The sequence below is a fragment of the Aulonocara sp. 'chitande type north' Nkhata Bay genome, linkage group LG3 (genome assembly GCF_057382095.1).
Source record: "Aulonocara sp. 'chitande type north' Nkhata Bay isolate Kocher_YH1m ecotype deep benthic linkage group LG3, A_spYH_male_GT1.1, whole genome shotgun sequence".
In the NCBI taxonomy this organism is placed as follows: domain Eukaryota; kingdom Metazoa; phylum Chordata; class Actinopteri; order Cichliformes; family Cichlidae; genus Aulonocara; species Aulonocara sp. 'chitande type north' Nkhata Bay.
The window spans coordinates 6,629,478-6,698,539 of NC_141346.1; the positions used below are offsets into that span (position 1 = coordinate 6,629,478).

At 45.5% G+C, this 69,062-nt stretch overlaps 7 protein-coding genes across 8 annotated transcripts; 5 read left to right on the forward strand and 2 right to left on the reverse strand.

Moving 5' to 3' along the window:
* Window positions 1–4,652: 4,652 nt before the first annotated feature.
* On the forward strand, window positions 4,653–6,169 carry LOC147333702 (uncharacterized). Its single transcript, XM_086285831.1, has 6 exons — window positions 4,653–4,680; window positions 4,837–4,878; window positions 4,958–5,224; window positions 5,308–5,547; window positions 5,637–5,858; window positions 6,021–6,169. Exons 1-6 carry the CDS (start codon window positions 4,653–4,655, stop codon window positions 6,167–6,169), a joined length of 948 nt encoding a protein of 315 aa, XP_086141957.1.
* Window positions 6,170–13,176: 7,007 nt separating this feature from the next.
* On the forward strand, window positions 13,177–17,586 carry LOC147333703 (E3 ubiquitin-protein ligase TRIM21-like). Its single transcript, XM_086268812.1, has 2 exons — window positions 13,177–13,227; window positions 15,768–17,586. The coding sequence occupies exon 2, from the start codon at window positions 15,777–15,779 to the stop codon at window positions 17,448–17,450; it is 1,674 nt and encodes a 557-aa protein (XP_086124938.1). The 5' UTR covers window positions 13,177–13,227; window positions 15,768–15,776; the 3' UTR covers window positions 17,451–17,586.
* Window positions 17,587–20,991: 3,405 nt separating this feature from the next.
* LOC147333704 (CST complex subunit CTC1-like) lies at window positions 20,992–22,227 on the reverse strand. Of its 2 annotated transcripts, XM_086269405.1 has the most exons (5): window positions 22,139–22,227; window positions 21,794–21,862; window positions 21,558–21,720; window positions 21,300–21,355; window positions 20,992–21,193 (listed from the first exon to the last, which is right to left on the reverse strand). In XM_086269405.1, exons 3-5 carry the CDS (start codon window positions 21,687–21,689, stop codon window positions 20,992–20,994), a joined length of 390 nt encoding a protein of 129 aa, XP_086125531.1. In that variant the 5' UTR covers window positions 21,690–21,720; window positions 21,794–21,862; window positions 22,139–22,227. The 2 variants fall into 2 exon arrangements, with proteins under 2 accessions (XP_086125531.1, XP_086125523.1); XM_086269397.1 differs by lacking the exon at window positions 22,139–22,227 and having other exon boundaries at window positions 21,794–21,983.
* A 2,136-nt stretch (window positions 22,228–24,363) lies between these two features.
* LOC147333705 (uncharacterized) lies at window positions 24,364–28,462 on the forward strand. The gene is made up of 6 exons (XM_086285833.1): window positions 24,364–24,394; window positions 26,062–26,331; window positions 26,412–26,651; window positions 26,741–26,926; window positions 27,957–28,078; window positions 28,249–28,462. Exons 1-6 carry the CDS (start codon window positions 24,364–24,366, stop codon window positions 28,252–28,254), a joined length of 855 nt encoding a protein of 284 aa, XP_086141959.1. The 3' UTR covers window positions 28,255–28,462.
* Window positions 28,463–39,695: 11,233 nt separating this feature from the next.
* LOC147333706 (uncharacterized) lies at window positions 39,696–41,603 on the forward strand. Its single transcript, XM_086269415.1, has 4 exons — window positions 39,696–39,726; window positions 40,801–40,842; window positions 40,922–41,188; window positions 41,272–41,603. The coding sequence occupies exons 1-4, from the start codon at window positions 39,696–39,698 to the stop codon at window positions 41,532–41,534; spliced, it is 603 nt and encodes a 200-aa protein (XP_086125541.1). The 3' UTR covers window positions 41,535–41,603.
* Window positions 41,604–55,784: 14,181 nt separating this feature from the next.
* LOC147333707 (E3 ubiquitin-protein ligase TRIM21-like) lies at window positions 55,785–57,624 on the forward strand. Its single transcript, XM_086268906.1, has one exon. It carries the CDS (start codon window positions 55,785–55,787, stop codon window positions 57,486–57,488), a length of 1,704 nt encoding a protein of 567 aa, XP_086125032.1. The 3' UTR covers window positions 57,489–57,624.
* Window positions 57,625–60,018: 2,394 nt separating this feature from the next.
* LOC147333708 (CST complex subunit CTC1-like) lies at window positions 60,019–66,146 on the reverse strand. Its single transcript, XM_086285834.1, has 10 exons — window positions 66,086–66,146; window positions 65,604–65,650; window positions 65,416–65,557; window positions 62,188–62,323; window positions 61,843–61,911; window positions 61,607–61,769; window positions 61,349–61,404; window positions 61,086–61,242; window positions 60,255–60,375; window positions 60,019–60,208 (listed from the first exon to the last, which is right to left on the reverse strand). Exons 1-10 carry the CDS (start codon window positions 66,144–66,146, stop codon window positions 60,096–60,098), a joined length of 1,065 nt encoding a protein of 354 aa, XP_086141960.1. The 3' UTR covers window positions 60,019–60,095.
* Between the last annotated feature and the right edge of the window lie 2,916 nt (window positions 66,147–69,062).

A 69,062-nucleotide genomic window follows, 5' to 3' on the forward strand; every position in this document is an offset into this window, starting at 1 on the left:
TGGCACTGCCATGGTATCTGTAGTCTGCATTTACCTTGGCTTGGCTTCCTGATCAATTGTCCACTACCAAAAGGAAGCCAAGCCCTGTGATCACACCTTGTTTTGTTGTAAAGGGTGGCAGGGCTTGGCTTCCTTTTGGTAGTGGAGCATTGATCAGTCGTCCATTGTGGCATCAATGTGATCACACCTTGTTTTGTTGTAAAGGGTGGCAGGGCTTGGCTTCCTTTTGGTAGTGGAGCATTGATCAGTCGTCCATTGTGGCATCAATGTGATCACACCTTGTTTTGTTGTAAAGGGTGGCAGGGCTTGGCTTCCTTTTGGTAGTGGAGCATTGATCAGTCGTCCATTGTGGCATCAATGTGATCACACCTTGTTTTGTTGTAAAGGGTGGCAGGGCTTGGCTTCCTTTTGGTAGTGGAGCATTGATCAGGAAGCCAAGCCCTATATATATGATACAATCTCACTACACTTAGCCTAATCCTTCATTGCCCTGAAGAATTCTGTGGTGTACGGACCTCCTCTCCAAGGAAAGAAAATGCAGAGAAGACTCACCACTCAGCAGGCCTTGGAAATGATCCTGAGGGAAGTCGACCCTTGTGACTCGGATGGAGAAGACCTACAAGTTCAGCCGGATTCGGACTCAGAGCTGTCTGATCAGTCTTCCGGTTAGTTGCATTTCATGTTATTTCCTATTTCATTTCAAATAAGTAAGTGGATGTAGTTTGTAAGTAAGATATTTCAGACATTATTCTGATACAGAGGAGGAGATACTGGACCTTCCCATTGCTCACAATTTGAATTTGTTCACACTGCAGATGAGGAGACTGCTTCTGCACCTAAAAAGAGAGCTTGTTTGGGGACTGAGACAGCGAAAGATGGCACAGTGTGGCGTGAAGAACAGGTGGGGACCTGTCTCCCTTTCACCCCAATAGAAGCGTACGCTGCAGATGGAGAGCCAACGGCTAAGGCCAGGAGAAATATCACGAGTCGCCTTCGGAGCTTCCTGTGTTTCATCACTCTTGACATGCTTCGTAGCATTCAAGAATGGACTGTTCAACATGCACAGCAAACGGAGCATGTTCATTGGTTCATGGACCTCCCTGAACTAATGGCATTTATTGCAATTGTCATCTTGCGGGGGGTTACCAGGGTTCCATCTCTAAATGACTGCTGGTCAGCAAACCTGGGAAACCCACAGATAATTGGAACTATGGCACGAAACCGCTTCAAAGAAATCATGCAACACCTACGCTTTGATGACAAGTCCACCCGCAGTGATCGAGCAAAGACTGATAAGTTCGCTGCAATTTCCAGTGTGTGGGGATCATTTGTCACCAACTGCATCACATGCTACAACCCTGGTCTACATATCACCGTTGATGAACAGCTTTTCCCATCAAAGACTCGGTGCAGTTTCCTGCAGTATATTGCAAGTAAGCCGGACAAGTTTGGGATCAAGTTTTGGGTGGCTTGCGACCTAAAATCCAAGTACATTTGCAATGTCTTCCCATATCTTGGCAAGGACCCCAGTCGTCCCACTGGGGAGAGACTTTCTGAAAATGTAGTAATGAGGCTGATGGAACCATTCCTAGACAAGGGCAGAAATGTTACCACGGACAATTTTTTCACATCGCTTTCACTTGCGCAAAAACTTCTTGGACGGAAAACCACCATCCTCGACACAGTCAACAAGATTCGCAGGGAAATTCCTCAATCCACTAGACAGACAGATCGCAATGAATTCACCACTCAGGTATGTTGCAGGTCTTTTCTGGTTCTATGTTTATGTGTTTCATTGTGTGTAAAAGTGCTATGGAAATAACAATTTATCTTATTTCTTAGGTGTTTTCAACCTCTGCTGCCACGCTGACGGCGTATGCGGCCAAACGGAAGAAGACAGTCTATATTCTTAGCAGCATGCACGGCGTGGTTCAGACTGATAACACTACCAAAAGGAAGCCAAACACTGTCACCCTTTACAACAAAACAAAGTGTGGCGTGGATGTGATGGACCAGATGGTTCGGGAGTACACTGTCCGCAGAGGAACACGGCGCTGGCCAGTTGCCGTGTTTTATAACATGATTGACATGGCAGCACTGAATGCACATGTGCTGTATCAAGCATGCTCCGGGACGAAGGAAAGACGGGTGGACTTCCTGGTGGAGCTTGCAAGGGAGTTAGCTCACTCTCATGTAGCTGCGAAGAAGGCAAGAAAAGAACAGTTGCCTTTGACACAACCCTCCACACCGAGCCCTGGAAAAAGAGCCATGTGTCAGGTCAAACACAATTGCAAGAACAATCATGCCACTGTGCGATGTGTTCACTGCAACAGATACACATGTGGTAAATGCAGACTACAGATACCATGGCAGTGCCAGGATTGTGAGTGATTGCTGAAAATGTTGAAATGTACTCACTCACTTTTTATAATTATTTGTAAAAATGTGTACAAATGGTTGATTTTTTGTACTGTTTTTATCAATAAATCTCAGCAACAAAGGACATACACCCATGTGTGTTGATTTCTCCCTAAGATGGCAAACTGAAACACTCCAAGTTGGTGACTTTTGGAGATTTGTTTCCCTGGATGATTGAGAATGCATCAAGATGAAACAAAAGGAAGCTCACCGCTTTTAGCAGCTCCCCCACCCCCTCATCCACACACCCCCACTCCCCTCCCTCCAGAATTCCCAGGTAACAACCCAATTTACATATGAATGACTAGCCAATTTAGCTTCCACTTGCCTGAAGCTAAAGCTTAGCTAAAAGCCTACCAGCCATTTGGCTGCTCTCCGGGTTTTAAAGGTAGAAAAGCCAAATGGCTGGGCTCTGGGCCTTCCTAGTGTTCAACAGCTGTTGTCTACACTCTTGACACAGGAGAACAGAAGACTTCACCACCAGGACCTCCCCACCAACTGGGTGTCACCAACTTTCTCACAACACCTAACTGTAGTGATGGCCAAATGAAGCTTTCCGAAGCACTGAAGCTTGTATTGAAAAACGGTTCATTACTCGAAGCTTTTCAACACAGTCCTCTCCGGTGACATCTGGTGGTGAAAATTTTAAAGAGCAGCTTGAATCTGCAAAATAAAACGGACTGCTCAATCATCACTGCTCACTCAAGAGTGGGGTTCTCTCTGATATTGGGCCACCGTTCCGTTGCTTTGAACATGTAATTGGTTTTGTTTTCTCGATTGGGGGGCTGAAAAAAATGTAATGCGTATTTGCGTAATACATTTTGATCAATAAACTTTCCCTATTTAAACATGCACTATGGTGGCCTTTCTTTGCTCATAACTCCTTGATGTTGGTAAATACAATAAGTGAGCAATATATATAATATACATATGAGAATGCACAGCACATTATGGAGTATGCCCCTGCTGTGGAGTCCTGCCTCCATCTACTTGTCGTTTAATCACTGGACAGCTGGACAGGTTCATACAAAATATTAGATGAGGCCAATTGTCCTATACATATTTTTGACCTAGGGGTGGGATTGATTGTGAACTGGAAAGGGAAAATGCTTAGGGAGCTGAGTACGGCTGCATCGTCACTGATTTGTAGAATCATTTTGATTCGATACAGGATCTGAAGCGTCGGGTCCGCGCTCTGTGTTCACGTTTGTATGCAGAATCCGTAAACCTGCTCCCAGTTACTGTTTTAGCTGCATGGTGTTTGACGACATGTTGTGAGGTTTAACCTGAGATGCTGGCGTTTCAGGCATAATAACGTTAATTTACAAATCGACACGGGATTTTAATGAATCAATATCACTTTATTCAATTTAGCATGGATTGTAATCAGAAAGGCGATAATCAAAACCCACCCCTAATCAAGAACTTGCAAAGTAAAAACATGATCTATGTCAGGTAGCCCTTTTGTTATTTACATTTAAAAAGAGGATTAGTGTTACTGTGTGCTGGCTGAGTCTGTTTCTTTTCTTAGAAATAGTTTCTCCTGCCCTGGAGAAAATCCACTTGCATGGAACAGAAGAGGCTGTGGAGTGCAGGAACTACACTGCAAGTTGGTAGATATGCAGGTATTCCTGGGTCCTGCAGACTATCACCTAACAACAATAAACAAAATGATTTTCTAAACTGTAGCAATGTAATGTACGTATAGTGTCAAATACATTTTTGTAGTCTTCATTAGCTTTAATTCACATGGAAGTGTTCCTAAAGTCATATGCTGTAATGATATTTACATTATGAAAACATGATTTTGGACATTTCAAGTTTTTCACTTCAGCAGATAAAATGAATTGAGCAAAATCAACTCAAAATATTCCCACACGCCAGAACGTCCTCTCTTCCTCGCTGGCTCCATATCTGTCAGTGGAACGATCACCTCGTCGCTCTCTGTCACCATCAACACACTCCACGAATCCCGTGGATGATTCACTTCCTTATATCCGTTTGAATCAGGTACCGAAGCAGTTACGTGCGTAATGAAGCTTCGGACGTCACTGGTCACGTGACTTTTGCCAAACGAAGCAAGCCTCGACACAGTGCTTCTGAACCAGTGTGTTGTTTTTTTCGACACACGCTCCGGAGCGCCAGCTTCAAGCGGGCCATCACTACCTAACTGTGACCTACACAGATAACCAGTGTGCAGCTTTGAAATATAACATCCAGAGTCTATGTGACAAATGGCTAAACAAGTGCCATCACAGCAGGGTGAAGGGTGAACATGGTAACATAGAAGATGCTCTCCCAGGCCTATTACTGCCTTCTGGTCATAATTTCCACTCTCTTTCAGTGACCTCTCACCTTTAATATCCTATGACCTTCATTGACCTCTGACTTTCAGTGACCTCTGACCTCCTGTTGCAGGTGTGTGTGTGCTGCTGCTGTCTGCACTGACTGTTTGTGCAGGTGAGTAGATGAAGTGCACCATGGTCCAGGACAAACACTGAGTGTAAACACTGATAGAAACTGTCCGTCTGTCCTCCAGTCTCTCTGAGCGTCAGTCCAAACCTTCAGCAGTTCTTCACAGCAGCCTCAGTGTCTCTGACATGTGAAGGTCAGCTGGGCTCTGATGGATGGACGGTGAAGAGGGACACAGGAAGTGGGACTGAGTCATGTGGAGCAGGTGGGCGGGGCTTCGGGAGGTTCAATGGTTCATCCTGTTTGTTTGATGAGTTCGAGCCAATCAGTGGAGTTTACTGGTGTGAAGGTGAAGCTGGAGAGAAGAGTGAAGAAGTCAACATCACTGTATCAGGTAATGAAGTCATTCATTTAATCATCAGACTAACAGCAGACTGTTATACCACCTCTACATCACTCTGTGGGTCTTTTCTTCAGATAAACATGTGATCCTGGAGATCCCTGCACTTCCTGTGAGGACAGGAAGTGATGTCACTCTACGCTGTAAGAAGAAAACTGGTGGCACAGCTGCAGCTTATTTCTACTTTAATGGACGTCTTGTTGGACCTAAATCAGAGAAAAACATCACAATTAACGTGCAGCAGTCTGATGAAGGTCTCTACTGGTGTTCTACTGATGAGTTTGGATCATCTCCTCAGAGCTTTCTGAGGGTCAGAGGTCAGATCACTGACATCACTTCCTGTTTAAAGCCAATCTGCTGAGCTGATGATAAACTGACTGAACCAGCTTCCTCATCTCTCCTGCAGGTCCTTCAACCACAGCCTTGTTTACAACAACAAAAGAAGCAACAACAACCATAACGTCACTGACAAACACTCATATCTCCTCTTCTTCTACCCTTCTTTCTCCTCCCCCTTCTCCCTCTCCCCCCTCCTCCCTCATATCCCCAATTGTAGCTGCTATAGGTTCCCTGGTGCTATTGGTTCTGGTTCTGTTTGTACTTCATCTTCTGTGGAAGAAGCGCACAGGTATAGCATCTGTCTCAAATTTTCATCCAAAGTCATCATCTTGGACACATCAAGACAGCCTCCATCAGCGTTTCTATTTTTAGAACACTTAGAAAGTAGATTCAGACTAAAACTCCACAGACACAAATACTAGTATTCTTTCAGATCACTTCATCTTTGCAGGGAGATACCAGTCAGCTCCAGTAAATGATGTCACCTATGCTGAGGTCACCAGTAGAGCCTGGACCAATAAGACTCCAGCCAGCGAACCTGAAGTACTTTACTCCAGTCTGAGGACAAACACTGCAGGTACACATTCACCCGTGTTCTAGCGAGGGACATCAATGAGAGATAAACCCAAAAGTAGTTTTCATTGGGCTTGTAAAATGTGGTCAATGAAACAATGAGAATCTTCTTCTCACATTTATCAAACTAGTGTTTTGAAAGTGGGATTGACAGCAGGTGCAGTTCACTCTTCAGGTTCCTGTTTCCTCAGTAAAAGCTGTCACTGGTTTCATAATTAAAGCTGTACTGTGGTTTCGTTGGTCAGTTCAGTGTTTATAACATGAGGCAGTCAGCAGAGACAGACGTGGCACTGAGACAGGAAATCCTGCAGCTTAAACAGATATGATCGGTGTTTGATGGGAGTCAATTCAGGTTTGTGTGAATGACACAGTGTAACAGGAGCTGTCGGCCTGAACTGAAGATTAAAAATAATCTGAGCGGATTTGGTTTGTTTTTAATCCAGATGTATCTTTTCAAAAATAAATCGGAGAAGCACACGTTGGACAGTTTAATAAAAATACTGTACAAACCAGCAAACCAGCAAAATTAGGAAAATAACAACCAGTACAAGGTGAGAATGTACTGCTCGCGTTCTGACTCTAATCTGAGGAGCAAAAACACATTTTAAGACATTATTTAAAGACAGGCAGCGAGTGGGCTGAACTAACAAGGGCAGGGTGATGCTTCCACAGTTTAGGCTACAGCTGAAAAAGCCCAGTCAGCTCTCACTTTGAGTCACGTTTTTGGGACTAGCAGGAGAAGCTAGTTCAGTGACCACATTATTTCTTTTATTGCCATGTAAATCTGAGGGTTATACACAGTAGTAGCAGTAATCAGATGTAAAAGCACATAAATAGTGAAGTCACCTGAGTCAGTAGTTCATATTTCCCGGAGTCGAGCGTTCATTCACCCACATCAAAACAGGTGCTGCTGGTGTGGTTAACTGCTGAGAGAAGCTCTCTGTGACGGAGCTTCTTTGTTGAGATCAGTGGGAAATGATCAAAGGTAAAACACATAAACCATGAAGTGTTTTATGTGTTTAAGATCAGTCTAGCAGCTATTTGAATGTTGTGGACTCTGTAGAGATAAACAGTGTCTGAGAGTAGAGAGAGTGCATGTCAGCAGATACCGGTGCTGAGATACAGGACTGAACAAAGGAAGATGTAAAGTTACCACACAGCAAAAGATGTTCTTAACTTTGTTTCTTGTCTTCATCTCTTTGTGTGACTAGTGTTTAAAGTGAAACAAAATGAGTTCTTTTTCAGAGAGAGATTCATGAAGCCCCTCACAACGTCTTCATAAGAATTAAGATTTCTCTGCAGGATTATTATTAAATGAAAACAATATATATTTGAATTCAGTTCAGCAGGCAAACAGGGTTGATGGGAAATCCAAGTTCAGTGAGTTGTAAATAAAACCCGGATATTCAGTCACTCATTGGCATGTTCTTGTCTTGATGATGTCATCCCAAAAACACACATGACCAATGCTGACATCATCACTCAGACCCCTGAGAACACAGGTAGGGAGGCTGCACCTATATGACTCATGTCCCAGTGTTATTACATGCTGAGCTGTTGGGGCAACCGTAGTTCAGGAGATTGGGAAGCTCATCTGTAACTGGAAGGTCGCCGGTTCGATTCCTCCTGCTCTCTCTCTGTCCTGGTCATTGTGTCCTTGGGCAAGACACTTTACCTACCGCCTGTTGGCCAGAGGGGCCGATGGCGCGATATGGCAGCCTGTCTTCTGTCAGTCTGCCCCAGGGCAGCTGTGGCTACAACTGTAGCTGCCTCCACCAGTGTGTGAGAGTGAATGAGTAGTAGCATTGTAAAGCACTCTGGGTGCCTTGAAAAGCGCTTTCCAAAACAAATTTCCCATGTGTGGGACTAATAAAGGTTATCTTATCATTAACTTTTTTTCTCTTTAAGCTTCAGTTTAAAAATTAGGTTTAAAATTTCATATATTTGTTACATACATATACACATTAATTAGGTTTTAAAGTTGGTAGGACAATAAATGCCTCACCCTTCTAGTGACCTGCCCCATGACTGCACACTCAACTGTCCCATTTTTACAGAAGCTAAAGGAACCACAGACACCACAGAAGAAGTGTAAACAGGAAGCTGAGGACAGACCTGCAGACTTCCTGTGGACAGTCTCACTCTGTCAGTCACCGTGGGAACATTTACAGGCAGTCATCAGCTTCCTCCTTTCTTCATTCACTCCCATTCATTCACACAGTGATGTCATTGTGGGAGCAAGTTCCTCCTGAGGAACCAGGATTGACGGGGAACTAAAGAAATCAACCTGCTGCTGGTTTGAGTCTGTGCAGCTTGAACTCTGACAAAGGTCTACTGCCAGGTGAAGAGTCGTCACTTTCAGGAGCTGCTTCCATCATTTCAAACTGATCAATACTCTGAACTTATGAACACTCATGTTTGACACAGAGTGTCCTGTGATGGTCCTCAGTCTTTGAGCTAGTTTTTGTGTTTGTTATGGACTATGTGTTTATTTGTTCTCTTGTTTCAATGACCTTTGTTCTGGTTCTATATTGGTGTCTCTTGAGCTCAGGTTCCCTTATTTGTCAGAGTCGTCATTATTTATATTTCTTATTCTCTATTTCTTGTTGTTCATGTTTATTTCCTTCGTGTCCAGTCTGTGCCAGCCTCTTCTCTGTGTTTTGTTATTCTTTCAGTCTCCCCGCTCACGTACCTGCGTTTGTCTGTTTTCTCTGTGTTCTGTCTCATTGTGTTTGTAATCCCATCCCTGTGTTTAGGTCCTCAGTCTCCCTCGTGCCTGTTTTGCTGTGTTCTTCTGTGAGTTCTATGTTTCCTTCGTAGTTTCCTGTTTATATTCTCTAATTTTCTTTTTTTGTTTCTCTTGTATTTTTATGTTTCTTTCTGAGTATCTTCTAACATTAATAACGCTGCCTCTTTTAGCCGACCCCTTTGTTTCCAAGTCCTGCATTTGGGTCTTGCCTCTGCCTGCCACACAGCTGTTCATGACAGGCACAGAAAACGATTTTGAGCCTAGAAGTAATAAATGCATGAACTTGTTTTTCAGCATCACTCTGAGACAGGATATTTTTAATTTTAGAGATGTTGCTCAGATGGAAGAAAGCAGTCCTACATATTTGTTTAATATGTGCGTTGAAGGACATATCCTGGTTAAAAATGACTGGTTTCATCTCAAAGCTGGCCAGTTGGACAGGAAACAAAACAAGATGTTATTTACATATGAGCATCACACTTTACCTGAAATACACAAAGAATCTTTCTAATAATAGAAAACAGTTTCAAACCTGCAGGATTAAAGTGATGAAAGTTTGTGATTTAAATTTGTCTCATAAACGTCCAAAACCTGCTGAAGGTTCAGTTCAGTTAGTATCTGTAACATGACGACTGAACATGAAGGCAGACGACCTGTTTTCATCAAACAGGAAACCACAGCTGCTGTGTTTAGCATCGCTACTTCTGATTGGGTCTGTTATGTAGACGATGTTTCCTCTATTAAGAACTAATTTTCCACTGTGTGGACAGAGTCGATAATCGTCCTGTGTCTCTCAGAGTTTCATTGTTTGGTTTTCAGTCTAAATGTTGCCATCAGTCACTGTCAGTTTGGGCACCGAACCTTAAACACACATGTCAAAAATAAATCTGCCTCCCCCCACCGCAGGGAAAAGGGAAACACCACCTGGGTCTGGGTGCAGTTCCCCCCTCCAGGGGCGGGGGCACCTAGACCCGGTTCGTAGAGTACGCTTGGGGAGTGTGATTGTGTGTACAGCGTCTCTTTATGTCTGTCTCCACGTTGGTTGAGTGTGGAGTAAGTGCACATGAGAGCATGAGGGTGGGAATGGATGTTTGTGTCTGTGTGTGCCTGTATGTCTGTGTCTATATGTCAGGTTGGGTATCAGACGCCACCTCTCTGGGGACATCTCAGGCCTCCAAACCTTGGAGGCCTATCTCCCCCCACCACCACTTCCCCTGCCGGTGGCGGACTCCCTCAGGTGTCGGTGCGTTGGTGGTTCTTTGTGTCTGGGGGTGGGCGTCCGGGTACACACCGGCTCACTCCTTGGCGGCCGCTTATTGGGGCTCGCTCGGGCCATTTCGGAGGTGGGGTGCCCCCGGCCTCTCGGCCTGGGGCTCGGTCACTCAGGCACAGCTGGCTGCCGGCGGAGCTCACGGGCGCGTCACTGCAACTCCCCCTGGCTTCTGCTCCGCGGCTGCTGAATGAGCCCTCATCTGGGACTCTCCTCAGCTCTTACTGGGACAGTGGCGCGGCTGCCCCTCTGTTGGTCTTCCTTGGTCTCTTGTGCTCTGGGGGCCTCTGGATGTCTGGAGTTTTGACCTCCTCCATACCCGCTTCACACCCTGGAGGACGGGGCTGTGGCCCCCCCACACTCCCTAGCAGATCATTACATGGAGAAACCTTTGGAATGCAAGCATGCTGATCCACACAGGTATGCACACAGGTGTACGCATGGGTATTCACAGACGCGGACTACAGCTTTCTTGGCTGCTGCCTCAAAGCACATTGTGCGCTGTCTATCTTGCGTGCTGCACAATATCGTTTATTATTTAGTAATTATTGATATCTATTGCTAGCTAGTTTATTGTGATGGTGCTTTTTTTTTAGAAAAAAAAGAAAGAAGAAGAAAGGAAGAAAAAAAAGAAAAAGAAAAAAAAAAAAACTTGCACACAGTTTTACACCCTGTTTGAGAGTAAATAAAAGTGGACATTTCTCAGCTCCAGCATTGACAGCTGAGGTAAACGGTGGACCGACAGCTTATCCACAAAATGGGAAAAGCTCCGGTCCAGAATCCGGTCCAGTCCTCGTGGCAGTAAAAACTGTAATCATGCATACATGCTTTTGTCACACGTGACCATTTCGTACAATATAATTGAAGTTTTGGATTTAAAAATTTAGCAGACGTGAACGAGCAACATTCCTGATGAGGCTGGTCAACGCTGTTCAACTAGAAGCCTACGTGGATGATATCCCAGCCTACACATCCCCCTGAACTGAACTGCCTCAGTGAAATACTTGCTCACTCACACCAAACTTCATTAAATGTGAATGTGTTACTTTGCTGGTTCCCAGTTGCAGCTTAAGTGCATCCAATATTAGATTTCCCAGCTTTTCAAACACACCATGAGCTGTGCCATTTTCTGGGCACAGCAGGTTAAAACCATATAAAGATTTCCTGATGTTGTATCTCCAATAACAGGTCACGACATTTCACTCTCGAGGCAGCCAGTGCCCTCCCTGCAGTCCCAAAAGGTTGATTCGGTTCATCTTGACACACCCCTGTGTGCACTTATATTCAAAAGGTTTTTCCGTGTAACGATCTGATAGTGGGTGTGGGGAGTCATAGCGGGCATGGACAAGATTCAGTATGAGGTACCGAGGTATTCGGGTGAGACCACTTGCTTCCTGAGATCCTTTGGCATCAGGGCTGTCCGGCCTTCAATTGAGCTTTTCAGGTCTATCTTTTTCTTTGTGTGTGTGTGTGTGTGTGTGTGTGTGTGTGTGTGTGTGTGTGTGTCCTGTCTGGCACTGTAGCAATCAGAATTATGTCTGAAGGCCAAGACAAATGCCCAACAGATTTACTTTCCCAAGTGGGCCTTTTGCAATACTGGTCCACTTGATTGTCATAGTTTATTTGATCTTTATTAGTTATTTTTATAAGTTATTGTAATCAGGCCGGACTGGACTCGGGGACGGGAAAGAAAAACAAGAAGAAAAGTTCAGAAGAAAGTTAACAGAAGGAGAGAGAAAGAAAAAGGAGAAAAGAGAGAGAGAGAAAAGACGATGAAAATCTGCTTCATCACCTTTTTTTTTCTCTTTTTCCTTTCTCTTGATCACCTGTTGAGAAAGAAAAAAGAAAACAAGCAGAGGAAGACTAGAGCAATCGCATAAACAACATCACGATGATCTATGTGACTATAACAGTAAATACTAAATATTAAACATTATTGTAAGATCAACAGAACACAGTGTGCTTTGAGGTAGGAGCCAAAAAGGGTGTAGTTTGTGGGTGTGATCACCCGTGTGTACACCTGTGAGCATGGACGCGCTTGTTTTTAAAAGGTTCCTTCATGTAAGGATCTGCTAGAGGGTGTGGGGGGGCCACAGCCCCATCCTCCAGGGCATGAAGCAGGTATGGAGGAGATCAAAACTCCAGACATCCAGAGGCCCCCAGAACACAAGAGACCAAGGAAGACCCACAGAGGGGCAGCCGCGCCACTGTCCCAGAAAGAGCTGAGGAGAGTCCCAGATGAGGGCTCACTCAGCAGCCGCGGAGCAGAAGCCAGGGGGAGTTGCAGTGACGCGCCCGTGAGCTCCGCCGGCAGCCAGCTGTGCCTGAGTGACCGAGCCCCAGGCCCAGAGGTCGGTTGCACCCCACCTCCGAAGTGGCCCGAGCGAGCCCCAGGCTCCAGGCCCCGATAAGCAGCCACCAAGGAGTGAGCCGGCGTGTACCTGGACGCCCATCCCCAGACACAAAGAACCACCAACGCACTGATGTCTGAGGGCGTCTGCCACCGGATATGAACTTTTTTTAAGACAGTGAATCTTGAAACCAGAGAAAAAATAGAGAATTTTAACTTGTTCCATTGGCAGATTTTTTCACTTATTTCAAGCTAAAAATATTTATTAGAATTCAAATTTAGACAGAAACAAAGTGAATAATATTATTTTATTATCACGTTGATGCAGCACATGGTTCAGTTAGCTTTGTATAAACACGTGTTAGAAATGTTCTTCAATCAGCTCTTTTTACTCTCATTTCACAGCCACTACTTTTTACTTTTACTTGAGTAAAGAAGTTGAATTAGTACTTGCTGTATTTTTAACAGTAGTACTTCTACTTCAGTACAGACTGTATGTACCTCCCACCCGCTGCACACAGTCACTGAGTACAGACCGGCTGATTCCTGTAAAGGGAGAGGCAGGAAGAGGCGGAGCAACAGCTGAAAAACAAGAAGCTCAACGTCATTTTGCAGAAGTGAAAGTGTGAGAGAGCAGCAGCAGAGCTGCAGTCGAGTCCTGTTTGTCTCTAAAAGAAGATTCACTGGAGTCCATCAGGTTTCTCTCAGCAACAGTGGTGAGTGCAGCTGATCACACTTCCTGCTTCTACACAAATCTTCACTCTGTTCACTTCATCAGGGTCTAGAGCGCCACCTCATTTCTCCATTGTGCCACTTAGGCTACGTCCACACTCGCCCGGATAGATTTGAAAACAGCGCTCCGCGTCCACACTAGTGTTTTCAGTCGTTTTCACAGAGTTGTGCGTCCACATTAAGACGGCTGAAAACTCTTACGTTCCAGTCCTGCGCATGCGTGAAACGCAAGACGATTTGACATTTCTGTCTGCTGCTGATTCACTTTCCGGCTGTTTGAAACGTCGCAGCAGAGGTGGAGGAAAAGCACCGAGTTTTAAAATGGACTAACAATGAGGTGGAGTTGTTGCTGCGAGTAACACAAAAGTACAAAGTTGCAAAAGCGAGAGAGAATTAAAGAATTTGAAGAAAAGCTCTGTGGAGCATGTGCAGACTGATATTCATCTTTAATAGGACTGTCAAAACTGCTGCTGTATAATGCTCTCCACTATCTTTGTTTAATTGGTCACATGCCTGCATCACATGACTAACATGCGTCATCGTTTTAGAAAGTCTCTGTTTTCACTGTTCACTGTGACACAAACGCACCGTCTCCAAATTATTTACTTTCCGGCTGTTTGAATCGTCGCAGCAGAGGTGAGCAGCGTGATAGGAGTGGATGTAGCTGTGGGTAATGAGAAAAGATGAAAAGAACGATTGATAACTTTTTCGTTAAGGCCGGTGCTCTGACACGGAGCCATCAACCTCTCAGTGTCTAACACTGGTCTGCAGACGGCATCAGATAATGAGCCACATTAGATGGACTCTGAGCCCACTGACAGTAAAAGGGTGAAGTGTAGACATTTGGAAGAGAGCGGCCTGACCAGTTTCTCTGACTATGATACTGTAAAGCTGACAACATGATGCATTTACTGTGGTGAGTGTGCAAAGACCATGGCAGGTGTTGTGCCAAGGTAGGGATCCCCAACAGGATCTGTTTCCCTGCGTCAGGAACATCGGCTGGGCAGGGAAAGCGGACCCAACGCACTCCGCCTCCATCACGACCAACTAGACGTGGAAGGAGTGATGTTTTAGTGACAACATGAAAGATGAGTGTGACCGTTCAGTTTGTGGGTTACAACAGAAAATGATACATTTATTGTTCTCGTGTGTTATCGGACGGGATCATTTTAACAAACCGAGGACATTTTCCTGATAATTATCTGTATCCTCCTGTAACTTTACTGTTTAAAGAGCTAAAACCTCCAACATTTCAGGATCAATAAGTCCTTATAAGACGTGTTTGTGAGCTAAAAATCAAGAATGTGGGATACTGTTTGTCTGTGTCAGCCAAACAACTTCACATCTTTGTAACGACTGTTAAAAAGATGTTCATCCTGTTGATCCTGTTCATCTGGACGCTGCACTGTACAGCAGACACGACGTTGTTCAGTTTGTGTTTCGGATGAACCAGTTTGTGTCTGAGTGTGTTGCTGGGTCTCCACCAGTTACTCTGACAACTGAAGGTTCAAGATTTTTATTTTGACATTTGCACACAGGACCAACAGTCCATGCACAGTGGAATACTTGTGCAGAGCTTTCCAAGTCAAATCACACTTTAACAATATAAAGACAGAAAAAGCAGAAGGATAGAAATGAAGTCCGGAGTAGGGTAGTCGTACTATTTTCTATATACAAAGAAAAAGAAGAAAATGTACAGAGAGTGTGTAGTTCTCTACCTCTTATCGCACTCACAGTATTGCACATTTGTTGCACAGATCTGTTTCACAAGTCTGTTGTGAGTGTATTGCCCGATGGTCAGTGAACCGATGATACATTCAAAGTGAGGTTAAGTAGTGCTGTGTTATTTTAAGTGTTCAGTGTGTTTTTGTTTGCCGTCAGTCTGACAGTTGTGGGGAAGAAGCTGTTGAAGAATCGTGTTCTGTGTGTGATGCTGCTGTCCGCTCTGTTGTGTCTGAGATTGTATGTGCAGCTTTGTATGTGCAGGTCCATGGATGCAAGTGTTGTTCCCATAATCCTCTCTGCAGACTTTATGACTCTGCAGAGCCTTCCTCTCTGTCTGTGTAGTGTTTCCATACCAGACAGTGATGCCTGCGGTGAGGATGCTGTCTATCAGTCCTCTGCAGGCCTGGGTGAGAGGGTGGTGGTTCATGCCAGCTTTCCTGAGCAGCCGAATGAAATAAAGCCTTTGCTGGGCTTTTTTCACAGTTGCTGTAGTGTTGAGAGTCCAGCTCAGGTCTGATGTAACCTGCAGTCCCAGGAATCTGTGGCTGTTTGCCCTCTCCACCTCCGTCCCTTTGACGATAAGAGGCTGCAGGGGAGGGAGTTCTTCCAAAAGTGCAGTATTCATTCCTTGGTCCGTGTTGAGGATGAGGTGAAGAAGCTTCTGTGATGAAAAGAAACTTAAAGAAGTCCAGACGCTTTTCTCTCCAAGCTCCTCAGACTACTGACGCTTGTTTCTCTCTTTGTAAAATGAAATTTAAAGTGAATTTTGAATCAAATGTTTCTCTTCTTTCTCCCTCAGAGTGCAGACATGTCTGCTGCCAGCAATCTGCGATCTGAAGATCAGTTTCTGTGCTCCATCTGTCTGGATGTGTTCACTGATCCAGTCTCTACACCATGTGGACACAACTTCTGCAAAACCTGCATCAGTCAGCACTGGGACATGAATGTCATCTGTCAGTGTCCCATGTGTAAAGAGACTTTCTACACTCGACCTCAGCTGAAGATCAACACTTTGTTCTCTGAGATGGTTGCTCAGTTCAGACGTGAAGCTCAGCAGAAAGCCAGCAGCAGCAGCTCAGAGCAACAAGCTGCCAAACCAGGAGAAGTTCCCTGTGACGTCTGCACTGGAACCAGACTGAAGGCCCTGAAGTCCTGCCTGGTGTGTCAGACCTCCTACTGTCAGACTCACCTGGAGCCTCATCTGACACTGAAACGTCTGAAAAGACATCAGCTGGTTGATGCTGTGGAGAACCTGGAAGGCAGGATGTGCACGAAGCACGATAACCTTCTGCAGCTGTTCTGTAAGACCGACCAGACGTGTGTCTGCGTGCTCTGCCCTGTTTTAGACCACAAGAACCACGAGTTTGTTCCTCTGAGAGAAGAATATGAAGGAAAGAAGGCAGAGCTGGAGAAGACAGAGGCTGAGATTCAGCAGATGATCCAGAAGAGACGACTGAAGATTCAGGAGATCACAGAGTCGGTGAAGATGAGTAAAGATGCTGCAGACAGACAGAAAGCAGAAGGTGTTCAGGTCCTCACGGCTCTGATGGAGTCTGTTGAGAGACGCCTGAAGGAGCTCATGAAGGAGATCGAAGACAAACAGGAAGCTACAGAGAAACAGGCTGAAGGTCTCATCAAAGATCTGGAACAGGAAATCTCTGAGCTGATGGAGAGAAGCTCTGAGGTGGAGCAGCTCTCACGCTCTGAAGACCACCTCCACCTCCTCCAAAGCTTCTCCTCCCTGAAAGCTGCTCCACCCAGCAAGGACTGGACAGAGGTCAGAGTTCATCCACCATCATATGAGGGGACTGTGGGGAGAGCTGTGGCTCAGCTGGAGGAGACAGTCTGGAAACCCATGAAGAAGAAGCTGTTAGAGGCTGCAGAGCTGCAGAGGGTGCAGCAGCATGAGGTGGATGTGACTCTGGATCCTGATACAGCTCATCCTGACCTCATCCTGTCTGATGATGGAAAACAAGTTTATCCTAGTGATGTGAGGAAGAAACTTCCAGACAACCCAGAGAGATTTTCTTACTATGCTATTGTTTTAGGAGAGCAGAGTTTCTCTTCAGGCAGATTTTACTTTGAGGTTCAGGTTAAAGGAAAGACTGCGTGGACTTTAGGAGTGGCCACAGAGTCGATCAACAGGAAGGGACAAATCACACTGAGACCTCAGGATGGTTTCTGGACTGTAGTGCTGAGAAATGGAAATAAGTACATAGCTTGTGCTAAGTATTCAGTCCCCCTCTGTCTCAATCCTGGTCCTGAGAAGGTGGGGGTGTTTGTGGATTATGAGGAGGGTCTGGTCTCCTTTTATGATGTAGGTGCTGCAGCTCTGATCTACTCCTTTACTGGCTGCTCCTTCACTCACAAACTCCACCCATTCTTCGAACCCTGTAACAATCATGGAGGTAAAAACTCTGCACCTCTGATCATCTGTCCTGTCAATCAAACTGATCAACGACTGATTTTATTGGATGAATGATTGATTTTTCTTGAAGGGAACAAATGAACATATTGAGTGTAAATCCTCTACAGTCTCCATGTTTCTATAGAATCTGATCATCAGGACTCTGATTCACACTTTGATTCTCATGGAGTTTGATTTGAACAGAAGAAAAGTTGAATCAGGAAATGTTCCCACTGATGGAGACTCGAGCTGAAGAGCAAATATCAGAGAACAAATGTCCAAAAGCTTCATTTCCAATAAAGTTTGTTCAATGCTTTGAGTGAATCCAGACTCATGTGTGGCTGTTATACGGAGCATCAGAGTCCAGCTGAGTTATGTTGGATACAAACTGCTTATTTTGGCTCTGTGAGGAGTTTTGTTCACTGAAAACTGATGAGACGGATAATATTCAAAGAACTCTGTAGAGATTCATGCATCCATGTTCTCCACCTGCAGGTGTGGAGGAGAAAGGTGGAGCACAGACTGCTGCATCCTTCCAGTCACATCATTTTGATGATTATATTTGCATGTTGTGATGATTTGGGTTAAAGACAAACAGAGTTGAACGGCTGCAGTCACAGCATGGAGACGATGCTGAAGCTGAGCTGTCAGTGAACATGTTTCACTGTGATTTGATTTGAAGAATAGAAAGTGTGTGTGGCTGCTGACAGCTGCAGTCTCTGCTAGTCTGCATAACACACACACAACTTTCCCCCTGAGGCAACGATGCAGCAACAACACAACAGCTGCAGACACACACACACACAGTTAAAGAACACTTTACTGTTTAAGGCAGAATTCCTCAGTAACAATGATTTGAGTCTACTGTGTCTACTGTGGTTTCCAACATACAATCTACTGAAACATGTTTTTCTTTCTGCCGTACAAACTATTTGATCACAACATCTTTGCTTTTTTCCTCCAATCGTTTATTCTGATTATTTTATTTAGTTTAACTAAGAAAAGCTTAAAATTTAACTCTTAACCTGATTTAAACGTTTAATTTCTCATTAACTCAGACTTTTAATTTATTTCCTTGTTTAATGTATTATTTCTTTATCCTTGTTTAAGTTTGGCCGATCCTTTCTGTGTAACCTGTTTAATCTGACCTTTGACCCTTTAATTTTAACTTAACAGTACTCTTGTTTTGACCTTTGACCTCTTTATTCCTTATAACCAAATAAACCCTTTTATCTGATATTTTCACCTTATTGATTGATTATATATATCTATTATATTTTCTCACCTTACCTTATTTTGACCTTTGACCTATGTCCTTGTTAGCCTTGATCTTCCTTCATCAAAGGTGAAATTTCTTTCACCTTTGAACTTAAAGCTTAAATCAAACCTTTGTTAAAAAGCTTCTTACCAACTTGTAATTCCAACTCTCTGCATTAAACACGTATCTTATCATATAAACACTGGATCACTGAGAGAACTTTAGGCAGAACCAAATGAAGCAGCTGACCTCGTCAAACTCACAGCGACAGTAACTGACAGTGAATTATTTTAATCTTCTTCATTGTATTTGTTAGAAACATTTATTTTCCTTTAATTGGACTTTGGTTAAGTTAAATCCGATGTATTAACCGACCTTTGAGGTGAAGTGCAGCTGCGAAGAACGCTACGGCAGGCAATGAGGTGCGTTTAATGTCGCTCTGTTAATTTGAGCGTCCATAAATTGAATGTCTTATTTTTTCTTACTTTATTATTGCTAATTTATTGGAGAATTTGGCCATTTAATTAAGATAGATTTTATGTTGTTGGTGGTAAAGATCTGGATGGATGTTTTATTTTATTCTGTGTTTCTATTTTTCAGTTTTACTTTTCAAGACTTGGTGAATTGCCTTTTTCTACTTTTTGTTTAGTTTTGTTAAAATTAGCAGCAGTGAGAAGTGTTGTTGTCGGTCTTGAATATATTTGATGTAGCCCACACTGTTAAGGTAAGTGTCATGTTTTTAGTTGTTAGTCTGATGAAGAATCTTTTACTTTTCTCCAAAAGTTGATTGTGTTTATCTGGACATAGTGTTTTTCAGGTCCAGCTGAATGCAGGTTTCCCCAGTCTTATACGTGTCAGGAGCATCAGCACAGCTGAAATGCATTTTTCCTAAGCACCGCGTCTCTGTGGCTTTTAAACCCCAAAACACGCTAAAACAAAAATGGGTCCACCCCAAGGATGGGGTCCCCCGGTGTAGTTTCCACTGTGACAGACTGTGGGCTTCCTCAGAGTGAGGCTGAGAGCGGCAGGCCCAGCTGGAGTCTGACCCGTGTCACACAGTGGAGGTCAAACCTTCTGTGCCACAAACACCAGATTAACCAGTTTCACTCATCATCCTTCTACTGTCAGATTTTACTGGTGCAGGTTTGATGAATCACCATCTGAGAACATCTCTGATGTGGGCGCCACCCACAGGGATCACTTCCTGTAGAAGGGTCACATGACCTGGTATAGGCCCCTTTGTGATGATGACAGCGACGCCCCTTTCGTGTGAGGTTAAACCCAGAGAGCTTCGTGTGACCTCTGACCCTGATCACCAGCGTTAGGGTCAGTGAATGTGAGATACCGTGTGACAGGAGGAACAATAAAGTTTTATTTGTACGAACACGTAGAACAGATGAAGTCAGAACGAAGCAGGTGGAGCTCAGTCAGGGTGGAGGTGCAGACAGGTGAGCTGAAGGGGAGGAGCCAGTCTGGTCAGGAACTCTTTGTCTCCTCGAGTGAACCTCCTCACCTCTGAAACACACACGACTCTGAAGGTTGCAGTCAGGGTTGGTCAGGGTGGTGAGGGTGGGGTTATCTTCTGGTCTCTGGTTGGTGTGTTTCCTGCAGGTGAGGCTGAGCAGCCGAATCATGACATCGCTGCTGCACAGACACAACAGGAAGTGGAGGAGGAAGTCGTCAGCGTCCCCGTCACACACCTGAGACAGACACAGAGGTTATGTCTCTGCAGACTCACGGCTCGGCCCTGTGGAAACGTCCTGCAGGACGCCTGTTTCTCTCTGTGGTGGCCCCCCCACAGCGTCCCCACCGTGCTTCACTGTGTGGACGCTGTTCTTTGGGTTGTAGCTGCATCTTCTTCTCGTTTCACCTCCACAGGACGTTTCAGTCTGCAGGTCTTCGTCCTCAGCAGTGTGGCTGAAGGTGTCTGCAGACGTGGAGCTCTGTGAGCTCACAGTGCGTCCCTGTGCAGCCTGTAGAGTCTTTGAAGTCTTTGCTCTGACAGGCTTGTTCTGTGCTGGGCGGCTCTTTGACTTTCTTCAGGTTTCCCTTCCTGGCACTCTGATAACCTCAGATATCCACAACGTGAATCCTCACAAACATCTGTTTCTCTCTTTTCACTCAAACCTTCTGACGTTTTCACACCGACTGTAAATATGAAGAAAACCCTCAGTTTGACGCCACGCCCCCAAACCAGTTCAGCAGTAAAGTGTGAGCAGACGGAGCTGTTACCAGGATGTAAACAGGATGTGCCCTTTCACAGTTAAAGCCTCAGGAATAAAAACATGACCCGATCTTAAATTTTTAAAGATAAAATAAAGTTTAAAGACGACGATGAGCACGTGACTCACCTGTGACTCACCTGTGGCAGGTAAACATACACACCTGACAGGTGCTACTGACCTGGCTCTGCCCACGAGGGAAGACTCTGATGTGACCTCTGACCCTGAGTGCTCTCTGAAGCCCCTCCCACTGAGCATCAGCCAATCCCAGCAGAGCAGGAACCAGAGCAGCTGAGAAGCAGACGTGAGCCTCACCTGTCCCGTCATCGATCACCAGCCTGATCGAAGAGCAGAGCCACATGGTTTGATCATGTGACTATCACCTGACTCATCCAGGTGATTAACACGTATCAGCAGGTGAGCTCAACAGGAAGCTGCTCTTACTTTGCTTTGGACTGAAACACTGACGAGGTCGAGTGACACTGAGAGCTGCTGCAGCCCTGAGAGAGAGAGAGCAACAGGTAAACACACACACCTGAAATCGTGAGCAGTTTCCTCCAAAACGACACTTTACTTACTGCACCAACACTAACACGCCACCAACACGCTAACAACACATGAAGCACTCTGAGTACTTTCACTGCACCTGAGAAACTGCAACTAAGCACATCCTGTACACACTGTGTGTATTTTATGCAGTACCTGTGTGTACACGCTGCCACACAGCGAGCAGCTCCACTGCAGTTGCAGGAACAGGAAACACACCACGTGACCTTTGACCTGTCCCACAGCGCACCTCTGCTTGCTGCTCAGAGCCCACTCACCCAGGTGCATGATGGGAGCAGGAGGAGGAGGCTGGGCCGAGCTGATAGAAATCAAACAAACAAATAAACAACAGCACGACAAACACGTGAACCAGACTTTACCTGTAAACTTACCTGGTGTCTCCCAGGGAGACCACAGTTATGGAGCTGACAGGTAAGTACGTGCAGTACACACTTCCTGTCCTGAAACACACACACAGGTAAACCGCACAGGTACGTAACCATGGGCGTGACTTTGTATTGAACATTGGGGGGTCAAGATCTCTGTCTAAATAAATAAATCTGGGTACATTTCCAGATGATTAAACAACTATTTTGCTGGTAACACCTGAAACGAGTAAAGAAAACCAGCAGCCTATTGATGCAAGATAATCCATAACTTTATTGGGGCTGACATTGTTGGAAATGAGTCCAAATAAAGAGTCCAAACATTTATAAGCCTGTCTATGTGTGTCTCACCTGGACAGCCTCCTCTGGACACCAGACAACAGCAGAGTGTTACCCGGCAACAGGCCAGGTGGGTAGGGGGTGTGGCTTAAGTCCAGGTACACCTGCAGACTCCTCCCAGCTTGGTCACAAAGAGTGAGACGTACACCTGCACACACACGTTCAGCTAACAGTCAGACCAGGGGTCCGTTCTTTGTACCTCGCTACGTAAATTAGCTGGATTAGATTGTTGACGATTTCACGTGATCTTGGATCGTTCGGTTCTCCGAAGCTCATCCGGGACTTGCTGTCATAGCAACAGATCCGTAAGCGTAAACCTGCTCGGGAGCAGGCTTACTTTATGTAAACAGGATTAGAACGCAGCCACTCAGGTATGTCCGCTTCATGTATACGAAAGCAACGGTGAAATATACTCACTCAAATGAGCAATCCTATTTATCCATATTGTATATTCTGTATCTATATATGTGTATATGTGGTGTATTTATGCTTATATCCTTACTCTCATTCCCCTTAATGTATCTGTAACATGCAACTTCTTTCGGTGCTTTGCTACTGGAAACTGAATTTCCTGGAGGAACCCACCCGAGGGATTAATAAAGTTTCATCTAATCTAATCTAATCTAATCTAATCTACTTGGGTTTTCTTCCTGTAGCCCTCATGTTTACTCAAGGTTTAGTTCTGTCTTCATGCTGATTTTCTTGTTCAGTCGTGTCTCATGTTGCAGTTTGTCAATCCTGTCCCTGTGCTCTGTGTTCCCTCTGTTCAGTATCAAGTCTGTGCCTCATGTGTTTCCTGTTTTATTTTGATAGTCCCTGTCCTGTGTGCAGTGTGCTTGGTTTTGCTTCCCTTCTGTCATTAGGCCTGATTTGTCCCAGATGTGTTACCACCTATTCCCCATCTTCTCGTAGTCCTGCTTGTGTATTTAAGCCCTGTGTTTCTCTGTTAGTTGTTGTGTTGTACCCTCACTGTACTGTGTTTTGTTTTCTATGTGCTTCTGGTAATGTTCTGGTTCACTCTTTCCTGGTTTGATTTTCTACTTTCCCGGGTTTCTAGTTTGGGCTTAAGTTTTGAGTTTCTAGTTTTGTTTTCTTCTATTTCTATTCGAGTGTTCTCCAGCAATAAAGCTGCCACTTTAGTTAATCATTCTGTCTCTGGGTCCTGCGTAGTGATGGTGAGATGAAGCCTCATGATGAACTGAAGCTTTCCATCCAATTGGTCGACTCATGGTTCGAAGCATTGTGATGATTCATTTGTTCTACTACTCAATTCAAGTGAAGCGGGCTCTTTGATTATAATGATGTGTAAACCTTATGTACATCTGGATAATGACACAAACTAGTGTTTGGTGCTTCACTTTTTAATAAACTAAAAGACAGAAATCAGATTATAGGATGTGTAGTGTTGTTTATTTATATTTTGGTGTTTATCATTTGTGATATTTATTACTGTGTGCATACTTTATTAGGAGAGACAAAATTAAGAAAAAAATCTCTTCCTTGCTGGTTCCATCGAAGAAGAAATGCACAAGTAACTATGTAGCACGTACGTAATCCAATTCCACAACACGGTGTGATGGGGAATCAGCTGTTTTCCTGCCCATGTTATTTCGAATCTGGCGCGAACCGGTGAACCAGTCCCTGAATCAGTTACGTGGTACGGACTGCCCGCGAGGCCTCGAATGTCACTGCATACGTAATCAAAGCAAGCCTCGATACGCGCTTCAGAAAGACGCCCCCGCGATTACCCGACGCACGATTCGAAGCTTCGACACACAGGACACATCACTAGTCCTGCGTTTGGGTCCTACATCCTGCCTGCCACCTCAACACCTTTAATTTTACAGCTTCTTAGTTATTATAAACTGCTGCAACTCATAATGTTTTCTAAGATAGTAAAACCAGATTTAAACCGACTACTTCTACAAAGATGGAGCTGAAGTGATGATATACATTTATAGTTTGGACTTGGACACATACAGTCTGTTTTTCCTTATAACTACATGTGAGTTCAATTAACATTTTGTAGGAAAAGGGAATTTGTTTTTTAAAAGGATTATAGATTCGGAGCTGAATTACCCAACGGAACATCTCATTCACTGACGTTTGCTGGAGAAGCTGCTCTGCCTCTTTGTGATGCAGCAGCGTGACGTACTGAAGACTGTTAACGGGGAAGTGCTGAAGCTGAAGGCGTCTCTCTGCTGCTCAGACTGACGTTCAGTCGTCATCCAGACAACATGAAGACTGCACCGGTCTCTCTGCTCCTCGGTGAGTCAAACACTAAAATCATCGATTTATTTATCACAGCTCCAACAAACAATATGGCAGGAAAACAACCTTTCAGCAGTTACAAGCTCGCAGCTACTGACTTTAAAGTTCATGTAAAAATTCTGAAAAGTTTCGTCAAGGCGAGAGGAACAGTTCATTCTCCTTCTTATGTCTTTCAGGTTTCATTGGATTGGTGGCTGTGAAGTTGGGCAGGAACCAAGAAGTGATGTTAATATTGAATAATGGAGCTCACAGTTTTAACTGAAATGTATGAAGAGTGATAGAAAATGGTTTCAAACATGCATGATGAAAGTTTTTCGGTTTAAATCGATCTCATCATCACTGCAAACCTCTCAGAGGTTCAGACTCTCAGCAGTTTAACCTGGAATCCTGCAGGAAAGTCACCATATAGTCTGGACTAAGTCAGCGATTAAACTTTCTGCCCAGCTAAGTGTCAGTAACATGAAGACCAAAAGAACAAAAGAGACTTGACCTCTTTTCATCAAACATCTCTTCAGTCAGGAAACCACAGCCTCTGACTGCATGAAGCACAGGGTCCTCTGACTGCGTCCCTTCTTTTATCTAGTCTTCACTTCCTCTATTCACAGCCAATTTTCCATTAAGAGGACTGAGTGTATTCAAACAACCACAGACGGTTTTGACTGTTAAAGTTCCCATTCCCATTGACATGATGACCTTTAAACAGCAGCAGTGTGGGAGTGAAACAGGCCGCAAATCTGAAAATAAAAACTGTGCTTTTGAAGGGTGGCTTCTTAGTCCCACACTTTCTTCTCTGCACATGAATGAAAGCTCATCCATGCACAGTTCCTTCTCCATTGTTTACAATGCTGTGCACTGTGATGTTTACCGTTGATTGCCATCTGATCAAAAAATGTATAGAAAACAGGAAAAGACAGGCTAACCTGCGTTGCTGTCTCGGTGGTATTTTATAACTTCCTGTTCCTGTTACAGTGCACGGTGGTGTTTGTGTAGTTTAATCTGCGTGGCTCACAGATCTGGCAAAAATACAGACCTTCCATAATTAAGTAGAAGTACAAATACTACTGTTCAAAAATACTCCAGTAAAAGATGAAGTACTGATTCAACTTATTAACTCAAGTAAAAGTAAAAAAAAGTACAGACTAGGAAATGTACTCAAAGTAAGAACGTACAAAGTAGTAGCAGTAAAACCCTGGCTGATTGTGACCCACACCCATTACCACACCTTGGCTCATGTGATTAGGTAGAGGATCATCAGGGGGTCCATTGTCCCTCTCAGGGGGAAACTCCCACTGAGCTTAAATGTGGGTCTCTTCACCGTTTGATCCTAGAACTGAAGAAGCTTCTCAGATGAGAGGTGAAACGTCTTCAAGCAACTCAAAGAAGTCCAGACGCTTTTCTTTCCAAGCTCCTTAGATTGTGGCAGATACTTCAGGAGATTAAAAAGTTTCCTGAGAGAAAAAAAAACAACAAAAAAAAACTGTGCAGCCTCAGTCTTTCTTTAAATGACCTCTGACCTTCAGTGACCTCTGACCTCCTGTTGCAGGTGTGTGTGTGCTGCTGCTGTCTGCACTGACTGTTTGTGCAGGTGAGTAGATGAAGTGCACCATGGTCCAGGACAAACACTGAGTGTAAACACTGATAGAAACTGTCCGTCTGTCCTCCAGTCTCTCTGAGCGTCAGTCCAAACCTTCAGCAGTTCTTCACAGCAGCCTCAGTGTCTCTGACATGTGACGGTCAGCTGGGCTCTGATGGATGGACGGTGAAGAGGGACACAGGAAGTGGGACTGAGTCATGTGGAGCAGGTGGGCGGGGCTTCGGGAGGTTAACTGGTTCATCCTGTTTGCTTGATAAGCAAAGCGAGCCAATCAGTGGAGTTTACTGGTGTGAAGGTGAAGCTGGAGAGAAGAGTGAAGAAGTCAACATCACTGTATCAGGTAATGAAGTCGTTCATTTCATCAGACTAACAGCAGACTGTTATACCACCTCTACATCACTCTGTGGGTCTTTTCCTCAGATAAAGAAGTGATTTTGGAGATCCCTGCACTTCCTGTGAGGACAGGAAGTGATGTCACGCTACGCTGTAAAAAGAAAATTGGTGGCACAGCTGCAGCTTATTTCTACTTTAATGGACGTCCTGTTGGACCTAAATCAGAGAAAAACATCACCATTAACGTGCAGCAGTCTGATGAAGGTCTCTACTGGTGTTCTACTGATGAGTTTGGATCATCTCCTCAGAGCTTTCTGAGGGTCAGAGGTCAGAACACTGACATCACTTCCTGTTTAAAGCAAACCTGCTGAGCTTATAATAAATTCAATGACCCAGTTTTATCATCTCTCCTGCAGATGTCTATGACACCACCACCATTTCACCAAGTGCCACCAAACCACCACCAACAACAACTACCAATCTCAATTCCCCTCCTTCTACATCGTCCTCCTCCATCATCTCACCTGTAGCTACTCTGGGTTCTCTGGATCTTCTAGATCTTATTCTGGTTGCAGCTTTGCTGTTTTGGAACAAAAAACAAGGTATAAAGTGTGTCAAACCCCCCAGAGCTCATTAGATTAAACATTTTACATGGAAAAATAAATTCTCCTTAATAATTATGTAATTATATACTATAATTCAATTATAAACTGTCCCCATTCACATTGTTTAGCAGAGAACTTATCTTACATGAAAAATATAGAGACACTTTTATTGATAAAGTATAAGACCCGATCCTTGGGGTGGAACAATTTTTGGCGCAGCGTGTTTTGGGGTTTAAATTCCACAGAGACCCAGTGTTTAGAAAAAATGCATCTCAACTGCTCCGATACTCCTGTCACAACAGTATCACTACAGGTTTTGACAAAAGTCCAGCTGGAATTAGTGATGGGATTTCCGGCTCTTTTTAGAGAACCGGCTCTTCCGGCTCCCAAGCGGCTCTTCAGGTTGTTTTGTTGCTTTAATTAAAAACGGTCCGGGGGGAAGCAGGCATTAATCCCATACATGCTCTCAGTGGGTTCCAAACACACACACACTCTCTCGGGTCCAGGGCAGATCTATATACACACAGAGAAAGACGTCCAGGTTAGAGATAGTCTCAAACTCACAGATACAGGTTCAGGTCCGCCGTCATAAATAGTGCTCCAAATCAGCTGGGATCGGCTGCAGGTGTGACGGTGAGCACAGGTGCGTGGGCCAGGGGCGGAGCCCGTAATGAGCACCGCCCCAGCAGAGGAGAGAGAGCGCAAAGGAAACAAAACAAACAAAACATGTTGCCAAACACAGAGTGAGCCAGCGAGGCACGAGGACCACGACACAAAGCACGTGCAAACTCCAAAACACATTTCTAGCTTTAACTGAACTTCAAAGCAGAGCAGATCACTTAAATTACACAATTGAAAGCATGAAAGCATGTGTGTATTGTCCCTGGTGTCTGTGGGGATGGTGTTCGCTCTGTGTTGTAGCGTCCTGATGACTCCCAGTTTGTGCTCCATGCCGGCAGACGTCTTCGGTTTAGAATCTTTTATTATTTGTCTCGTGTTTAAATCCTCGTCTTTCTCATTCCTGCAGAAAGGACGCTGTCATCAAGTCTGAGTCAAGTCACCTATCAGGATATGAACTTCAGACAATCAGCCAATAAAATTACAGATACACACTCACATGTTGTTTTCTCCAGTCCGAGGACACTGCAGGTACACATTCAGCTGTTATCCAACAAGTTATTGCTTCACAAAATATGATTATGACCCTTTGTCCTCTGTGGGTCCTTGTGATAATTTCTTTGCTCCTCTATTCTTCTTGTCTTTCCATCTCCTGGATTCTCTTTTAACCATCTACTCATTCTCGTTCTCTTGTGCATCAGGGCTGAGTTATTGATGGAGTTTCCCAGATCAAATTTAAAGGAGGATGGGAAGAAGAGGATTTTCTCTCTGCCAGTCCCGTCAGCTCCCTGCTAAGATTTAGAGCTTGTCCTGTTTTTCAGTATGAAGGCCCTGCTCATCTGTTTTTCTTGCCATTGCTTAAAAAGTGTACATTCTGCATCCAAATGTCCAGCTGCCTTCAACTTTGATGTTTGTCTTGGCCAAAAATTAGCCTTTAGTTTATTCCTTTGTTTAAATAAAAATCTCTTGCTGATAAACTGAACCCTGGCTGTGGCGTCAGAGTAGCGCTATATAAGTGCTACATAAGAACCAGTCCTTCTACCATTTACTAAAAGCAGGCTTTTGCCAGGGCTGCAAAGGGATTTGTAAAGAATGAGTTTTTAGTGTACTATGCTTCAGGCAGTTGTTGCATGGAAGTGGCTGTTACTGAAAGTCCAGCACAGACCTGTAGTGACAGCCAGTGACTGGCATTTTGAAATGATAATAATAGCATAATGATTTAAAATTCCAGGTTCCTAATGGAGGTCTTGCAGATAAACAGTAACACATTCTATAATTTATTATTAATAAATAATAAACAGGTGGAGCCGGTAGCTCAGCATGTTTGATTTGGCAGTTTTGCACTAGATGAGCTTCCTGAGGCAACTCAAACGGGATCTGTGTTTGCAGGTGGAACTGAACAACAACCTCTCCATTGGAGCCAATAATAAAAACATGAATAACAATAAGCTTTATTTGGGGCTCTGATCTGAGGATGTAACATCATTTGTAATGTGGGTCTCAACAAGCTCAAGGAACGCTTTAAAAGTAGCCATTAATATGGTAAAATCACAGGTAGCCAGTGTAGCGCTGTTTTTTAAATATGCTGAAAGTGTGGCAGCAGAGTTTTGAACGAGCTGGACTCTTGACTGAGTAAAGTCTGCACTACGTGAGGAGACTGGAGGAGATGAAAGCATGGAAAACTGTGAGATCAACAGATTCATCTTTTTCTGGTGAAATGTCTGGAAGTTTCTTTGGTTTGTGTACAAGAAAGTGAAACAATTTTCTTGAATTCTTAAACATTTTTACATGATATTAGTCGGCGGCTCCTTTACTAAACAGCTCCAACAGTTTGATTTGTTTGAATTTTACAGGACAGCTTTTTCCCATGTTACTCATTCATTATGGAGCTACTGTAGTTAACATGTAATGCTTCTCTAAAACCCTGTGACACAATCTTCTTTAACATTAGTGCGCATTAACCCCACATCTTCCCTGTTTTATTGCTGATGTTGGCCTGACAGTATTGTGGTAACAATGTCTCCTCTGTTTAGGAGAGGGCAGCAGGGTCACATCCTCACTGACATCACCTGTATTTGCACTACAGTCGTTCCCTTCACTGACCTTTGCTCTCCTTCTCTTTTCCATCAGGTTGTGTAAAACTGAAACAGGCATTAAATGTTTACTACAAATGATGCTTTACACAGAAATGCATTGTTAGCTGTTTTTACACACCAGCCTGTGTGAAGCTTTAGTCTGAGCATGGGGTCAAAGGTCAGGACAGAAATGCAGCACTGTAACACATATACATATGTAGAACATCAGACATTTGACTGATTTGTGTTGTGACAGCTAGTTTTTTCTTTATACAAATAAATGCTCATCACACACAGAAGAAATGTGCAGACCGTACATTTATTAGCTAATATCAGTGGATACAAGAAAAATGGTATAAAGACAAACACTAGCAGCCTTAGCGTTTCTGTTCTGAATCTCTAATCTCTCACAGATATTCATCAAACCCTGTCCTCTATCAGCTTTCAACATAAGAAAAGTATTAGGCCTCATTGAAAAACAGTCTGTTTGCAGATGAAGTACTTTAAAAACTATACTTAAAAACATTTCATACACAAATCTGTCATTTATCCAGATTTTCTTGACTGAGTTTACAATTTACTAGAACTGCCAAAAAAACATGAATAGAAACAAATGATGAAGGATCCACTTCAAGGAAAGTGGAAAAGCCTCTGTTAGCTGCTGTTTGCAGCTGGCACAGTCTAACAGAGGCTAATACCAAAGCTAACCAACAGTTTAGCATATCGTCGACAGCTCACCTCAGCATGGCTGTCCTCGGTCAGCAGTGAGCTTTATTAACTTGCACACAGTGTTGGGAAGGTTACTTTTAAAATGTATTCCATTGCAGATTACAGATTACATGCCCCAAAATGTAACTTATTCCGTTGCGTTACTCAATGAGAGTAACGTATTCTGAATACTTTGGATTACTTAATATATTATCATGCTGTTTACAACTACGTGAATGTACTGTAACGTTCACAAGAACCAGACGGTTGGGTCTCAGTTTGTCCGTTTATTCGGCACATGCAAGCGGGTTGCTAACTCAGGGGAGAGCGTCCTCGTGCTACACCTCTCTTCAGCCTGGCACACACACAACACAGAACCCAGGTCCCCCCTCCCCTTCCTCCACACCACCCTCCCTACTTCCTGCAGCACAACCAAACATGAATCTTAAAAGAACAACAACAGTGTGCAAAGATAACCAACATGTACAATAACACTTAACCATCGTTACACTGCCCCCCCAGCAATAAGTTCCTCGTCCCCGAGGGAACGACACAGTCTCTGAGGCGGGGTGGTAGCCTACGTTCCCTCCTTGACCTCCTGAGCCCCTGGGGTGGGCGCGGAGCGTCGGGGCTTTGGGGTGAAGAGTCCGAGGGAGGGGAACGCAGCCCCGGTCGGGGGCCCCTCTGAGCAGGGTCATGGACGCTCTGTACACGTCCCTCTGGAAAGGAGGGGAGGGACTGCCCTCTGTAGGGGGCCATCCGGTCTCTGTGCAGCGCTACTATCCTCCCCCTAGGAGGCAACTGCACCCTGTAAACAACCTCCCCCACTCGCTCTAGGACGCTGCAAGGCCCCACCCAGCTGCTATCCAGTTTAGGACACCGTCCCTTCTTTCTCTTTGGGCTGTAGACCCACACCAGCTCCCCAGCACGGAAGTGCCTCCCCTTAGTGGTGATGTCATAATTCCTCTTTTGGCGCAGGCCTGCCTTCGCCAGCTGCTCCCGGGCGTAGGAATGTGCAGAATCCAGCCGGTCCTGCAGCTTCCTTGCGTAGTCCCGGCCTGGTGGTGCTTCTGGCGCGTCCGGGGGCTTCCCAAAAGCCAACTCTGCAGGAGTTCTCAGCTCTCTCCCTAACATGAGCAGGGCAGGCGTACATTGGGTGGAGTCTTGCACTGCCGACCTGTAGGCCATGAGGATAAGGGGAAGATGGTAGTCCCAGTCCCGTTGGTGTTCTGAGGTAAGGATGGCTAGCTGCTGGGCCAGCGTCCTGTTAAACCTTTCCACCAGTCCATCGCTTTGGGGGTGAAGTGGGGTGGTGCGGGTCTTCTTGATCCCAAGGCGTTCACACATGGCAGCAAATACCTTGGACTCAAAGTTACGCCCCTGGTCACTGTGGAGGGTCTCTGCTGTTCCAAAGCGGCTGAACATCCCCTCCACTAATACATCAGCGACAGACTCAGCCTCCTGATCTGGGATGGCGTATGCTTCCGGCCACTTGGTAAAATAGTCCATGGCCACAAGAACATAGCGGTTTCCTCTGTCTGTGCGAGGAAATGGGCCCATGACGTCCACAGCTACTCGCTCCATTGGAGCCCCTGCTGGTTGCTGCTGAAGCTGAGCCCGGGACTGGTCCTGTGGCCCTTTGTGTGAGGAACATGCATCACAGCTCCGGCAAAAGTCCTCCACATCCCTCCGCTGTTGACCCCAGTAATAGCCCTGGCGGAGGCGGCGGAGAGTCTTAGAGACCCCAAAGTGGCCGGAGCCAGTGCTCCCATGGCAGGCTTCCAGCACCGCTGACCTCAGCGACCTTGGCACCACAACCTGCCACCTCTCCTCCCCCGTGGCAGGATCCTTCCAGGCACGCTCCAACACCCCCTCCTTCAGCCTGAGAGCTGCAAACTTGGCCCATAGCCCCCTGGTACAGATGGAAAACCCAGTGACCTCATCCCAAAGGGGTTGCTCCCCCTTCTCCAGCCACTGCAGGACCGGCAGCAGGTCTGTGTCTTGTTCCTGCCGTGCCCTCCACTCCGCTGCATCCACCACCAGAAGAGCCCTGCAGGCGAGCTGTGCTGCTCCGTCTATTGTCGTGAGTTCCCGCTCTATTTCCTCTCGCTTCTCACAGTAACGGCAGCCAGCTGCAGCACATGGGCGGCGAGAGAGGGCGTCTGCGTTAGAATGGTGCGTCCCTGCTCTGTGCTCCACAGTGAAATTGAAGGCTTGGAGCTCCTCCAGCCAGCGAGCCACCTGTCCCTCTGGCTCCCTGAAAGACATCAGCCACTGAAGGGCAGCATGATCAGTTCTGATAACAAATGCTGTGCCGCACAGGTAGTACTTAAAGTGTCTCACCCCTGCCACCACAGCCAGCAGCTCTCGTCGTGTGACACAGTAGCGCCGCTCACTCCTGTTCAGGACCCGACTGAAGTACGCCACCACCTTCTCACCTTCCAGCCCAACCTGCGACAACACAGCTCCCAGCCCCACATTACTTGCGTCAGTGTCCAGGACAAAAGGCAGGGTGGGGTCAGGGGGGGCGAGGACTGGGGACTCTGTCAGCGATTTGCGGAGGGTGTCGAACGCCTGCTGACAGTCCCGGGTCCAGATGAAGTCACGGTCCTTCTGCAGCAGGTGGAAGAGTGGTGCGGCTATGGAGGAAAAGCCCTTCACAAACCTCCTGTAATAAGACGCCAGTCCTAGGAAGCTTTTGAGCTGTTTCTGGTCTGCTGGTGTGGGCCACTCGGTAATGGTGTGAATTTTTTCCTCCAAAGTGCTGATGCCCTCACGACCCAGCTTGTGGCCCAGAAACTCCACCTCCCTCCTCATGAAGTGGCACTTGTCGGGATGCAGCTTCAGGCCTGCAGCCGCCACCCTCTCCAACACTTGTCTCAGGGCATCCAGGGCAGCATCAAAGGAGCTCCCGTGCACTAGAAGATCATCCAGGTAAACCAGACACCGTTGCCGTGGGACGCCAGCCAGCACACTGTCCATAAGCCTCTCGAAGGTCGCAGGAGCGTTGCAAAGACCAAAGCTCAGGACTTTGAACTGCCATAGTCCCCTGTTAGTGCAGAAGGCTGTCTTCGGTCTGGATTCCGGGGACAGTGGCACCTGCCAGTAGCCACTCCGCAGGTCCAGGGTGGAGAACCAGGAGGACCCGGCTACTAAGTCGAGAGACTCATCAATCCTGGGAAGGGGGTAAGAGTCCTTCTTCGTCACTTTGTTGAGTGGTCTGTAGTCCACACAGAAACGCATCCTAGGACTTTTTTTCTTAGGCACCATCACCACCGCGGAGGCCCACGGGCTATCAGATGGCTCTATGATGCCCGCCTTCATCATTTCACACAACTCTCTGTCTGCAGCCTCCTGATGAGCCAGGGGCAGGCGGCGGGGGCGCACTTTAATAGGCTGGGCATCCCCGGTCTCAATGACGTGCTCTACCAAGTGTGTCAAGCCAACATCACTTTCTTTCAGGGCAAAAATGTCACTAAACTCTTTTAGTACCTGCCATAGACTCTCTTGCTGCTGTGGAGTCAGCCCCTCACAGTTCTTTGACCAGATACTCCTCACTGCTGAGAGCCTCTCCTCCTCCTCCTCCTCCACTCGCTGTTCTGCTGGCGGGTCTGCAGGGGTCTCTGCGGTGGAGGTGGACGCCGCGGCAGATGCTGTGCAGACCGGGGGGGGAATAAGCGGCACCTTCTTCCCATCAGGGAGTGCGAGGAAGCCTTTGCCTAAGTCCAGTACACCACCAATGGCTCGTAAAAAATCCAGCCCAAGGATGCAGGCGTCCTGCACGTCAGCCACCCAGGCAGCATAAGACACACCGAGGTCCCCCACCTTGAACTGGAACACTCCCCTCCCTCTCATTGGGGCCAGATCACCGGTCACAGTCTTAAGTTGCACATTAGTCGGTTGCACAGCAGCTCCGGTTGGGACAATATCGGGTTGGACCAGCGTTGCATTGGACCCCGTGTCCAGCAGGGCCGTACAGGACACCCCCGCGATCGTCACTGGAACATGGCAAAAGCCGCCAACCTGGGTCCAGCCCACAGCGATGGCCGCACCGGGTGGAGGTGGCGGTGGTGTGGGGATGTCGTTCTCCCAGGCCCGTGTACTCCCGCCTACACGGGCCCGTGGGCGTTTCCCTGAACCGCTGCAAGCTTGGGGCACTGCCTGATGAGGTGTCCGGGTTGTCCACATCCCCAGCAGCTCTGTGGTCGGCGGTGTGGGCCAGCCCGAGGGGAAGGCGACTGCAGCGAAGCCGCCTGCACCAAACTGCACAAGCCCGCTGGCGTCTCCATCTGTTCCACAGGTGCTGACACAGCCCTCACCACGTGTGCGTCATCAGCGCCCCCAGAGGATCCTGCAAGCATCTCCCTCTCCAACGCTAGCTCCAGGGCTGCACTGAGTGTGGCTGGCCGAGCAAGCTGAGTTTGCATACGGAGCTCTTTAGGGCTCAGGGCCTGCAGGAACTGGTCCCGAGCTAACTCCGCTTGCACTGATGGTGGCATGCTGTCATATGCCCTCCGGCAAAGGCACTCGATTTCATGGGCCAAAATGCGGAGGGGCTCGCCTGGCAATCTGCGTCTGTTGTGGAACTCCGACCTCAGCAGCACTGGTTGGTTATACTGCCCGAAGCGCCTCTGAAGTGCTCCGACCAGAGCATTATAATCTCCCCTCTGCTCCTCGGTCAGCAGCAGCAGGCATGCAGCTGCATCCTCACACAGGCACAAAGCCAACTGGAGAGCTTTATGTTCCTCAGACCAGCCAGCTGCGACAGCTAACAGCTCGAACTGTGCGATAAACACTTCCCATGGCGTCCTGCCGCTGAACTTAGGCGTTTTTATATTCGCTGCAGCTTGCTGGGCGCCGCCATGTTTGTTTACATCACGTGACGGCGCGCCAAGCGAGGTCGACTCCTTCCCGCCGGAATCGCGGCCGCTGTGCGAACAGTTCCCGAGCCTAGTCAAACCTGGAGAAAATCCAGCCTCGGCAGACAGCCGCAGCGCCGTTTCCCTCACTCCATGGGCGGGCGAGCGCGGACGAACCTCCCTCTCCTCCGTCTCCTTCTTAATCTTGCCCGGCAACATCCTCGTCTCGTAACGGCAAGCGTCGCCAGCAACAGGGTGTCGGGCGTTCTGGGGTTCTTTTTTCTTTCTTCACTTCTGACACCAATGTAACGTTCACAAGAACCAGACGGTTGGGTCTCAGTTTGTCCGTTTATTCGGCACATGCAAGCGGGTTGCTAACTCAGGGGAGAGCGTCCTCGTGCTACACCTCTCTTCAGCCTGGCACACACACAACACAGAACCCAGGTCCCCCCTCCCCTTCCTCCACACCACCCTCCCTACTTCCTGCAGCACAACCAAACATGAATCTTAAAAGAACAACAACAGTGTGCAAAGATAACCAACATGTACAATAACACTTAACCATCGTTACAGTACTATTGCTGTGATTTATTACTGTTACTGAAGGTCCGCGACTCCAAACCGTAGTAAAGGACCTCTGGCTCATACGTCGGGTCCGTGTCGGGCTCGTAGCTGAAAACTAGCTGTACTTTGTTGTCTGGGTCAACTTTGCTAGCAGAGACAGAGAGAGGCGTTGAAAGGCTGCTGCAATGGAAGTTATTGTATTGGAGGAAAACACGAACACAGCGTTCAGTCGAGTCATCATCATCATCATCATCATCATTTATTTGTATAACATTTTAAGAACACACCAGGCAGACCAAAGTGCTGAACAACACAGATCAAAACAACAACCAAATTAAAAATACCATAAAATCATTACATACAATAAAATAAATAAGAAGGTGTCAGTTTCCTACAGAGTTAAAAGCCAGGGAATAAAAATAGGTTTTTAATCTGAACTTAAAGACCTGCACTGATGACACTTGTCTAATTTGGAGGGGAAGGTTATTCCAGAGCATCGGAGCCGCAATTGAAAACGCTCTGTCTCCTCTGCATTTCAGCCGCGACTTAGGGACCGACAGCAACAGCTGCTCAGCTGAACGGAGCGAGCGAGGAGGAACATGTGGCTTCAGCAAATCAGATAAATAGACAGGAGCCAGACCATTTAAAGATTTAAAAACCAATAAAAGGACTTTAAAACGAACCCTAAATTCAATGGGAAGCCAATGCAAGGAAGCCAGAACCGGAGTGATGTGATCGAATTTCCTACTACCGGTTAAAAATCGCGCCGCCGCATTTTGCACTAACTGCAGGCGTGACAAGGTGCCCGACCCGACCCCTATTAAAAGGGAATTACAATAGTCCAGACGTGAGGTGATAAAAGCATGAATAAGAGTTTCCAAATTGGGTTTGGAAAGGAAAGGCTTAACCTTCGACAGGCGTCTGAGGTGATAAAAAGCTAATTTTATCACTCCATTTACATGACCTTCAAAAGTAAGCGCAGAATCAAGTTTAACACCAAGATTAGTGATTGAACTTTTCAGATGAGAGGTCAAATCACCAAAATCAACATCTGGAGAATCAGTAGAGCGATGCGGGCCATATAAAATTGCTTCCGTTTTGTGACCATTAAAATTCAAAAAATTATTTGCCATCCATAATTTAATATCGCTAAGACAGTCAAGCAGTGATTGACATGGGGAGGTATCCAAATGACTAAAAGGTAAGTAAAGCTGACAGTCATCGGCATACAAATGAAATGACACTCCGTGTTTACAAAAAAATCGCACCAAGGAGGAGTAAATACAGCGAGAAAAATAATGGCCCAAGGATAGATCCCTGCTTAAAAAGGGAAGTTTGGAGATAGGTCTAAAATTTGACATAGTAGAACTATCAAGGCCAGGTTTCTTAAGTAAGGGGTGTATGACTGCACGTTTAAACCCACTAGGAACATGACCGGTTAACAGACTAGTATTGATAATTTTCAGGATATAAGGTCCAATGATGGGAAATACTTTTTGGAGAAAGCGGGGAGTAACAACATCATTTGGGGAGCCACAGGGCTTAGCATGTAGCACCAACTCCTCTAAGTCACGCAGAGAAATCGGTGCAAAAGCAGGGAATAGGCTTGAGCAAGGATCCACAAAGGTGGAATCAGAGGCCTCAGGGTAGCAACCTTGTCCACAAAAAAGGTAATAAACTTATTGCACATAGCCTCAGAGGACGGCAAAAGGTTGTAACCCTCCAAGTTAAGTACAGAATTAATCGTATTGTATAAAACACGAGGGTTGTGAGAGTTGGCCGAAATAAATTGAGAAAAGTAGGAGTGTTTATCGGCCTTAACTGCCCTCTGATAAGTTTTCCAACTAATCTTTAGGGCTTCCAGGGAGACATGCAATGTGTCTTAACAGCTTACTTACAGCTGGGCTCGTCAGGCTCTCTTCTTGGCTGCAGTGGTTATTATTATATTTACATGCTTCGAGCTCCTGTTTCTGCTCGATGACAACTCCTACTTTTCCTTTTTCTCCCTCCTCGCGCTCACAGACACATAACGAGTATGGCAGTCCATTCTCCCTGCAGCACGGACTACACTGCCCGTGAGGCTACATTCTGCATTCTGCCTATTAGCTTAGCACAACAACAACAACAACAAAAAGGCGCAGAGCGAGAGCGTCACCCTGTAACCATGGCAACCGCAACGCTGCCGCCCAGAACTACAGAACGTAGCTGTCAAACAAAACCCAAACAGTCCTGACCCGCCACAATATGAAACAGGAAAGTACCGCCGTGTAATCCATTTATTTCAACAAAGTAACTGTATTCTGAATACCACCTTTTTAAACGGTAACTGTAACGGAATACAGTTACTCATATTTTGTATTTTCAATACGTAACGGCGGTACATGTATTGCGTTACTCCCCAACACTGGTTGCACAAGACTCCTTGCACAAAGTTTTACACCCTGTTTGAGAGTAAATAAAAGTGGACATTTCTCAGCTCCAGCATTGACAGCTGAGGTAAACGGTGGACCGACAGCTTATCCACAAAATGGGAAAAACTCCGGTCCAGAATCCGGTCCAGTCCTCGTGGCAGTAAAAACTGTAATCATGCATACATGCTTTTGTCACACCTGACCATTTCGTACAATATAATTGAAGTTTTGGATTTAAAAATTTAGCAGACGTGAACGAGCAACATTCCTGATGAGGCTGGTCAACGCTGTTCAACTAGAAGCCTACGTGGATGATATCCCAGCCTACACATCCCCCTGAACTGAATTGCCTCAGTGAAATACTTGCTCACTCACACCAAACTTCATTAAATGTGAATGTGTTACTTTGCTGGTTCCCAGTTGCAGCTTAAGTGCATCCAATATTAGATTTCCCAGCTTTTCAAACACACCATGAGCTGTGCCATTTTCTGGGCACAGCAGGTTAAAACCATATAAAGATTTCCTGATGTTGTATCTCCAATAACAGGTCACGACATTTCGCTCTCGAGGCAGCCACTGCCCTCCCTGCAGTCCCAAAAGGTTGATTCGGTTCATCTTGACGCACACCTGTGTGCACTTATATTCAAAAGGTTTTTCCGTGTAAAGATCTGATAGTGGGTGTGGGGAGTCATAGATTCAGCCCCCCCCCAAGGACCACCGGATGGGCAGATGCTCCACCCACCTTGAAAGAGCTGAGGAGATGCCTATATGGGATGTCACCGAGCAGCCACAGTGCAGAAGTCAGAGAGGGCCGGCAGCCAGCTGCACCAGAGCGGCCCGAGGTTTGAGGGCCCTCCACCCCCCAAAGTAGCCTGACGGAGTCACGGATGCCAGGCCCTGCCAAGCAGCCGCCGGGAGTGAGCCAGTATGTGAGACCTGACTTGACACATAGACATAGACAAACATGCACACACAGACACAAACATACACCACCCTCATACACACATATACAAATATTCAGCACTCACCCAGTGTGGAGACAAGATGAACCCACACTCCCCAAACACACTCTGAACCCCAAGTCCATTTCTTTTAGGGGAGAAATGTTTGATTTTGGGGTGGGGGTAAATTTCATGATACATGATCACATGGTCAAATATTTTTAGACGTTTGGCTCCTCCCACGGGATGGTGTGCATCTTTCTCTGCTTTCTCTGAGATGTGAGTATGGATATGTGTGTGTTGAATGTTGAGGCAGGTGGATGCTGCTGATTGCTGGTTTGAAAGAGTTCCTAAGTGTTGATTGGATGATTGGATGTACAGCAGCTTCTTAAACCCCAGCTCACAGCCACCTCCGCCCTCTACTTCCCTCCTCTGTACCAAATAAGGAGCTAGCTTTGATCCAAATCAGCTAACTGCGCATCACCAGCTCTTCCTCGTCCTCGCTGTCCAGAAGCAGCAGCGTGATGATCTTGACAGGGAAGTGGTGAAGCTGAAGGTGTCACTCTGCTGCCAGTCGTCGTCCCGACAACATGAAGACTTCATCTGTGTCTCTGCTCCTCGGTGAGTCAAACGCTGAAATCCTTCACTCACTCATAGCGTTCATTTATCTTATAACACAGTAACAGAGTGTGTGCTGGATGCTCTCACTGACTGACTCTAAAATGAAATCTCTTCAGGTCTGTCCAAAGTCTGAAGTTACGTTTATGCGAGAAGAAGAGTTCACTCTTCTTCTTTAGTGTTTTTGTTGTTTTAAAGTTCAGATCCATCGTGTGTTCTGGACTCAGAGAGTTGGACCTTCATATCCAGTTTGTTGTCTTTAACATGTTGACTTGTAGAGAAGTCAGGCAACCTCTTTTTTTTAATCGAAGATCAACTTTCACTCAGGAAACCACAGCTGCTAGCTGCAGGTACCACATGCTCCTCTGGTCTGCCTCTGTTATGTAGTCTTCACTTCCACTATAGAGAGCAAACTTTCCTTTATGTGGACTCTAATGAAAGGACTGGAGACTGTTTTTTTGTCATTTACCTTACTTTTGTGTATTTTGTTATTTTTCTCATGATGAGCTTCAAACAGAAGCAAACTGGGACTCAAACCTGTGAATAAAGATCAATGAAGCAGCTTCTCCAGGTTTTTATTCATCAGCTGATGCTGAATAAACAACTAACCCTTATCCCATGGCTTTGGTTTATAAGTTCTGACTGTTTAATCCTGAGAATGCTTTTCTTGCCTGCTGTACCCCTTACTCTTTTATTCCCCATTGCCCATCCATCCAAACTGCTGAGTCTTCATGAAGCCTGAGTGGGGAGCAGTTTCTCTTCTGCTTCCAATAATCAACAATTCCCCAAAATCTGCTTAGTTTGGGAAATGTTTAGGTGCAGGGTGTTGGATTGTCAAAACAGATATGACGCCCACCTCATTCAGACCACGTGTACCAACATAGTTTCGTCAGCATGTGTTAAAACTGAGCTGGCGCTTTGTGTGATGTTTATAAGTCTAAATGTACTTTTAAAACCTAAACAGAACCTTAAAAGTGAATTAAAGGTCTCCCCCCTTTAATGTGATGTTTTTGGAACAAGACCAGATTGAAACAGGTTCCTGCCCTCTGACCTTCAGTGACCTCTGACCTGTTGCAGGTGTGTGTGTGCTGCTGCTGTCTGCACTGACTGTTTGTGCAGGTGAGTAGATGAAGTGCACCATGGTCCAGGACAAACACTGAGTGTAAACACTGATAGAAACTGTCCGTCTGTCCTCCAGTCTCTCTGAGCGTCAGTCCAAACCTTCAGCAGTTCTTCACAGCAGCCTCAGTGTCTCTGACATGTGAAGGTCAGCTGGGCTCTGATGGATGGACGGTGAAGAGGGACACAGGAAGTGGGACTGAGTCATGTGGAGCAGGTGGGCGGGGCTTCGGGAGGTTCAATGGTCCATCCTGTTTTTTTGATGAGTTCAGCCCAGTCAGTGGAGTTTACTGGTGTGAAGGTGAAGCTGGAGAGAAGAGTGAAGAAGTCAACATCACTGTATCAGGTAATGAAGTCATTCATTTAATCATCAGACTAACAGCAGACTGTTGTACCACCTCTACATCACTCTGTGGGTCTTTTCCTCAGATAAAGAAGTGATTTTGGAGATCCCTGCACTTCCTGTGAGGACAGGAAGTGATGTCACACTATGCTGTAAAAACAAAATTTGTGTCACAGTCGCAGCTTATTTCTACTTTAATGGACGTCCTGTTGGACCTACATCAGAGCACATAATCACCATTAACGTGCAGCAGTCTGATGAAGGTCTCTACTGGTGTGCTCCTGATGAGTTTGGATCATCTCCTCAGAGCTTTCTGAGGGTCAGAGGTCAGAACACTGTTTCCTCTTAAAGCTTAAACCTGTTGAGCTGATAACAAACTGAATGGCCCAGCTTCATATCTTTCCTGCAGATCCTACAACACCAACACCACCAACAACAAAAACATCAGCAAACATCCATATCTCCTGTTCTCCTCCTCCTCTTCCTAATCCCTCCTTCATCATCCCAGTCATAGTTACTGTAGGTTCTCTGGTCCTTGTGGTTCTGGTTTTGGTTCTAGTTCAGCTTCTTTGGAAGAAACACACAGGTATGATATCCGTCTGACCCACCTGGGCTCTTTTGGTTCAAGCAGCAAATTAAAATATTTTGAAATTTCACTTGAGAAAATCTGAGGGACTTTCCTGTCTGCATTTATTTTGTAGAGCACTGGGTCCCAACATCTTTAGACTGATGCGTTCCCATGGCCCAATTGAAAAGTTTTAAAAGTTCTGGAAGTGGGTCCATAAAAATGAAAAGTATTACTGATATAAACTGGGCTTATCTCTCATTCAAAGTCACGTCCAGACAGCTTCCATCAGGGTTTCAATTTTAGGATCGCTCCCTAGAAATTAGATTCAGACTAAAACCCCACAGACACAAACACCAGTTTGGGTTGTTTTTCCTGATTGGCTGTCACTTGTTAAGGTGGTATGATACAGGAACAGTGTTCTGTGGTCTCATCACTCTGATGCTGCCATCATGGCTCTGCTTAATCCATAATCAACCAGTCTTTGCTCCTGAATCCTGTACCTGTAACATCAGACTGTCTATGAAAGTCTTCTAAACATCCTACAGCAGTGAAGTGATCACCAACGTTCATTCACATCACATCATTTCTGCAGGGAGACACCAGCCAGCCTCTACAAATGATGTCACATATGCCGAGGTCACCATTAGAGAGTCAGCCAATAAGATGTCAGTCATCCAACCAGAAGTGATTTACTCCAGCCTGACCATAAACACTACAGGTACACATTCTAGCAGGTGACATAAATGAGCGATAAAAGCAAGAGAAATTGAGAGTTGAAGAAGATGAGACTTTTTTTCTCCTCTTCATGCTGCCATGTGTATTTGACCTCTGTCTCTACAGGTTAAAAGAAGAGAAAACCAAGTGGTACCAAAGACCAACAGCTGGAGGAGGAACACTTCCAGAAATGACTGTCAATGAACACAGTTCACCACACCACCTATTCCAGGAGCGCAGCTTCATAGTAGGAGAGTCAGGTGCTGAACTGGCCTGCCTGCAGTCCTGATCTTTTATCAATGAAAACATCTGGAGCATCATGAAACCAGAAGCAGGGCAAAGAAGAGCCAGGACTGCTGGGCGGCTAAAACCCTCCATCAGACACGGATGGAGCAACATCCCACTCCCAAAAAGTCCAAAAGCTGCTGTCCTCAGTTCACAGACATTTCCAGAATGATGTTAAAAGGCGAGGCTGTACAGGAGCATTACAAAATTACACTTCTGACATGTGTTTGGTTTTCTGTCTTTGAGAGAATATGAGACTTGAAAATCATTGGATTCTGTTTTTATTTGTTTTAAACAGCATCACTACTTTGAGGTCGTAACATGTGGTCATGGAAAAAATATTTTTACCTCAAATATATCAAAAGTTTTGAAAGTGGGACAGGAACGCAGGATCCACAGCAGGTCTGCAGCTATCTCGCTAGTTTCCTGTTTTACAGTTAACGTTGTCACTGGTTTCCACTAAACCTTTACTGTGGTCTCTGTGGTCGAGTCCCTGTTTGAAAAATGGGACAGTGACAGTGTCAGACAGCCGTGGCACTGATCCTGCAGCTTCAACAGATCGCTGCACTGGAAGAATGTGATTGGTACATAGTGTGAGGCAGTTCAGGTTAGTATGAACGTCTGCCCTTTTCCAAAATAAATGTGGGAAATTTTCTTTATCCATGTGTGTTTGGTGAAAAATAAAGTTGACAAGTCGCTCAGAGAGAGATCAAAGATGAGGTTAGGCCACCTTTTGGATTCCACACGACGCACGAGGAGCTGATGAAGATGCAGAGTCACCAAAGTGACGGGAGAAAGTTCTCCTGTGTGAGACGCAGCAGTCACATCAAAAGCAGATAAATGGTGAAGTCACCTGAGTCAGTAGCTGTTTTTTCCCCAGAGTCGAGTGTTCATTCACCCACATCAAAACAGGTGCTGCTGGTGTGGTTAACTGATGAGAGAAGCTGAAGTCTCTGCGTGACAGGGCTTCCTTGTTGACACCAGTGGGAAATGATCAAAGGTAAAACAACCGGTGTGATAAACCACGAAGTGTTTTATGTGTTTAAGTTCAGTTTAACTGCTATTCGAACGTTGTGGACTGTTTCCCGCCATGAAGAAAGAAAAGATAAACAGTGTCTGACAGAACATGAGAGTGTGCTGAACTGGATCAAATTATTACTGAGAATGAAATACCATGACCTCATGAACTACAGTAAACTAAGAATGATGATGATGAGTAGAAGGAAGAAGACGACCCACAAACTCCCTCCTCAAATGCCTGTCTCCTCAAGGTCAGCTTTGTTTCACTCAGCAGTTCCACCTCAACAACGCCGTGTGGTTCAGTCAAATTTTCCCATATCAGTTATAGTTTCCCTGCTTTCTTTCTTTCTGGTTGTTTCTGCCGTCCCGTGACCATCCTAGAGCCTGTCTCTCTGCCTGTTCCTGCTCACAGAGAGGCTTGTACCCTGCCTTCCCCTGCACCCTTTCCAGTTCCCTGAATGGTGGTCGCTGTGGTCCAGTCAGTCCCAGTTGCCTAGAGCAGCTAGGGCTCTGCTTGTCCCTGCAACCATATCAGTTCCTCAGGTAGCAACAGCTAGTGTCCAGCTGTCACCTGCTCCCATGCCTGCTCCCAGCGTGAGGACATCCAAGGCCCAGTCCACCTTTGCACCCTGGCTGGTGTCCAACTACTTCCCATGCCTGTCCCTACTCCTAGGGTGACAGTGGCCAAGACACAACCTATCCTTGCACTCGCACCCATTCCTTGGATTGGGACAGCTGTTCAGCCAATCCCTTCAGCAGTACCTGTTCTAAGCGCTCAACGAATCTTAATACACCATAGAAGCACAAGCAACAGGGGTGGGGGTAAGCCGGTGTAGACAGCACATCTGGTCCTGTAGCATGCGCTGGGCCCAGATCTGCCCCCTGACCTCGGCCTTGGAGATAAGCATGCAGAGGTGTTTGGGGTGCAAAGGATGGGAACGAAGATTCTAAACACAGTCTGTTATCATGGAGAAAGGTCTTGTTGTCCAGCTCCAGCCTTGAGGCCACAGCTGGCGCCAATGTGGTAGGCGCATGAGATGGTAGTGATTTTCCTTTAGTGCAAAAACTGCATGCCAATTTTACAGTTGCTCTAGATGTCCGTCACTGGTCTCTCAATCTCCAAGATGTTATTACTATTATTATTATCATGTTATTACTATTACTAAGCTCTTTTTAGCGGCTATTTGACCACAAACAGCTGGTGCAGCTTTGCTAGATTAACCCAATGATTTAAAATCATGGTTGACATTAAATATTTTGCATGTAAATGATCAAAGAACGTAGATTTTACGATTTGAGCCCCGTCATTATCTTTAGGGTGACCTTAGCCCTTTGGAAAACTCCAGAACTTCCTGATTAAAAAATTTGCAAGTGATTTCTTTCATGGCAGTTTTTCATTTGTGAAACAAATCAATTCCGTTGTAAAAGCCAACTTCTTCCAGCTCAGGGCAAAAAATAAGAACATTTTGTAATCGGCTGACTTTAGAAAGTTATTCATGCATTTATTTAATCCAGGCTTGATTACTGTGATAGTCTTTATTTTGGTATCAGCCAGGCTCTGCTCTCTCATCTTCAGCTTGTTCAGAATGCTGAATCCCAGTGGGATAAGGTAGAGATTTCCTGTCCTCTGTTGATTTCCCCTCCACGATATTCATTTGATCTTAATGCTCCTTGCTGCTGCATTTATGGCTGTCCATGAAGGATTCGCGAGAACCATCCTTCAAATCTGGGGAGACAGAGGACGCATTTGTGGGCCACATTTGGAGGAGCCTTCAAATATGAACAACCTTCATCGCCTCACTGTGACGTATTCGGCCTACAAATGCGGCCTCTGAATTTGGCAACAGCCAAAGACTATGTGACTGTAACATTAAATTAACAGTGTCTTTAAATGACCTTTGACCTTTAGTGACCTCTGACCTTCAGTGACCTCTGACCTCCTGTTGCAGGTGTGTGTGTGCTGCTGCTGTCTGCACTGCAGGTGAGTTGATGAAGTGAACCATGGTCCAGGACAAACACTGAGTGTAAACACTGAAGTGCTTCACTCATCTGTCACAGATAGACACACTAACAGAGTGTGAGCTCTCACTGACTGACTCTCAAATCAAATCTGTTCAGGTCTGTCCACAGTTTCATGTGTTGTTTAGGCGACAGGAAGAGTTCACTCATCTTCTTTTGTGTTTTGGTTTTATTTGATATTTGTTTGTCATGTTGTGAAGAGGAAATCAAGTAGAGATGTTTTCAGTTTCTGTAACATGATGGTTTGTATAGATATCAGCCAACAATCATCAGATATCAGCTTTCACTCAGGAAACCACAGCTGCTAGCTGCATGTACTAAATGTTTGTCTGACCGGCCTTTGTTGTATAGTCTTCACTTCCTCTTCTGTTTACAAATTTTCCATCATGTCAACTGAGTCAAATCTAATTTCTCTCAGAGTTTGTATGCTTTGTTACTTTCTGATGATGAGCTTCAAATATGAGCAAAGTGAGACTCAAACAGGACGTAAACCTGCAAATAAAATCCATGAAACAGCTTTTTCACACTGTTCATCCCACAGCTGAGGTGGAATAAACATCTAACCTTCAAGAATGTGCTTTTTTATTTTGCAAGACCTGCCTGCAGTACCTTTACTGTCCACTTACCCAAAGCTGCTGAGAGCCTGAGTGGGGAGCATCAACTCAAACAAACAAATCAGTGGAGTTTACTGGTGTGTCATTCCGTTACAATCGAGGTGAGTGGCTGCAAATTTCCACCAGGTTCTTGAACCTCTTTCATATCCGCCCCAAGCAGGCCCATAATCTCTTCATCTGCTCCACTCACCTGGAGCTGATTTTTGGCAATCAGGCTGGAGATATTTAAGCCTCACACTGACGTTCCTTCTCCACCAGTTAGTCAGCTACTCCATGTTGGAGCTGGCTTTTATGTCCCTTGTTCTCGTGTGCCTTAGTTTTCCACGTCTCTTACTCTACCTTAAGCTCATCCCTTGGACCTCGAACAACTTACCTTCACTCTGGAAATCTCTCCGTGCCTAACCCTTCTAAGAAGAAGATCAAATGGAAAATGAATGATGGAAACTGAGGTCAGAGCTGCAGACTTGCTGGTGAGGAGAGGTAATGATCTTCAGGCAAGGCAAGCGCTGTTCAGTCCTCTCCTCATCTTCCTCGTGCTCCTTTGTATATTCCATGTAGCATTAAAGGCACGAAGGAGTTTAAACAGGTAAAGTCAGGTAAATGGATCCTGGTTATTGATTCAAAGTGACTAAAGTCAGTAAAGATAAATGTTTAGGCTTTATTGTGTCAGTCAGACAAACATTAACAGTAACCTGTCTCTTCTATCAGACACAGAGATGAGTGATGACATCAGAAATAAACCTGAGTGCAAACAAAGGGAAATGTTTCTTCTGTGAGCTGTGTGACGTTAGCACTGACCAGCAGAGGGCGTCGGAGTCACATGATTGAAAATAAAGGCATAAATTGTCCAAAATTAACTTTCTTTATTTCTGTTCCCTTTATGTGTCTCCTTTCATCTTGCCTCCTTGTCTCCTCCCTCCTTCCACCATGTCGTCCCCACTCTCACATTCTTACTTCTCCAGTCTCATTGTTCCTTCCTCCTCTATGTATGTCTCCTTCATCGCTTCTTTACTCTATTTACCCTTCTCTTCTTTCACTTTATCTCCTGCCTCCTCCTATGTTGCCTCTATCTTCTTGTCTCAAAGTTTCCTTCATCCTTCACTCCTCCTTCGTTGCCTACTCTCTCCTTGTCTCATTTATTTCACTCTTCTTTATTTTCTTCTTTTCAGTTTCCTCCTTGTCTCTCATTGGTTCCTGCCTCCCTGTCTCCTCCTCCCTTGACTGTGAGGATTCGTGAAGGTGAAACATGTTCAACACAAACTGATTCTCCACACACATCTATGGGCTCAAATTGTGGTCATAAATATTTTGTACTTGTAAATCTGACCGACTAGTTGTGAACTGAGTTTTGTAACCTTGTAAACCAAAATATCTAAAACATTTGTGTTTGTGCATCTATAGATGCAAATTGGTGTGTGTGCAAAAAAGATTTGGGTTTTTTTGTTTGTTTGTTTTTAAAGAAAGAAAAGAAAAATAATAATAACAATTAACAATAATTATTATTGTTACCAGTCTAATAATAATTAGGCTGAAGAACCAACAATTTTAGCCCATAAGAACCATAAGAATGAACTACCTCCAGGACCTGAAGCTCAGTAAAGCACCCCTCCAACAGCCAAACCTATCTGTTCTCTCATTGGATTGTTAAATTTGTGATTGACATGACGTTAACCAATCAGCTGAAAGGAAGAAAAATTCGGTCAAAATTTGTACTTTGAGGTTGTGTGATCCCCTTACAGTCTGAGCACACCCTTCACTCCCCAATATTTAAATATGGGGACCACTACCCGAGTCTGAGAGTCAAGGGCCCCAGATATGCAACGTTGCAAAGGCCTGTCAACCAAGTGAGCCCTACAACATCGAGAGCCTTCAGGAACTCAGAGTGAATCCCATCCACACTACAGGCTCTGCCACCAACCAGATGTTTAATTGCCTCATTGATTCCAGACTCACTTCCCTTACAGAAGATCATCTGTGGGATTAGGACGGCTTGAAAAAGTCTTCATACCCCTTGAAAATTTACACATTTTTTCACCTTAAAACCACAAACTTCCATCCATCCATCCATCTTCATCCGCTTATCCGAAGTCGGGTCGCGGGGGTAGCAGCCTAAGCAAAGAGGTCCAGACCTCCCTCTCCCCAGCCACCTCCTCCAGCTTGTCCGGGGGAATACCAAGGCGTTCCCAGGCCAGCCGAGAGATATAATCTCTCCAGCGTGTCCTGGGTCTGCCCCGGGGCCTCCTCCCGGTGGGACATGCCTGGAACACCTCACCCAGGAGGCGCCCAGGGGGCATCCTTGCCAGATGCCCGAACCACCTCAGCTGGCTCCTTTCGATGTGGAGCAGCAGCTGCTCTACTCTAAGCCCCTCCCGGATGGCCAAACTTCTCACCCTATCTCTAAGGGAGAGGCCAGCCACCCTTCGGAGGAAGCTCATTTCCGCCGCTTGTATCCGCGATCTCGTTCTTTCGGTCACTACCCACAGCTCGTGGCCATAGGTGAGGGTAGGGACGTAGATCGACCGGTAAATTGAGAGCTTCGCTTTTACACTCAGCTCCCTCTTCACCACGACTGACCGGTGCAGCGTCCGCATTACTGCAGCCGCAGCCCCAATCCGTCTGTCGATCTCCAGCTCCCTTCTCCCATCACTCGCGAACAAGACCCCGAGATACTTGAACTCCTCCACTTGGGGCAGGAACTCATCCCCGACCCGGAGTGGGCACTCCACCCTTTTCCGGCTGAGAACCATGGCCTCAGATTTGGAGGTGCTGATCCTCATTCCCGCTGCGTTACACTCGGCTGCGAACCGCTCCAGTGCGAGCTGGAGGCCCTCACCCGATGAAGCCAACAGAACCACATCATCCGCAAAAATCAGAGATGAGATTCTGAGGCCACCAAAGCGAAAGCCCTCCGCCACAAACCACAAACTTAAATGTTTTTATTTATGTTTTTAGTAATAGGCAGAGGCTAGCCTGTTTGGCACCCTGGGCGAACACTCCATTAAAAAAAGATGATCTGATGTCTTCTCTGCTTAATAAGGTAATTAAAGAAGCACTGACACATTTTTCTGTATGTTTTTACATAATTCCACCATTTCTGGTTATAGATGCAGAAACTTCATGAAATGAAAAATCTTCCTGATCACAACCTCAGTCTTTTTCTAAATGACTTCTGCATACTATTGTGAATAAAAAATGAAATCTGAGATTTGTGAAACAGTTCTTTCTGTTGTTATTTACATTTTACGAAGGCCCCCAGATCTTGTGTAACTGGGTTTGTAAAGGCAGTTGTTCAAGCTCAGCACAGCCTTGCAGTGACAGTCGGTCACGGGACTTTCATAGCAATCTGAAACTGCAGCTACCCAGTGAGAAGCTTACAGGTAAAGTCACAGGGGTCATAATTTAATAAAAAGCCTTCCCTAGTTATTGTCTGTATCCTGTAAATGTTCTTTTATGTAGTTTTAATTATTTTATTTTATTGTTAAATAATCTCCTAGTCGAGTTGTGTTTGTATTTTCTTTTACATATTTTCACTGCACTGCAGCAAATTAGTGCGCTCCACCTGTTGGTGTATTTATTGGCTTTTAATGTTTCCCTCCTATAAATGATCGTATTACTGTAAAACACTTTGGGGTACTGCTGGTTTTAAATGTGCTATATAAATAAAGTTGTATTCTCTTTGTTATTTCCTGTTCTCAGAAGGAGCATTGAGCTGTTCATAGACTGCATAAACTGCAGTATTAGCAAACTGCACATATAATTTATGTCCACTCAGGACTGTATGCTTGTCTTTCCACGTTCATATGTATATTTATATTTAGTCCCATGTCTCTGTATTCATCTGTTTATCTTAATAGTTTTGTTATCATATCTCTGTTTCTACACTGATTTTATATGTTGTTTCTTGTATATTTGCTGCTATGATAACTCAGTTTCCCTCTGAGATCAATAAAGTTTCTCTGATTCTGATGAAGACGAGTGTATTAGAAACAGCTCGTCCTTGTGGAGAAGCAGCAGCGTGACGAGCTGATGATGTTAACAGGGAAGTGGTGAAGCTGAAGGTATCACTCTGCTGTCGGTCTCCAACATGACAACATGCGGACTTCATCTGTCGCTCTGCTCCTCGGTGAGTCAAACCCTCCCTTCTTCAATTCTTTATCACAGCTCCAACACACACTAAAGGTCAAAGGTAAAGAGCCTATTTTCAGCAGCTGGAAGCTCTCGCTGATAGTTTCTCTCACATGAAATCTGTTCAGATCTGTTGGTTTTGTTTCCTTAGTGAGAAGAAGTGATCACTACTTCTTTTGTTTATCTAAGGCTGGTTGTATCTGATATTTGTTTGTGTGTTTGGACACAGATCAAGTGGTGTATTTCCTGTAAGCACCTCATATGTAACTCGAGTGTATGAAGATACAGCAAATGACAGAAAACTGTTTCAATTGCATAAACTCTTTAAAATTTAGAAGTTTAACTCTGCGTTTCTCTGTCCTGTAATCTGGACTGACTCACAGAGCTGAAGCTTCATGTCGTGTCTGTAAGAGAGGAAAGTGACCTGTTTTCATCAAACATTAACCTTTACTCAGGAAACCACGGCTCCTAGCTGCATGTACCACATGTTCTCCTTATCTGCCTGTTGTAATCATCACTTCCTCTGTTCAGACCAGATTGACTGAGTCTAACTAAATGACTGAAGATAGTTGGTTTTTCAGAATTAACGTCGGATTTTCCTCATTTTCTGTACGCTTTGTTAATTTTCTGATGGCGATTTACACGAGCGGGACTCAAACGACTGTAATGTTTACTAAACAGATTTTTCAGGTCGCTCACTCAGCAGCTGATATTGCCAAAGTCGCCTAACTTTAATCCAGTGATCTCGGTGGTTTGATGGTTCATTAACTCTGATTGCTTTTTAAATGTCTCTGTTTTACTTAGCCAGTAAGAGCTGATTGGGCCTAACCTACCTTCGGCAGCACTGGCTATGGGAACCTGCTAATGTTGGGTTTAATGTTGTGATTAGTATAATCTGTAGTTTTTTACTTACTGAACAATTACTTAGAAACCTGCAGACGTATCGATATAAAAGAATTAGGGCCTGCAAAACAAGCAGGTTCTCCCCACCAGTTTTAACTGGTCCTGATATAAAACTGCTAGGACAGGTTACTCTCTCCTGGGAAGTTGGCTGCAGCCATGCGGATTTCTGAATGGAAGAGATCCATGTACATGCCGATTTTTTAATCATCCAATGCATTAAAAAACAATAGTCATAAATAAAGTGTTTTGGCTTGTGATTCCTAAATAAACACACTAACACTAGCTACACGTTTTTAAAGGGTGCAAATCCAAGTCTCCTATTCAGTGACTCTGGTCTCCAGAGCTGAAAATAGGTTTGAGGTTCTTTTGAGAATTCTGAAGTTGGTTTAGTCTAAAATGCCTGAGTTGAGAGCAGGTTCGTGTAATTTCAGAATTTCTACCTAAAAAAAAATTAAAAGGAAAAATAGTCCATTTTCCATCCCCAATATTTGAATCCAGAGAACAAGAGTAATAGAATAAACAACATCACAATGATATATGGGAATATAACAGTTAATACTAAATGTTAAACATTATTGTGAAGCACATAAGATCAACAGAACACAGTGTGCTTTGAGGTAGGAGCCAAAAAGGGTGTAGTTTGTGGGTGCGATCACCCGTGTGTACACCTGTGAGCATGGACGCGCTTGTTTTTAAAAGGTTCCTTCATGTAATGATCTGCTAGAGGGTGTGGGGGGGCCACAGCCCCGTCCTCCAGGGCATGAAGCAGGTATGGAGGAGATCAAAACTCCAGACATCCAGAGGCCCCCAGAACACAAGAGACCAAGGAAGACCAACAGAGGGGCAGCCGCGCCACTGTCCCAGAAAGAGCTGAGGAGAGTCCCAGATGAGGGCTCACTCAGCAGCCGCGGAGCAGAAGCCAGGGGGAGTTGCAGTGACGCGCCCGTGAGCTCCGCCGGCAGCCAGCTGTGCCTGAGTGACAGAGTCCCAGGCCGAGAGGCCCGAGCGAGCCCCAGGCCCCGATAAGCACCCACCAAGGAGTGAGCCGGTGTGTAGCTGGACGCCCATCCCCAGACACAAAGAACCACCAACGCACCGATGTCTGAGGGCGTCCGCCACCGGATATGAACTTTTTTCAAGACAGTGAATCTTGAAACCAGAGAAAAAATAGAGAATTTTAACTTGTTCCATTGGAAGATTTTTTTCACTTATTTCAAGCTAAAATATTTATTGGAATTCAAATTTAGACAGAAACAAAGTGAATAATATTATTTTATTATCACGTTGATGCAGCACATGGTTCAGTTAGCTTTGTATAAACACGTGTTAGAAATGTTCTTCAATCAGCTCTTTTTACTCTCATTTCACAGCCAGTACTTTTTACTTTTACTTGAGTAAAGAAGTTGAAACAGTACTTGGAGTATTTTTAACAGTAGTACTTCTACTTCAGTACAGACTGTATGTACTTTTACCACCTGTGTCTGAGACCTCCTTCAGGGTCCACCTGAAGCTCTCAGTCTGCTGTGGAAAAAGGAAATCCAGGTGAGTTTCTCCTGATCACCTGAGGCCGTCATTACTGTGTGAACTTTACCCACACACCACTCCTCACTCCTCCCACCCGCTGCACACAGTCACTGAGTACAGACCGGCTGATTCCTGTAAAGGGAGAGGCAGGAAGAGGCGGAGCAACAGCTGAAAAACAAGAAGCTCAACGTCATTTTGCAGAAGTGAAAGTGTGAGAGAGCAGCAGCAGAGCTGCAGTCGAGTCCTGTTTGTCTCTAAAAGAAGATTCACTGGAGTCCATCAGGTTCCTCTCAGCAACAGTGGTGAGTGCAGCTGATCACACTTCCTGTTTCTACACAAATCTTCACTCTGTTCACTTCATCAGGGCTCTAGAGCGCCACCTCATTTCTCCATGGTGCCACTTAGGCTACGTCCACACTCGCCCGGATAGATTTGAAAACAGCACTCCGCGTCCACACTAGTGTTTTCAGTCGTTTTCACAGAGTTGTGCGTCCACATTAAGACGGCTGAAAACGCTTACGTTCCAGTCCTGCGCATGCGTGAAACGCAAGACGATTCGACCGGTCTCATTTCTGTCTGCCGCTTATTCACTTTCCGGCTGTTTGAAACGTCGCAGCAGAGGTGGAGGAAAAGCACCGAGTTTTAAAATGGACTAACAATGAGGTGGAGTTGTTGCTGCGAGTAACACAAAAGTACAAAGTTGCAAAAGCGAGAGAGAATTAAAGAATTTGAAGAAAAGCTCTGTGGAGCATGTGCAGACTGATATTCATCTTTAATAGGACTGTCAAAACTGCTGCTGTATAATGCTCTCCACTATCTTTGTTTAATTGGTCACATGCCTGCATCACATGACTAACATGCATCATTGTTTTAGAAAGTCTCTGTTTTCACTCTTCACTGTGACACAAACGCACCGTCTCCAAATTATTTACTTTCCGGCTGTTTGAATCGTCGCAGCAGAGGTGAGCAGCGTGATAGGAGTGGATGTAGCTGTGGGTAATGAGAAAAGATGAAAAGAACGATTGATAACTTTTTCGTTAAGGCCGGTGCTCTGACACGGAGCCATCAACCTCTCAGTGTCTAACACTGGTCTGCAGACGGCATCAGATAATGAGCCACATTAGATGGACTCTGAGCCCACTGACAGTAAAAGGGTGAAGTGTAGACATTTGGAAGAGAGCGGCCTGACCAGTTTCTCTGACTATGATACTGTAAAGCTGACAACATGATGCATTTACTGTGGTGAGTGTGCAAAGACCATGGCAGGTGTTGTGCCAAGGTAGGGATCCCCAACAGGATCTGTTTCCCTGCGTCAGGAACATCGGCTGGGCAGGGAAAGCGGACCCAACGCACTCCGCCTCCATCACGACCAACTAGACGTGGAAGGAGTGATGTTTTAGTGACAACATGAAAGATGAGTGTGACCGTTCAGTTTGTGGGTTACAACAGAAAATGATACATTTATTGTTCTCGTGTGTTATCGGACGGGATCATTTTAACAAACCGAGGACATTTTCCTGATAATTATCTGTATCCTCCTGTAACTTTACTGTTTAAAGAGCTAAAACCTCCAACATTTCAGGATCAATAAGTCCTTATAAGACGTGTTTGTGAGCTAAAAATCAAGAATGTGGGATACTGTTTGTCTGTGTCAGCCAAACAACTTCACATCTTTGTAACGACTGTTAAAAAGATGTTCATCCTGTTGATCCTGTTCATCTGGACGCTGCACTGTACAGCAGACACGACGTTGTTCAGTTTGTGTTTCGGATGAACCAGTTTGTGTCTGAGTGTGTTGCTGGGTCTCCACCAGTTACTCTGACAACTGAAGGTTCAAGATTTTTATTTTGACATTTGCACACAGGACCAACAGTCCATGCACAGTGGAATACTTGTGCAGAGCTTTCCAAGTCAAATCACACTTTAACAATATAAAGACAGAAAAAGCAGGAGGATAGAAATGAAGTCCGGAGTAGGGTATTCGTACTATTTTCTATATACAAAGAAAAAGAAGAAAATGTACAGAGAGTGTGTAGTTCTCTACCTCTTATCGCACTCACAGTGTTGCACATTTGTTCCACAGATCTGTTTCACAAGTCTGTTGTGAGTGTATTGCCCGATGGTCAGTGAACCGATGATACATTCAAAGTGAGGTTAAGTAGTGCTGTGTTATTTTAAGTGTTCAGTGTGTTTTTGTTTGCCGTCAGTCTGACAGTTGTGGGGAAGAAGCTGTTGAAGAATCGTGTTCTGTGTGTGATGCTGCTGTCCGCTCTGTTGTGTCTGAGATTGTATGTGCAGCTTTGTATGTGCAGGTCCATGGATGCAAGTGTTGGTCCCATAATCCTCTCTGCAGACTTTATGACTCTGCAGAGCCTTCCTCTCTGTCTGTGTAGTGTTTCCATACCAGACAGTGATGCCTGCGGTGAGGATGCTGTCTATCAGTCCTCTGCAGGCCTGGGTGAGAGGGTGGTGGTTCATGCCAGCTTTCCTGAGCAGCCGAATGAAATAAAGCCTTTGCTGGGCTTTTTTCACAGTTGCTGTAGTGTTGAGAGTCCAGCTCAGGTCTGATGTAACCTGCAGTCCCAGGAATCTGTGGCTGTTTGCCCTCTCCACCTCCGTCCCTTTGACGATAAGAGGCTGCAGGGGAGGGAGTTCTTCCAAAAGTGCAGTATTCATTCCTTGGTCCGTGTTGAGGATGAGGTGAAGAAGCTTCTGTGATGAAAAGAAACTTAAAGAAGTCCAGACACTTTTCTCTCCAAGCTCCTCAGACTACTGACGCTTGTTTCTCTCTTTGTAAAAATGAAATTTAAAGTGAATTTTGAATCAAATGTTTCTCTTCTTTCTCCCTCAGAGTGCAGACATGTCTGCTGCCAGCAATCTGCGATCTGAAGATCAGTTTCTGTGCTCCATCTGTCTGGATGTGTTCACTGATCCAGTCTCTACACCATGTGGACACAACTTCTGCAAAACCTGCATCAGTCAGCACTGGGACATGAATGTCATCTGTCAGTGTCCCATGTGTAAAGAGACTTTCTACACTCGACCTCAGCTGAAGATCAACACTTTGTTCTCTGAGATGGTTGCTCAGTTCAGACGTGAAGCTCAGCAGAAAGCCAGCAGCAGCAGCTCAGAGCAACAAGCTGCCAAACCAGGAGAAGTTCCCTGTGACGTCTGCACTGGAACCAGACTGAAGGCCCTGAAGTCCTGCCTGGTGTGTCAGACCTCCTACTGTCACACTCACCTGGAGCCTCATCTGACACTGAAACGTCTGAAAAGACATCAGCTGGTTGATGCTGTGGAGAACCTGGAAGGCAGGATGTGCACGAAGCACGATAACCTTCTGCAGCTGTTCTGTAAGACCGACCAGACGTGTGTCTGCGTGCTCTGCCCTGTTTTAGACCACAAGAACCACGAGTTTGTTCCTCTGAGAGAAGAATATGAAGGAAAGAAGGCAGAGCTGGAGAAGACAGAGGCTGAAATTCAGCAGATGATCCAGAAGAGACGACTGAAGATTCAGGAGATCACAGAGTCGGTGAAGATGAGTAAAGATGCTGCAGACAGACAGAAAGCAGAAGGTGTTCAGGTCCTCACGGCTCTGATGGAGTCTGTTGAGAGACGCCTGAAGGAGCTCCTGAAGGAGATCGAAGACAAACAGGAAGCTACAGAGAAACAGGCTGAAGGTCTCATCAAAGATCTGGAACAGGAAATCTCTGAGCTGATGGAGAGAAGCTCTGAGGTGGAGCAGCTCTCACGCTCTGAAGACCACCTCCACCTCCTCCAAAGCTTCTCCTCCCTGAAAGCTGCTCCACCCAGCAAGGACTGGACAGAGGTCAGAGTTCATCCACCATCATATGAGGGGACTGTGGGGAGAGCTGTGGATCAGCTGGAGGAGACAGTCTGGAAACCCATGAAGAAGAAGCTGTTTGAGGCTGAGCTGCAGAGGGTGCAGCAGCATGAGGTGGATGTGACTCTGGATCCTGATACAGCTCATCCTAAACTCATCCTGTCTGATGATGGAAAACAAGTGTACTGTGGTGATGTGAGGAAGAATCTTCCAGACAACCCAGAGAGATTTTCTAAGTGTGCTAATGTTTTAGGAGAGCAGAGTTTCTCTTCAGGCAGATTTTACTTTGAGGTTCAGGTTAAAGGAAAGACTGACTGGGATTTAGGAGTGGCCACAGAGTCGATCAACAGGAAGGGAATAATCCCACTGAGACCTCAGGATGGTTTCTGGACTGTGATGCTGAGAAATGGAAATGAGTACGAAGCTTGTGCTCAGTATCCAGTCCCCCTCTGTCTCCATCCTGGTCCTGAGAAGGTGGGGGTGTTTGTGGATTATGAGGAGGGTCTGCTCTCCTTTTATGATGTAGGTGCTGCAGCTCTGATCTACTCCTTTACTGGCTGCTCCTTCACTCACAAACTCCACCCATTCTTCAGTCCCTGTACTAATGATGGAGGTAAAAACTCTGCACCTCTGATCATCTGTCCTGTCAATCAAACTGATCAACGACTGATTTTATTGGATGAATGATTGATTTTTCTTGAAGGGAACAAATGAACATATTGAGTGTAAATCCTCTACAGTCTCCATGTTTCTATAGAATCTGATCATCAGGACTCTGATTCACACTTTGATTCTCATGGAGTTTGATTTGAACAGAAGAAAAGTTGAATCAGGAAATGTTCCCACTGATGGAGACTCGAGCTGAAGAGCAAATATCAGAGAACAAATGTCCAAAAGCTTCATTTCCAATAAAGTTTGTTCAATGCTTTGAGTGAATCCAGACTCATGTGTGGCTGTTATACGGAGCATCAGAGTCCAGCTGAGTTATGTTGGATACAAACTGCTTATTTTGGCTCTGTGAGGAGTTTTGTTCACTGAAAACTGATGAGACGGATAATATTCAAAGAACTCTGTAGAGATTCATGCATCCATGTTCTCCACCTGCAGGTGTGGAGGAGAAAGGTGGAGCACAGACTGCTGCATCCTTCCAGTCACATCATTTTGATGATTATATTTGCATGTTGTGATGATTTGGGTTAAAGACAAACAGAGTTGAACGGCTGCAGTCACAGCATGAAGACGATGCTGAAGCTGAGCTGTCAGTGAACATGTTTCACTGTGATTTGATTTGAAGAATAGAAAGTGTGTGTGGCTGCTGACAGCTGCAGTCTCTGCTAGTCTGCATAACACACACACAACTTTCCCCCTGAGGCAACGATGCAGCAACAACACAACAGCTGCAGACACACACACACTGTTAAAGAACACTTTACTGTTTAAGGCAGAATTCCTCAGTAACAATGATTTGAGTCTACTGTGTCTACTGTGGTTTCCAACATACAATCTACTGAAACATGTTTTTCTTTGTGCCGTACAAACTATTTGATCACAACATCTTTGCTTTTTTCCTCCAATCGTTTATTCTGATTATTTTATTTAGTTTAACTAAGAAAAGCTTAAAATTTAACTCTTAACCTGATTTAAACGTTTAATTTCTCATTAACTCAGACTTTTAATTTATTTCCTTGTTTAATGTATTATTTCTTTATCCTTGTTTAAGTTTTGCCGATCCTTTCTGTGTAACCTGTTTAATCTGACCTTTGACCTTTTAATTTTAACTTAACAGTACTCTTGTTTTGACCTTTGACCTCTTTATTCCTTATAACCAAATAAACCCTTTTATCTGATATTTTCACCTTATTGATTGATTATATATATCTATTATATTTTCTCACCTTACCTTATTTTGACCTTTGACCTATGTCCTTGTTAGCCTTGATCTTCCTTCATCAAAGGTGAAATTTCTTTCACCTTTGAACTTAAAGCTTAAATCAAACCTTTGTTAAAAAGCTTCTTACCAACTTGTAATTCCAACTCTCTGCATTAAACACGTATCTTATCATATAAACACTGGATCACTGAGAGAACTTTAGGCAGAACCAAATGAAGCAGCTGACCTCGTCAAACTCACAGCGACAGTAACTGACAGTGAATTATTTTAATCTTCTTCATTGTATTTGTTAGAAACGTTTATTTTCCTTTAATTGGACTTTGGTTAAGTTCAATCCGATGTATTAACCGACCTTTGAGGTGAAGTGCAGCTGCGAAGAACGCTACGGCAGGCAATGAGGTGCGTTTAATGTCGCTCTGTTAATTTGAGCGTCCATAAATTGAATGTCTTATTTTTTCTTACTTTATTATTGCTAATTTATTGGAGAATTTGGCCATTTAATTAAGGTAGATTTTATGTTGTTGGTGGTAAAGATCTGGATGGATGTTTTATTTTATTCTGTGTTTCTATTTTTCAGTTTTACTTTTCAAGACTTGGTGAATTGCCTTTTTCTACTTTTTGTTTAGTTTTGTTAAAATTAGCAGCAGTGAGAAGTGTTGTTGTCGGTCTTGAATATATTTGATGTAGCCCATACTGTTAAGGTAAGTGTCATGTTTTTAGTTGTTAGTCTGATGAAGAATCTTTTATTTTTCTCCAAAAGTTGATTGTGTTTATCTGGACATAGTGTTTTTCAGGTCCAGCTGAATGCAGGTTTCCCCAGTCTTATACGTGTCAGGAGCATCAGCACAGCTGAAATGCATTTTTCCTAAGCACCGCGTCTCTGTGGCTTTTAAACCCCAAAACACGCTAAAACAAAAATGGCTCCACCCCAAGGATGGGGTCCCCCGGTGTAGTTTCCACTGTGACAGACTGTGGGCTTCCTCAGAGTGAGGCTGAGAGCGGCAGGCCCAGCTGGAGTCTGACCCGTGTCACACAGTGGAGGTCAAACCTTCTGTGCCACAAACACCAGATTAACCAGTTTCACTCATCATCCTTCTACTGTCAGATTTTACTGGTGCAGGTTTGATGAATCACCATCTGAGAACGTCTCTGATGTGGGCGCCACTCACAGGGATCACTTCCTGTAGAAGGGTCACATGACCTGGTATAGGCCCCTTTGTGATGATGACAGCGACGCCCCTTTCGTGTGAGGTTAAACCCAGAGAGCTTCGTGTGACCTCTGACCCTGATCACCAGCGTTAGGGTCAGTGAAGGTGAGATACCGTGTGACAGGAGGAGGAACAATAAAGTTTTATTTGTACGAACACGTAGAACAGATGAAGTCAGAACGAAGCAGGTGGAGCTCAGTCAGGGTGGAGGTGCAGACAGGTGAGCTGAAGGGGAGGAGCCAGTCTGGTCAGGAACTCTCTGTCTCCTCGAGTGAACCTCCTCACCTCTGAAACACACACACACGACTCTGAAGGTTGCAGTCAGGGTGGTCAGGGTGGTGAGGGTGGGGTTACCTTCTGGTCTCTGGTTGGTGTGTTTCCTGCAGGTGAGGCTGAGCGGCCGAATCATGACATCGCTGCTGCACAGACACAACAGGAAGTGGAGGAGGAAGTCGTCAGCGTCCCCGTCACACACCTGAGACAGACACAGAGGTTATGTCTCTGCAGACTCACGGCTCGGACCTGTGGAAACGTCCTGCAGGACGCCTGTTTCTCTCTGTGGTGGCCCCCCCACAGCGTCTCCACCGTGCTTCACTGTGTGGACGCTGTTCTTTGGGTTGTAGCTGCATCTTCTTCTCGTTTCACCTCCTCTGACCACAGGACGTTTCAGTCTGCAGGTCTTCGTCCTCAGCAGTGTGGCTGAAGGTGTCTGCAGACGTGGAGCTCTGTGAGCTCACAGTGCGTCCCTGTGCAGCCTGTAGAGTCTTTGAAGTCTTTGCTCTGACAGGCTTGTTCTGTGCTGGGCGGCTCTTTGACTTTCTTCAGGTTTCCCTTCCTGACACTCTGATAACCTCAGATATCCACAACGTGAATCCTCACAAACATCTTTTTCTCTCTTTTCACTCAAACCTTCTGACGTTTTCACACCGACTGTAAATATGAAGAAAACCCTCAGTTTGACGCCACGCCCCCAAACCAGTTCAGCAGTAAAGTGTGAGCAGACGGAGCTGTTACCAGGATGTAAACAGGATGTGCCCTTTCACAGTTAAAGCCTCAGGAATAAAAACATGACCCGATCTTAAATTTTTAAAGATAAAATAAAGTTTAAAGACGACGATGAGCGCGTGACTCACCTGTGACTCACCTGTGACAGGTAAATATATACACCTGACAGGTGCTACTGACCTGGCTCTGCCCACGAGGGAAGACTCTGATGTGACCTCTGACCCTGAGTGCTCTCTGAAGCCCCTCCCACTGAGCATCAGCCAATCCCAGCAGAGCACGAACCAGAGCAGCTGAGAACCAGGCGTGAGCCTCACCTGTCCCGTCATCGATCACCAGCCTGATCGAAGAGCAGAGCCACATGGTTTGATCATGTGACTGTCACCTGACTCATCCAGGTGATTAACACGTATCAGCAGGTGAGCTCAACAGGAAGCTGCTCTTACTTTGCTTTGGACTGAAACACTGACGAGGTCGAGTGACACTGAGAGCTGCTGCAGCCCTGAGAGAGAGAGAGCAACAGGTAAACACACACACCTGAAATCGTGAGCAGTTTCCTCCAAAACGACACTTTACTTACTGCACCAACACTAACACACCACCAACACGCTAACAACACATGAAGCACTCTGAGTACTTTCACTGCACCCGAGAAACTGACACTAAACACATCCTGTACACACTGTGTGTATTTTATGCAGTACCTGTGTGTACACGCTGCCACACAGCGAGCAGCTCCACTGCAGTTGCAGGAACAGGAAACACACCACGTGACCTTTGACCTGTCCCACAGCGCACCTCTGCTTGCTGCTCAGAGCCCACTCACCCAGGTGCATGATGGGAGCAGGAGGAGGAGGCTGGGCCGAGCTGATAGAAACCAAACAAACAAATAAACAACAGCACGACAAACACGTGAACCAGACTTTACCTGTAAACTTACCTGGTGTCTCCCAGGGAGACCACAGTTATGGAGCTGACAGGTAAGTACGTGCAGTACACACTTCCTGTCCTGAAACACACACACAGGTAAACCGCACAGGTACGTAACCATGGGCGTGACTTTGTATTGAACATTGGGGGGTCAAGATCTCTGTCTAAATAAATAAATCTGGGTACATTTCCAGATGATTAAACAACTATTTTGCTGGTAACACCTGAAACGAGTAAAGAAAACCAGCAGCCTATTGATGCAAGATGATCCATAACTTTATTGGGGCTGACATTGTTGGAAATGAGTCCAAATAAAGAGTCCAAACTTTTATAAGCCTGTCTATGTGTGTCTCACCTGGACAGCCTCCTCTGGAAACCAGACAACAGCAGAGTGTTACCCGGCAACAGGCCAGGTGGGTAGGGGGTGTGGCTTAAGTCCAGGTACACCTGCAGACTCCTCCCAGCTTGGTCACAAAGAGTGAGACGCACACCTGCACACACACATTCAGCTAACAGTCAGACCAGGGGTCCGTTCTTCGTACCTCGCTAAGTACGTTAGCTGGATTTGATTGTTGACGATTTCGCGTGATCCTGGATCGTTCGGTTCTCCGAAGCTCATCCGGGACTTGCTGTCATAGCAACAGATCCGTAAGCGTAAACCTGCTCGGGAGCAGGCTTACTTTATGTAAACAGGATTAGATCACAGCCACTCAGGTATGTCCGCTTCATGTATACGAAAGCAACAGCGATATTTTACCACTGTTTTTCTATAAATAAATATTATCAATGTAACTAAAGATAATGCAGCACTTGATCCTTTTATTGATTCCATACAGATACATACAGGTCATTTCCTAAAAAAGGGAAATGTACCATTAATCATTCTATTTCATGTATTTGATTATTCCAGATGTAATTAATATTTTAGAGTAGTAATAGTAAATTACTTCATGTAATCAAGATGAGAGACCACGGCTATAAAAGCGAAGGTGGATTTGGGAAGTCTGTCGCAGCCATGTCCTGTCCGTATACGCGAGCCACCCATTGTGAAGGTGCAAGATTGATAAGGAGAGTTCTCAGAATTCAGCGTATATTGCGGGATAGACAGGATCCTTTAGCTCAGCGCGACAGTGTGCTCATAGAGAGATATCGATTTTCCCGTGAGGGTATTATTTACTTAACCAACTTGCTGGATCCCCATGTTAAGAGTTCCACTCACCGTAGTCGGGCATTAACAACTGCACAAACTGTGTGCATTGCCTTGCGTTTCTTTGCGAGTGGCACGTTTCTGTACGCTGTTGGAGACGCAGAGAACATTGACGCAGAGAACATTGGCAAAAGTGCTGTCTGCCGTTCCATTCGCAAAGTATACCTGGCACTCAAGCATTTCCTGGGTGCGTTTGTGGTTTTTCCAAGCCACTTAAGACCACAGGTTGTCAAACAGGGCTTTTTTTCTATTGCAGGTACATTAAATTCGATAATGAATGTGATGCAATCATGACCCATGTCTGTAACTAGAGCTCGATTGTCCGCAGGCTTCCCTAATGTGATTGGTACCATAGCCTGCACACACATTGCGATCAAGGCAGGCATTGAAATGACCTTTGGGCAAATAAAGGGAAGATTTCAGTGTCTGAAAAGTCTGAGGGTTGCACCTGACAGGGCATGTGACATTACTGTTGCATGTGCCGTACTGCACAACATTGCCACCATCAGAAAGGAGAGGACTCCTGTGGTGGAGGTGCAGCCTGATGATGACCTCCAGCCAGTGCACTTGGACCAACCTAGTGGCAGAGCTGCACGGGACAGAATTGTGCAACACAATTTCGAATATTAAAAACATGACAAAACATATTTTTCATTGAAATTTATTTGAGCATCTTTTTCTGTCTCATCAAAAAAAAGCCAGTCATCATTTGCCTGGAAAAAAAATCATATATACTGTATCACGCAAGGTCATCAATAGTGCTCTGTATGAAAGTGTATTTTTACTTACTCTGAAGTTCCTTTTGAAGCAACTCGATTTCTAGTTGAACTTTTTGCCTCATTAGGGCTTGAAGTTCGATTTCACCTAGAAACTTTTGTTTCTTTAGCTCAGTATACTCCATTTTTTGCTGGAGACTTCTCTTATAGAGCAAACAAATGTCACCCTGTTTCAATTGTAGAGACAACATTTAACGGGCAATACATGTCATATAGGAAGTAAAATTAATTACAAGACTGCCCACCAGTCAGAAACAGTCAGAAACACGTAGAAGTACACAAGTAGATACAAATTCAGGCCAAATTATGCATGCACTTACAGGGACTTCCTCCAAACCACAGTCATCTGACAGGGTTGCTTCACTGTCCTGTGCAATGGAAACAAAATGGTGTTACAAAGGGATGTGGTACAGCCTATTGGTCTAAATAATTAAAAAAAAATATATATATATATATATATATATATATAATCTCCCAACTTACTGTGCATGCTTCAGTCACCCCTTGCATGGGAACAGGTAAAAGTGATGGAGTGTCATGTAAAACTACACACAAAAAAACCCACAATGTCAATAAATGTCAAAGTACAAAAAGCATTTTAATTAAGGCAACAACCAAATATTTTACATTGTACAAATAGCATTATGAGCTCATTTACCAGTTATGAAGGTGCTGCTGCTACTGCACCCCGGCTGCTGGTCTAAGGAAGAGCTGCCCCCAGGGATGCCCTCAACAATGGGTCTGGTGGCATTCAACACTAGGGCCAGCTCCTCTGCCGGGGTGTGACGAGGGGGTGCAGGACCACCACCTGTCTTTTTGTGCTCTGCCCTTTTCTTGGTTGCTGTTATAAAGAAACAAACAGAGTATTTCAGGGTCTCTTTTCAAGAGACTAAAAGCAATATAAGTGATAAATATTACCATTCTGTAGAATATTCTTATATTTCACTTTTACTTGTTCCCATGTTCTAGTGGGTCCTGTTGTGGCTCTAATGTGAAAGAGGATATAATGTAATATAATATAATATAAAATAATATAATATGAGATAATGTAATATAATATAATAAATTACTTACGAGTGTAATTTGTCAGCAACTTTCTGCCAGCCCTCTCTCCTTGCTTTTGCAGCCTTTGCAGTGTTCCCTTGCGTTTTAATTAAACTCTGAAACTCCTGAAATCCCTCAATCAAGAGTTCTTGCTCTGCTGCCGAAAAATACCGAGCGCGCTCCTTCGACATTTTCGCCGACCAATCAAAGGGTTGCCGATCAATGTTTCTACTATCGATGCGTAGCCCCTTTTAAGCCATCCAGTGAGCTCACATTACTTCATCCAGCTATACTAATCGTCAACAACAGGTGTGTTCAGGGAACCGGAATAGCGAGCTCAAAGTTGGCGCGATGATTTGATCTTGGATGTGTCATTTGATCTTGGATGTAGTAAGCCAGGTACGAAGAACGGACCCCTGAGACTCATACCTGAAGCACTGATGCCTGCAGTTCCCTAGTGTCCAGCAGAGGCAGCAGTGAGTCGCCCCCATAGACTCCCATGTTAAAACTTCACAGCAGAAAAAGCCTGATACACAAACCACCTGTGTGTTTGTACCTGAGTGTGTGTGTCCAGAGTGGGCAGTCCTGTTGTTCACACTGATCCTTTCAGACACCACACCCTGAAAACACACCAGCTCTGAACTGAAAGACACACACACACACCAGTAGGAGTTTAAAGCAGGCTGCAGCTGCAGTTCCTCAGATGGCCAAAGGGAGCGACTCAGTGAGGGACGAGCAGTTTACCTGCAGTCTAAGACATCTGAGACGGACAAGACTGTGGGTGGGACGGCCTGAAAACACAGAGAATAGAGATGGAAAATGTGTATATATATACACATATATATGTATGTATATATATATATATACATGTATATATATATATGTATATACACATACATATATATATATATATATATATGTATATATATATATACATATACATGTATATATATATATATATATATACATATATATAGCTTTCACTGAGAAGCACAGTCTGAGCCCTCCCTCCTGATCCTCTGCCTCCGCCTGTCATATGCTGTGGGAGTGTCTGGTCAGGTGTGGTCCAGGTTCCTGTCGTCCGTTCCTTGGGGTGGAGTTGGCCAGCTCATCACCTGCTTTCAATCTCCGGGGCTCCACCTAGAGGGTTTTTAAGCCAGCACTGCCTGCCACTCCTCGCCAGTTCGTCCTGCTACCATCTGTGATTCACCACCCGTCGCACTCACCAGTAGTGCTGGTTCTGTTTCCGTCCTGTTTTCCCGTCTGCTCGGAACCCGAGGACCACATACTCAACTTCTCCTCAGCCTGCCCTTCAGTCCATACTTTCCACCTCCCTGGACACCTTGGAACCTGGACCGGACTCTCCACACTCTCGACCCTCTCTGGAATGCTCCCACGGCAGCCTTTTCCCCGCCTAATAACCGGGGTTTCCAAGTAAGCCCAAGACTATCCACTGGCACTACGTACCTCTGCCCCTTACTCGTTTTTCATTCAGTAAAACCCTTCTCCTGTGTTTACAGAAGTTCCCGTTCGAGTTCTCCCTGTGCTCTACGCCCGTTTCTCCGCCCACGGACCTCCCTCAGTTTCTGCGAATGGTTTCTGTTAAACCTAGTCTAGTTACGTTTCTTTTTCCTTTCAATAAATTATACATAGTTCAAGCAATTGAGTCTGCTTTTGAGTCCACTGCATCCTTGTTTGTGACAGAACGAACTGGCCACTAATGGACTCAGCGGACCCAATTCGCGCCGCCATAAATAAACAGGGCGCGGTGTTAGGACGGCATGAACAGACCTTGACGTCCCTAATGGACCAGTGTAACGCTATTAGTGAAAAACAGAAGGAGTTACTTACCAGGTTTTCAGAAATCAGGGAGCCGAATCCACCCGTTTTCCCCAGTCAGCCGGGACCGTTGCCTGCACCCGCCGTTGTGCATCCCGTGATAGAATCGGCTTATCGGGGGCATTTCCTCCACTCCACCGGAGCCTTTTCACGGAGAGTTGGGGCAGTGTGGGGGTTTCCTTTTTCAGTGGTCGTTGTTCGTCAGTCGCACGCCACACGCGTTTCCAAATGATGCTGCCAAGATTTCCCATTTTGTAGGGTTGCTTAGGGGTAAGGCGCTTGCGTGGGCTGAGGCATTTTTGTTTTCTCACCCGATTGCCTCGTGTTCCTATGAGGAATTCCTCAAGGAATTCAAGGCTACGTTCGCTCACCCGATTTCTGAGGGTACTGCAGCTAAGAGGCTGTTGGGACTCCGTCAGGGAAAACGCAGCGTTGCGGAATATTCGATCGAGTTCCGCACCGCTGCTGTAGAAGCGGGTTGGCCAGACGCCGCGCTGCGGGGTATTTTCCTAGCGTCCCTTTCCGAACAGATGAAGGATCAGCTGGCTGTACACGACGAGCCGGCCACGTTCGAAGCGCTCGCCTCTCTTGCTCTCAGGATTGATAGTCGACTGAGGGAAAGAGACGCTGAGAAGCGGTCCAAGCCCTCTCCGTCTCTGTTTCGACCCGCGGCCGTTTCTGCGTTACCCCCGTCACTTCCGGTGACAACATCCGTCCGTCCTCGCTCTCCTTCCCCAGAGCCTATGCAGATCGGCCGCGCTCGGCTCACTCCTGAGGAGCGGGAGCGGCGTTTCCGAGCCGGAGAGTGCTTCTACTGCGGGGGAAGCGGCCATCGCATCGCTGTCTGCCCAGTCCGGCCAAAAGGCGTGGCCCGCCGGTAAGTCCGGGGTTACGGGTGGGCAGTGTTTTTAAGAGTGATAAACCCCGTTTTTTGCTATCGGTTTCGTTGATGTCCGGTACTAAGGCTCATTCTTTTCGTGCTCTCGTTGACTCCGGGTCGGAGCAAAATTTGATAGACGCTGCGGTGGCTAAATCGTTGAACTTGCCATTCATTCAGCTCGAGCCTCTGATCCCGGCCGCCGCTTTGAATAATGTGGGTATTCGCGATGATCACTCACCGGACCGCGCCTGTCAAGTTAGTCACGTCAGGTAATCATCAGGAAGACATAACTCTCTTTACAACCTCTTCCCTTGACGTGCCAGTGATCCTCGGTTTTCCGTGGTTGCAGAAGCACAATCCACACATTGACTGGACAGGGAAAAGAGTAGCGAGTTGGAGTCTGTTTTGTCTTGCCAACTGTTTAAAGTCAGCCTTGCCCTCGGAGGCTTCTGTTTCTCCTCCATTGGTTGTCTCCCCCCCTGACCTTACCACTGTCCCTCCTGAATATCATGATCTACAAGAGGTGTTTAGTAAAGACAGGGCTCAGTCGCTGCCTCCTCATCGACCTTATGATTGTGCCATTGATCTCCTCCCCGGTGCTCCTTTGCCCTCCTGCCGTCTCTATAACCTGTCCCGTCCGGAGAGGGGGGCTATGGAGAAGTACATCCGGGACTCGCTAGCAGCCGGTCTCATTCGTCCTTCTTCCTCACCGGTGGCCGCCGGTCTCTTTTTTGTTTCTAAAAAGGATACATCGCTCCGGCCGTGCATCGATTACAGGGGACTTAATGCGATCACGATTAAGAACAAGTATCCCCTGCCTTTGATCAATTCGGCTTTCGAACCCCTCCACGGGGCCACTGTCTTCTCCAAGCTGGACTTGAGGAATGCATACCACCTTGTCCGCATAAGGGAGGGCGACGAATTGAAGACTGCTTTTAACACTCCTTTGGGGCATTTTGAATACCTGGTAATGCCGTTTGGCCTCACCAATGCCCCTGCAGTCTTCCAGGCACTAGTGAATGACGTGCTCCGGGATTTCCTGAATGTTTTCGTGTTTGTTTACCTGGATGATATTTTGATCTTTTCACGATCCCTCGAAAAACATCAGGTGCATGTCCAGAGTGTGCTGCAGCGACTATTGGAGAACCGCCTTTATGTGAAGGCCGAGAAGTGTGACTTTCATGTCTCCTCTATCTCATTTCTGGGCTACCTACTAGAGATGGCACAATACCACTTTTTTATGTCCGATACCGATACCGATATCATAAATTTGGATATCTGCCGATACCGATATGAATCCGATATAGTGTTTTTTAATCAACAAAACTGTTTTTTTAAAAATATCTTGCTGCATTTTGTATAAGTTCATACTCAAGTTTAAAACAACAACTACACTAAAGCTATTCTGTTATACCTATATGCAAAAAAAAAAAAATTTCATAGTTCAGCAATACTGATCAATCTAATAAACTTAAACCTACACC

Bases quoted from the DNA above. Each gene is read 5' to 3' on its own strand.
- LOC147333705 (XM_086285833.1), top strand. From the start codon at position 24,364: ATGAAGACTGCACCGGTCTCTCTGCTCCTCG. The intron at 24,395-26,061 runs GTGAGTCAAACA...TCTGTCCTCCAG, and splicing joins ACCGGTCTCTCTGCTCCTCG to TCTCTCTGAGCGTCAGTCCA. The intron at 26,652-26,740 runs GTCAGAACACTG...TCTCTCCTGCAG, and splicing joins GAGCTTTCTGAGGGTCAGAG to ATGTCTATGACACCACCACC.
- LOC147333708 (XM_086285834.1), bottom strand. From the start codon at position 66,146: ATGTGGTCCTCGGGTTCCGAGCAGACGGGAAAACAGGACGGAAACAGA. The intron at 60,376-61,085 runs GTCAGTAGCACC...TGTCTGTCTCAG, and splicing joins TCCCTCGTGGGCAGAGCCAG to GTGTGTGACGGGGACGCTGA. The intron at 60,209-60,254 runs GTAACCCCACCC...TGCAACCTTCAG, and splicing joins CACCAACCAGAGACCAGAAG to AGTCGTGTGTGTGTGTTTCA.
- LOC147333707 (XM_086268906.1), top strand. From the start codon at position 55,785: ATGTTTCTCTTCTTTCTCCCTCAGAGTGCAGACATGTCTGCTGCCAGC.
- LOC147333704 (XM_086269397.1), bottom strand. From the start codon at position 21,927: ATGTTCAATACAAAGTCACGCCCATGGTTACGTACCTGTGCGGTTTAC. The intron at 21,721-21,793 runs GTAAGTTTACAG...GATTTCTATCAG, and splicing joins GTCTCCCTGGGAGACACCAG to CTCGGCCCAGCCTCCTCCTC. The intron at 21,356-21,557 runs GTACTGCATAAA...TCTCTCTCTCAG, and splicing joins GTGGCAGCGTGTACACACAG to GGCTGCAGCAGCTCTCAGTG.
- LOC147333703 (XM_086268812.1), top strand. From the start codon at position 15,777: ATGTCTGCTGCCAGCAATCTGCGATCTGAAGATCAGTTTCTGTGCTCC.
- LOC147333706 (XM_086269415.1), top strand. From the start codon at position 39,696: ATGAAGACTTCATCTGTGTCTCTGCTCCTCG. The intron at 40,843-40,921 runs GTGAGTAGATGA...TCTGTCCTCCAG, and splicing joins TGCACTGACTGTTTGTGCAG to TCTCTCTGAGCGTCAGTCCA. The intron at 41,189-41,271 runs GTAATGAAGTCA...TCTTTTCCTCAG, and splicing joins AGTCAACATCACTGTATCAG to ATAAAGAAGTGATTTTGGAG.
- LOC147333702 (XM_086285831.1), top strand. From the start codon at position 4,653: ATGGCTAAACAAGTGCCATCACAGCAGG. The intron at 4,681-4,836 runs GTGAAGGGTGAA...CTCCTGTTGCAG, and splicing joins ACAAGTGCCATCACAGCAGG to GTGTGTGTGTGCTGCTGCTG. The intron at 5,225-5,307 runs GTAATGAAGTCA...TCTTTTCTTCAG, and splicing joins AGTCAACATCACTGTATCAG to ATAAACATGTGATCCTGGAG.